The sequence below is a fragment of the Pseudonaja textilis genome, chromosome 7, assembly GCF_049901715.1.
Source record: "Pseudonaja textilis isolate UNSWEBS1 chromosome 7, rPseTex1.2, whole genome shotgun sequence".
Lineage (NCBI taxonomy): Eukaryota > Metazoa > Chordata > Lepidosauria > Squamata > Elapidae > Pseudonaja > Pseudonaja textilis.
Genome location: NC_141996.1, coordinates 37909741 through 37981829, shown reverse-complemented (window position 1 = coordinate 37981829; position 72089 = coordinate 37909741). Strand labels below are relative to the sequence as shown.

The 72089-nt window shown below is 37.1% G+C and overlaps 1 protein-coding gene across 1 annotated transcript; it reads right to left on the bottom strand.

Moving 5' to 3' along the window:
* Positions 1 to 54957: 54957 nt before the first annotated feature.
* Positions 54958 to 68865, bottom strand: CD101 (CD101 molecule). Its single transcript, XM_026700701.2, has 4 exons — positions 68753 to 68865; positions 64368 to 64745; positions 61166 to 61582; positions 54958 to 57124 (listed from the first exon to the last, which is right to left on the bottom strand). Exons 1-4 carry the CDS (start codon positions 68835 to 68837, stop codon positions 56949 to 56951), a joined length of 1056 nt encoding a protein of 351 aa, XP_026556486.1. The 5' UTR covers positions 68838 to 68865; the 3' UTR covers positions 54958 to 56948.
* Between the last annotated feature and the right edge of the window lie 3224 nt (positions 68866 to 72089).

Below are 72089 nucleotides of genomic sequence, written 5' to 3'. Positions count from 1 at the left end.
TGTAAGGTACTCAGGAAAGATCACAAATTCAGGGGCTTTTCTGCAGATCTATGCAAAGCTTTAAGTAGGTTCTTTGCTTCAACAAACTTCAAGTGAAGCACTTCCTGCATCTGTTCCATGAAACACTATGGTTGTTTCATGTTTAATAGCAAAGCAAAATAATGGTGTTGCTTTACTCTAGTTTGCTGCAGAACACTTCTCAGGCAGCTTAATGGGCTTTTCTGTAGTAGTAATCCCAAAGCAATCCAGAACATTAAATTGTTTTGCTGGGATGAATAGGTGGCCTTTGGGACTCAACAAAGTCATTCTGGCTAGCTCCATATTCCATGTTGTTTGTTGAAGGAAATCTATGCCACGTCACCTAGGTCTGCTTTTCTACTGCTTCTGAAGTTGTTAGAATGTTGTACTTCCAGATTACAGAGAACACTTCAAAAATTGACAAAGTGAATATCCTCTAGAGAATTCACTATCCCTGTTATTTCATCCCATTCTTCTGAAAAATGAAGAATTTCAAGCATTTGATGCTTATGCATTATAGCTTATGGACAGGTGTATTTTTAAAATCAAATCTCAAGGCATCTTCAAATAAAATGGGATACTAGGAAACCACAGGTTTGAATCAGATTTTGGCCTCTGGACCTTGAATTTCTAATTTGAATCTAGTCAGCCTTAATTAACACAGGTCTAGTAGCAAACCATAAATAAGTTTTTACAGCCATAGCTGGAGCATTATGTTTGTTCTCTGATAAAAGAACACATTAATTAAGTTAACTTTGCTTCGATTAAAACTATTTTCCAGGTAGAATGTTTTCTGTGGATTCTACCGGGAAACAGTTTAATTAATTTTAAAAAGCCAATTACTTACAATAGATTGCTATTTAAAAGAAATGGCATGCAGTGATTAGAAATCCCATGCAAGTATGGCAGTAATAAAACAAAGTAGTTGTGCAACCTATATTACAATAACTTTTTCCAGCAAGGCACAAATCTTGTTTGCTCAGTTTAAAAGTTTCCAAATCTATCTCAAAAACACTGTCTTCACCTTCAGAATGGCACTGTGCAAACTGAATTGACCTTTATATGTAAATAGATATTTTTTTCTTGAATTACTTCAAATAAATTACAGTAATATTTTATTGTCAGTTGCTTTTTCTTGGGAAAGGTGCAATCACTGCCTATTTAGTGCCTTTATTAGAAGTTTCTTGTCTTTGCCATTGGCATCAGCTACTTGTTTTTTGCCTATTTGTTCTTTAATTTCTTTAAATATGAAGCATCCTTGAAATTGCTATTTCAAAATATATCTCTGTAATCTTTTTTAGATACATCTGGAATTTTGAGAATATGTCATTTTTTTCTTATTAGTTATTGATGAGACCAAATGCAGACTATTGATTGATTCTGAATACCAATCTCATATTTCCAGAATATTGATTCAGTAAAAAGAGTTCAGATAATAAAATCAAACAGAATATAACAATTTGATAATGTTTGTGACAACAGTAGAGTGTACTTGCTCAGTTTAGAGTAGAAATCTGAGGGGAAGCAGGATACTCATGTTCAGGTACATAAAAAGAAAATGATTAAGAAATGTTGGTCACAGAAATAAGATTAGAAACAAGAGGAATCAGTTGCAGCTATATACATTCCATTTAAATATAAGAAGAAAGTTTCTGACAGTAAGAATTGTACAACCGTGGACTTCCGGTTTTAGCTTCTTCAGCGACAGACCGAAACCGCATCTCTGCGAGGGTTCAATCCGTGCTCGCCGTTGGAGCGCCCTGAGCCGGCTGGTTTCAGGGCTAAGACACCCCGTAGAGGTGGTGAAGAGGGGGGAGACTGCCAGCAGGGTTGAGGAGAGCCGCATCTCTCCTCCCCAGCTGGCCATTACTCCCTTTCCCAAAGGCAGTTGCAGTGGTGGTCAGAAATGGCCACCACAAAGAAGAACTCGACCGGAAAAGAATGTGCAGGAGGAAGATAAGAAGAGAAAGTTTTGGTTAACCGGGTCAAACAGCAAAAGCAACAAATAAGGTACCCTAGAATTGAAACTGTTAAAAAACAATAACATTGTTTCCCTAAGAAGATTTTTAAGCAGCGAAGGAGAGAGAAAAGGGAAAAGATTTGATTTTCTCCTTTTCCTATACTGACAGCTAAGAGACTTAAGCAAGAAATTGGAAAAAAAATCCACTTTGACATCAATAGGCATTTAATGCTGAAAATAAAAAGTCAAAGGGATAATAAATATTTCTGGATAATTAAAAGCTTTTGAAAACAGGAAAGGAGAGAGGAAGAATAAAAGGGCAGGATCTGGAAGGGAGGAGACTGCCTGGAATTAAAAAAGAACTTACAGCAAAATCTCAACAAGACTTCCAAAAGGTACATTCTAACTGAAATATCGCAACAAAAACCCCAGCAAGAGAAAGTCGAAAAAGAAATAAGAAGATATAATTTGGGATTATCTGGATTACTTGATGATTTCTGGATTCTTGGTTATTGTTTTGAATGACTAAAATCAATCGAGTGGTTGTTTAGAACTTTTTAAAATGGCTCCACTTTTAGAAGAACTGAAAATGGAACTTAAAAGGTACAAAGAAGATGCACAAGAAGGTGTATCCTGCAAGGGTGATCTATTATCCGATTTTTGACTCCCTGGTTTTCCACATATGTTTTTATTACTGTATTCTTATATATCTAACTTATCTGTATTTTGTCTTGTTATATATTTATGTTATGTTACTGATAAGGTCTTATGACTATTCAATAAACCATAACTAACTAACAGTCTAGAACTAAGAAGGAATCTCCTGGCAGTGAAACAACAATTAACCAGTAGAACAGCTTATCTCCAAAAGTTGTTAGTGCTCCATCACTGGAGGCTTTAAAGAAGAGATTGGACAGCTATTTGTCTGAAACGATATAGAGTTTCCTGTTTGAGCGGGGAGGAGGTTGGACTGGAGGACCTCCAGGATCCCTTCTAACTTTATTATTCTGTTCTGTTATTCTGTTATTCTTTCTATGATTCCGTGAATCCATCCCATCAAGCCCAAAGAGATCCCAGAATTGTGTAGGATCTCCTGCTATGGGCAGGGATTTGGGCTAGAAGGCCTCCAAGGTCCCTTCCACCTCTCTTGTTCTATATTCTATGTGAGGACCATTAATTGGATAGGAATTCTGAAAAAAATAAGGTTGGGTAAGCTTATTGTTAGTGTGAGACATTGTGGGAAGATTGGGAATGCAATTGAAGGGAGAGATAAACAATCAAGTATGAGAGAGAGGATCATCTAACAGCTTTATTTCCTAAATTGCCAAGCCTTCTGGGGAGAAATCTGGGGAAAGCATTTCAAAAAATTGAAGAAACATTCATTTAAATTAATTCACCCTTAATGAGGGTGGAAATTCCTCTTATACTTTTAAGATTCTATGTTTACCCCAGACTAATGCTAAAGAAATCTTACTGAATCTGTTGTAATTCTTCCTTCTTTGATTTTATCCAGTTGTGTGGGACTTGGCAGTTAAGGATCTCTCTGCCACCAAAGAGCTGCTTGATCCAAGCAGGAGACAACATAGCAGTTGTCTTCATCTGGTCATCCCCATAGTCATGTGATCAAAATTCAGACACATGGCAACTGACCCATGTTTATTATGGTTGCAGTGTCCTGATCACCTTTTGAGACCTTCTGACAAGCAAAGTCAATGGGGAAGCAAGATTGTCTTAACAGCCCTGCTACTAACAACTGAGAAAACAGTGAAACTCCTGATCCCACCCACAGAGGCAGCATGACGGTAACAACTTTACAGTATAGCACTCCTCTAGTATAGGAATAGGCAGCCATGGGCAGCCAAGGCACCATAAGTACTGCTCTATTGACCAGTATTGGTTCTCACCCTGTTTTACAGATAACATAGATTCAGCAGTTAACTTATGGAGCAATGAGTTTACTGGAATAAATCTGATCATAGAAAATAGAATACATTCTTTGCAATACTGCAAATATGTGATCAGAATAATAAGTGAAAAGCTATCACACTTTCCAACATAGTGCATTTTTTCTCTGTCCTAAAGTATGAAAAAAATTAGGAATCTATAACAGAAGCATGCAAAATTCTGACACCTTAGAACACAAGCCTATCAAAACTCATTATTCTCAGAATGGACAGCCTGCAAGTTGTGATATATTTGGAGTGTCATACTGAACTGGTCTTGAATTAATCAGACCCTGAAGCTATTAACATAATGGTTGACTTCCTTATTTTCTTATATTGCAGTAGTGTATTAAAATCATGGAAATCCTTTTTCTTCTGCTTGGAATTATGCAATCCATCAAGGGCTACATCCCATGACTCAGCAGCTCAGCATTCCTGAAGACCATCACTAGATGGTATTTATGAAAAGCCAGAGGTTAATAGGCCAGTTTAAATGGAAGTTCTACGAAGCTCAATTTTGATGATCCACAAGGAGCATATTTACAGTTCCATCTCTAGTATCTCTGCAGCTGCATGGACAATGCTGACAGACAAGGCAAGGGAAATGGCAAGAATAAGAGAGTGAAGCAGTCGCTAACTGCTCTCAGAGGACAAGCTATTTGACTGAAAGTAAAGTCTTGAAAGGAATAAGACTGCATAGCAGCTCTTTGGTTCCTGTGGTGGAGGAATCAGTAAGAAATAGCAGCGTGGAAATCACTTAGCAGAAAATCACAGCATAACAGTCACTTACTTTATAGGAATTTCAATGAAACCTATCACCTAGATGCTTGAGAAGGAAAAGCATTCAGCAGCAAATCAGAAATACTTTAGAAATTGGTGAAAAAGTTTTTATCTGCTTTCAGAGGCTTTTGTGTCTTTGCCACTGTAGGTTATCTAACTTGAATGGGTCCTATTGGAAGAGTTCTGGAATGACTGAGTGAACAAATCACACTATAGTTTGTTGCTTGCTTTTAGGCCTGAGGAGAGCGGGGTGCAGATGGTACATTGTTCTTTGAGGCTCAAAGAAGGCCCATGAAGGCGATTTTTTTAAATTTTCACAAAACCAAATTTTTAAAAAGAAAAACAATATTGGATATATATTTCATACTGTATATGCATCTCTCACTACCAAGCAGCAGTCTGACTCTCCACTCCTGGAACTCCACTGTGGACCCGCCCAGAAGACGCAGCCAACTGAGAAGACGACAAACAGCAAAAGCAGTTTGAGCCCAGGTGCTCAGCGGAGAGGTGGTGAGCAAATTGGCGGGAAGAGCACGAAGGCGCTTCTTTCTGTGCCAAGGCTACTCACCCTTTTTGCCAAGCAGCTGTGCATCCTCTAGTTTGGCTGTGAGCAGGGGTGGCTGCTGGGGGTTCTCGGGGGTTCAGGAGAGCCCCTAGCTAAGATTCTATGCAGTTTGGAGAACCCCCAAATCCCACTCTCCTAGCTGGCCCCACCCACTCAACCCCACTTCTCCCAGGAGTCTGCGCCTCTCCCAGGTGGCCCTTTTTGGATTCTGGTAAGTGCAGGACACCCACGGAGGCTCGGGGATGATGAAAAACAGGCCTCCTGGAAGATTGGGAAAGCTGGAAATGGACCCATTTCCAGCTTCCAGAGGGCATCTGAAGCCCAGGGAAGGCCAAAACATCCCTTCTGCCTTGGTGCAGGAGGCCAACTATTTATTTATTTATTTACTTACTTACTTACTTACTTACTTACTTACTTATTGATTTGATTTGATTTGATTTGATTTGTCAATCACTTACAAGATAATAGATATAAGAATAAACATGAGTATGAATACAGGAAATAGGTATGAATAAATGGGGACAATAGGACAGGGATGGTAGGCCCAATTGTGCGCTTAATTTTTTGTTTGTTGCTAATATTTTTGAAGCCCACCCCGGCTGTGAGAACAGAGCAGTGCCAAAGGGTAACTGGCAAAAGGTGGCTTTAAAATGCAGGAGGATAAACTGGGAGAGGGGAAGGGCAAGGGAAGCGTCACTTTTCTTTCATTCGTATAGACTAGAGTGAATCATTTTTCTCCCGGTCAGGAAAGAATATCTACTTGACTCCAACACTGCTTCTCCATACTTCATCCTCACCCTCTTCCACTTCCCCCTGGCTTCCTGGTACGTTTTGCTGCCCTGGCAGCACCCCCCCTTTTTTTAACGAGCCTCTCAGTTGGTTAGGAGTTATGCTGGTGCCAGGAGTAACGAGAAATCTGCACAGTGGTGGGGAGAGGGAGGGGAGATGTTTTACAAGGGTCATGTTAACTTAATGTGTAGGTGAAGGGGGGCCATATTAGTCTTGTTCCAGCACTTAATAATCCTCTTGGCAGCCTGCTTGCTTTAAATAGGTCATATGTAAACTCACCTAACATGTAGCATGCTGGTGTGAGAAAGTAATTGCCTTCTTAAATTCACTTACTCATCAAACAACCTTTAACTACAGTAGTAAGTACAACCAAATGTTTCTTATAACTGGTGAGCAGGTACTCAGTTAGCTCTGTAGGAACTTGACCTGATAGGAACTACCTCACCTCTGTGGTGAACTACCTCATCCTTTGCAACATTTTAACATTTTTCTAATTTGAGAAAAACATCCATACTTCAACCAATTCAAAATTTAAAAGAATAATTATGTCCAAATGTGTAAGTATTTATTAGATTATTTGGGACAGTACAGTATTAACCTCAGCTTCCACTATCAAAGGAAAGTTCTGAACCATATCGATTCTAGAAGCATGCCATGTACAGCTCACACTATGTTTCAAAAAAAAATATATAAAATGTTGTTGTCAATTCAACTGGTAAAGTTTAAAAATCATTTTTAAAACTCCAGGGCTGCACTGATCCACAGTCAGTTTTGACATGGAGAATTATTTGGGATAACAGCAAATCTTCCAAAGAGAAACCATCCTGTCAAAATCATGCCAAGAGTATAGGAATCTCCAGGAAATCACAAAGACTTCAAAAAAGCATCCACAGATCTACAAGTGTTTTTATCTTACCTATAGTTTTCAGTATTTCATCAACATTGGATAAAACTAGGATTCTTGGGAGGATAGCAAGGTCAAAGTAATTGCTTCCTATGGTGATATGCAAACTCAATTACCAAAGCAACAAAGGGGAAAATATATATTAAATTCACAACAAGCAGACAGCATTCATAAGTGGTTCAGCCAGACACCTTTCTAATTCACAAATCAAGTCGAGGAGCAGAGATGGTATTCAGCAGGTTCTGACCAGTTCTGGAGAACCGGTAGCTGGTGAAAATTTTGAGTAGTTTGAAGAACTGACAAATACCACTCTGACTTGCCCTGCCCCCATCTATTCTCTGCCTCCCGAGTCCTACCTGATCCGCTGGGTCTTCTTTTGTTGCCCTGCACAGGAGAACAGAACTGGAAAGCGGGTTAATGGGATGGAGAGTGAATGGGATTTTGCAGTAACCTTCCCCTGCCATACCCAGCAAGCCACACCTACCAAGCCACGCCCACAGAACTAGTAGTAAAAAAATTTGAATCCTACCACTGTGGAGAAGGTATAGCCTAAGCAGATTTGCACTGATTTTGCTATTATAGGCAATCTCAGTAAAAGTAGTTTTAGATCACCTAGGAAGTTGATTGGTTTTGTCTTCTTAGTGGGACTAATTGCCCTGAAATGAGTAATGCATGTTACAAAGCCCTCAAATGTTACAGTTTCCTTTATAGGAATAAGCTATATTATTATTATGACTGATCACCATGACCGATCACCAATTACAGGGAAATTTTGCTGTTAAAGATGATGCAGAATTAATCTAAGGTAGAGATTATTGTTTTATATTGGCACATTATGCACAGGTTCAAACATTGTATAAACTGTTCCTCAATTTATATACGAGTAGTCCATATATCGAGAGTACTTTCGGTGTGAAAGATATGCAGCTATAAAATCTAAAAGAGAGTTAATATTTTTCATGGAAGTATAATATCCTATCTTCTTTGAGAACAAACATAATTTATTTTATATTCTATGCAGAAAGCCAAGCATGTGCCCATTCAGAAATAAATTTAATATTGCAGTTTTGTACAAGTTTGAGGTTAGCATCAGATTTCATTTAAATAAGTATTCTCTCTTCTACTAGAGTCTTGCATTCAGGAGCCCTGCAATCCAAAGTATATAAAGCCATTCATCCTAAAGAAATGCAGAGATCTCATTTGGATCCATTTGATTCATAGCAATCTGGCATGAATATTGGCAGCTACCCTTTTTAATAACTGTTCTAAAGCTGGACCTTTCTCCAGGGCAGTAGAAGAGAAGAAGAAAAATAATCTACCTTTGTGGCTCTATTTTTTGTGGTATGCATGCCTTGGAGTCCTGCTTACATCAAGCTATTTCTTATGGCTGGGGAAGAAAAGCGGCAGCCTGAAGGCACCACTGACATATATTGTTTTACAATTGTCTCTCTTATAGGATTTCAAGATTTTAACAGATACTTCTTCGAGGTGACGATAAATAAGACAATTCTTTGGATAGATCAAGTGATGGTAGACAGGAAATGTAAGTCTCATGAAAAGATAAATACAGTACCAGCTTGGAGTTGCAAAAAAAAATAGCATACAAATCCCAGGGACACATATATTGTCAAACATCTGGTTTGGTGCCATGCCTTCCGGATGTGTTAGCTGTTAGCATGGTGAAAGTGACAATATAATTCACAGTTATGTAATTTTCAGTGTTTACAAGCATACCTTAGAGAAAAGAGATATGTTTCTTTCTTGTTCCTCAAGCCCATCTCCTTTTGGTTTTGGTTTTGTCTAAAGTAGAAAAATTGAATACATACTGTATTGTTTTTCAGTCCGTATTTGGCTTCTCAGCAGTAAAGAGCTTGACAGCGGAAAGTCAGTCTTAGTTAAGAAAAGTATTTGAGGTAAGAAATCCAGTGAGATTATTATTTCAATGCAGTTATAGTACTAAATTACAATATTTCATTGCATTGTTACAATTCTGCTTGTTCTGTGCATTATTTCCTCTGCATCTATCAGAGACATACAAACTGCATTTGATCTCTTCAATATTATTGGACCACTTGCTGTATTCTTTCGGTAACTTTTTACATTAGAAGTCAATATGACTTCATCCAGAGGGAGAAGAAAATTTCCAATAGTTTTCTAAGGCCAAGATTTATCATTATTGGTGGAAAAAGTCCAATAGAAGTAGTTCCGTCATGAAGAGCCATACAATCTTTTACTATACTGCAACAGATTTTTTTTATTTTCTTTAAAAAACTTGATTTAAGAAAAATGCTATGAAAAATCTGAAGCAAATGGGTTTACACATATGTGAAACATCAAGGAACACTTTCCAAATTAGCTATCTGATTCTGTAAATAGATGAGGCTGCTTTAACAATTTGAAAAAGCAGTGAATTATACATACTTCTACAGAATTTATTTTGAACGACTGGGACAGTTTAGAATCTAAGATAGCAGCAATAGCAATAGCACTTCAACGTATATACCACTTCACAGTGCTTTGCACTGCTGTACAGTTTAGAGTCAGCATATTGCCCCCAACAATTTGAGCCCTCGTTTTACCATCCTCGGAAGGATGGAAGGCTGAGTCAACCTTGAGCCTTGTGAAATTCAAACTGCCAAATTGCAGGTAGCAGGTAGTCAGCAGAAGTAGCCTGCAGTACTGCATTCTAACCACTGCACCATCAACCAGATTTATGGATGTGAAACAAGCATGCATTCTTTGGAATGGATACTTGGGCCAATCAGTATCCCACAAATTTGAAACGTGCCTTGATACACAAGACAGGATAAATAATAAGCATATCAGTGAATAAAAACACATTGTTGTTTCCCAGATGCATAACAAAAAAAGAACTTGGGTGATTATAGATTTGTGCTTCCAAGTTAGTCTTGACTCCTGGGAGGTGCTTGAAACTTCTGGCAACATAAAACTCCTGGCAACTTCTTGATAAACTCGAAAAGTGTGGGATAGACAGCATCACCACCGGATGAATTTGTAACTGATTGACAAACTGTATTCAATGAGTAGTCCTTAATGGTACTACATCTACATGGAGGGAAGTAAGCAGTGGGGTTCCACAAAGTTCTGTCTTAGGTCCAGTACTTTTCAATATCTAAGCTGGCAGGAATAGCCAACACCCAGAAGACAAGCTCAGGAACCAAAAAGATCTTGACAGACCTAAACAATTGGCCTTATCCAACAATATGAAATTTAATGTGAAGAAAAGCAAGGTTTTACACCTAGGCGGGAAAAACCAAAGGTACAAGTATAGATTAGGCGAAAACTGGCTCAAAAACAGTAACTGTAAGAGGGAACCTAGAGTCCTAGTTAAACCTGAGCCAGCAGCATGTGGCAGCAGCCAAAAAAGCTAATACAATTATTGCTTGTATAAACAAAGGCACATAATCAAAATCATGTGAATGACTTTATAAATCAGTGAATTGGATATGGGCAGTCTAGAGAAAAGAAGGACTAGGGGTGACATGATAGCCATATTCCAGTATTTGAGGGGCTGCCACAAGGAAGTGGAGGTCAACTTATTTTTCAAAGCATCAGAAGGCAAGGGATGGAAACTGTTCAAGGAGAGAAGCAACCTGGAATTAAGGAGAAACTTACTAACAGTGAGGACAATTAACCAGTAGAACAGCTTGCCTTCAGATGTTGTGGGTGCTTCATCACTGATGATTTTAAAGAAAAGACTGGACTGCCACCTGTTGGAAATGGTGTAGGGTTTCCTGCTTGAGCAGGGAGTTGGATTGGAAGACCTCCAAGGACCCTTCCAGCTCTATTCTGATTGGTTGAAGTACTGTCCATTTTTAAGAAATCATTCACTGTTGCTTTCTTCCTAGGGTTGAGACATGGTGACTGATCCAAAGTCACTGGAATGGCTTTAAGTCTGTGGAATTCTAAGAAACTAGAATTAATGACGCCTGGTTTCTAGTTCAATATTTTTAATGACTACATCAGACTGGCTCATAGGCTAATTCTTACAACTTCCCTATTTTGTGTGAATTCATAACACCAACCCCCAATAGCTATAGCACTTAGATGTATATACTGCCTCATAGTGCTTCACAGCCCTCTCTAAGCAGTGTACAGAGCCAGCATGTTGTCCCAACAATGTGGGTCCTCATTTTACCGATCTCGGAAGGATGGGAGGCCGAGTCAACCTTGAGCCAGTGACAATTAAACTCCTGGGACTGAGCTGAAATAGCCTGCAATACTACATTCTAACTACTGCACCACCACAACTCCTGCATGTACACAAGGATGTAGTCGTAAAGGGTTGATAGGTGCGGGGTCAAGTAGAATTTTATACGAATGTTCATACTATATTAAAAACCAAGAAAGCAGAGAACAAAGTTAGATTTCTTATATTGATTGTGTCTTGTATATAATTTGGGTATATGTTCTCAAAGCTATCCTAATTTCCTGTGAAGCTTTAGTTTAATAGCTGTGGTTTCATTATTCGTAATTTACTTCTACAATTTCTAAGGGAGTAGCAACAAGGAATTTTGTGTAGAGCTATTCTGTTGAACAAGGTTGCTCTACTAACTAGGCTGTTACCAGGAACAGCAATGTACTGCCTAATTTCATTTTTATTATTTTTATAGGCATTAATAATAAACATTAAAAACTAGCAATACAAAAATTTCACATTTCATGCATTCTTGCTGAAAATTTCTCAGTCATCTTCTGAGGATTTTTTTAAGGAGATCACAGCAACCACTGTGTCAGTTTGCAGGCCATATGGTATTTAGTGATCCCCATTCTAAGGTCACTGCTATTTCTAAATCAGAGAGAATTGCCAAGTGCTTGAGTCATTGGAATAAACCCTCTAATGCATAGATATTTGGTTTATGCTTTAGGCCAATCCAAAAGAATTAAATCAGTAGTGGGACCATGCCAAGACTGAGTCTGCTTGATTATTTAGGTGTCTAATTCTGGTGCTGATGTAGAGAATAAAGATGACCTTGATGGAAACATGTCAAGGACACAAGGTGTAAAACATTTGTTAAGTGCAGAATATGGGATAATGTTCCAAAGCAACCCAGAGAGACAGTTCCCTAATTTCGCATAGTATAAGGTGGAGGCAGTACAGCACAATCAGATTTGCAAGACTCCATTACTAGAGCCGGTCTCAGTAAAAGTAGTTTTATCCTTCCTACGAAGTTGATAGCTTGGTCTGCCCCCTAATGGGGCTGACAGATTTGCACTAAACAAACAAGATTTCATCTCTCAATGAAAATTATTTTCCTGAGTAAAAAAACTCTTGCCTCCTTAAAATGTGATTGAGAAAGGGGAGAAAAATAAAAAAGTAAAACAAGATTAAAACATTACTATGAAATAGTACATAGGACAAAAAGAAAATGCATTGATATCAATCTCCATAAAAGAGATATAAGCTGTCCATGGGATTGGGCAGTGGTTTGGATCCCACTTTCTCTTTCAAACAACCCCATGTGGCTACAACTTGATCTGTCACACAGATTTAACCATTGACTATAAAATCTCAGCAAACTTAATGAACAACCAACCAAGAGTGGAAAGTTTTCTCCTCTCTCTCAGGTGAGCTTTGTAAACAAGTGGCGAAACTGCTCGGTTTTGCCTTTTCGTAGGAGAAATGGAGCAGTTCTTTCCTGGTTGGTACAAAGCCAAATAAGCAACGTCTCGGCTCCAGAGATCTGTAACTGGAGAACGAGGAAAATTATATCAATCTAAGAAACAAATCAGGATTTTGATTCTGTTTTAGGGAACAACTTGAGCTGTTGCAAATTTGTTTGTCTTGTTCTCGGTGTGTGAACACCTGGGTGGAGGAGAAACTGTTGAGATAAGCGTTGCAACAACCCATTATTATTTTCTTTTACTTCCTCTTTCCGTTTGGCTTTCAACTGCCAATAATTCATTAACCTTGATATACATAGGAAAGCTTTGGATTTTTATTGAATCAGCTGAAAGGGCTTTAATTGTAGTACACACACCCCTCCCCCTCCCTTTCAGCTTAGCTGGGCTACAGAAAAAGAAGAGAAGTTGAGTCTTTCCCTTCATTACAGGGAAGTAAACCAAGAAGAAAATGATTTATTCTGAAATAATGTGGATGGTGGCAGCATGCAAAATAGACTCCCCAAAAGTGTGGGGGGGGGTGTAGGAAAATACGTGTTCTGGTCCCCAGGCACGTATGCAAGCATGCAACAATTACATACACATATTTATATATATATATCAGTTCACATTCGTATAGATAACTAGTATCTTTTTTTCATTGCAGTTCTGGTGTCCTATGATTTCTGTTTTTCGATGTTCCACACAAGCCCTTTTAGCTTTGAATAATATCAGCTGAATATTGATGCCGAAAAGCTTTACATGGTTTCTCTCTTTGTATTTATGTTTCTGGAGTCTCCCAGACCAATTGTGGGAGTGCATATTTTAGAGCTGCCAAGGAAGGCATGTAGAATGAATATGCTAATAAGATGCAAACATAAAAAGACAGGTTAAAAATAGAGAGATTGAAGTGGGATCACACTGCAAAAGAAATAAAACTTATGAATAAAGGTTCTGCCAATCACACAAAGATGAGCTAGAATACATATACATATATATATATATATATATATATTCTACACACACATGCATACACAAAGTTTAGTTGGATTGTGTTCAGATATTACAAAACACAGTGCACATATGGGAGCAAAAAGGCAGATTATTGCTAGATGGCAGCAAATGACACAGAAACTATACCTTTTTGACATATGGTTGAAACATGGTGCGTGGAGTTTTAAAATATGTAATTAGAATAAGATCACAGTAGTTAATATACCTAAGGTTAGTTGAGACATTGGCTTGTCAGTTTAAATTTTGAGCACTGAATCGTATTACTTCCTTTTATTGAGAATTGCATTGAAAAAAGAGCCAGGCTCACCAGCAAAATAGTCACTATTTCTCAAATCGGCCTAGTTCACAGGGTTCTAGTTGTTAAAACACTGGCATTTTCCAGGGGATGAGTAGGAATAAGGGGAGCAAGTGATAAAATGTAAATGACGATAACACAATGCCAGCTTGTGACTTACGGTAGATATTTGCACCTGACATCAATATATAAATATGAAAGAGAAAATTTGCACCATAATGTTACCATATTCGTGACATCCATTTCCATCATTGTGGTTAGCAATAGGTGCCAAAGAGTGAGGATAAAGTAAGGCTCATGTGCTCCATCTGAGTTCTCCAAAGACAGGAGGTTTAAAATGTTACAAACTCTTCTCCTGCTGCAGGATTTAGTTTCCTGCTGCATCAAGTTATATGACTCATTTAAGATACAGTTAAGGTTGTCCTCGTGGTTAAGAAATAATTAAATAAAAACTGATACATGATGTGGGAATTTAGCATATTTCCAGTGCAAAAGCTTACTGATTTAGTCAGCAGAATCCTTCATTAAAAGGATCATTAGGAATTTGCAAGAGATTTGGGGAAATGATGACTAGCCAGATGAGATTCCACTGGATTGAATGTAAAAGAGGAAAACCTTGAATAAATACAGATTTCTAGATTTCACTGCTATAAACAGGGTTGGGACAGTTATTTCAAATGTAAAGACTGTTGAGTAGCTTGTTGGATGCCAGCTTCTAAAAAAGAGACAAAGATAGATAATAAATAGGTAAAAGCTAAATTTGATTTAATTATAGTATAATTAAATTACAAGATTATTCTCTCTGTGTATATGGATGCAATATATATTATAATTGTGTATACAATATATATTATAATTAAATGCATATGCTTCATATTAAAAGTGCCTCTACCATAAACTTTACTGTATCAAACGAGGGACTCTGAAGAAGATAGGATGCTCCAGGGTGCAATGATTTCCATAAATTAGTGAAAAGGGTATCAATGCAACTTTATAATCACTAGTTAGAAATAAGTTTCAATCTATATTCTGTTTTGGGTTGCCTTTTCTAAAGAAAAGACAGGGTTATGAATGTGCAGTGCTTTCATCATAACCACACATTAGCCCTACAGTTCTTTGGTTAATCAGTGCCATCAGATCTGAGCTGCAAAATTTCATTAGATGGTAGCAAGCAATTAGTTTCTATATCTCATTGTTCCATCAGATTGTTGTAGCCCAGATCTGATAGCTGGATGTATTTTGTGCAATGATCAAAATTCAGGTCAGAAGATGATCAGTGTCTGCACATCAAGGAAAATAAGACTTCAAACTAATTGCCATAATTGCAGGTATGATGATTCTGTCCCCAACTATGTTTATTTTATATGATGCAACCATATTTACTGTGGCCATTGCTCTTTTCTTATCCATTCTGAATGGATAAATTCTTTATTAGAATGATATATTTTAAGAGCTGGAAATGTGGACAACATTAAACCAAGATGGTCAATGATGCAGTTACACATACTCTGTCATCCTACCTTCCAACAAACACAGTACATATTTTCAGGGTGTTTTTTTTTAATGCAAACGATATTTGTTAAGCAGGTCTGTGTTAATTCAACCAACTGAGCAAGGCAATTCAACAGTAAATGGCTACAGAGGTAAGTGCTTTGCTTAAGTCACCTAGACATCCCCCTCACCCACATATAAAGTTAATATTCTGAAGCTAGAAGTTTAATATTACTCTTCTTGTGGGACAATTAGAATACATGAATTACAGCAATTTATAACATAGGCTGTTTGCAGGCCATGTTGCTGGTAAGGCAGTTCTGCATTCTATCTCCCTGCTTCAAAAATATGAGGAAAGAAGTATGCAAGAGCAAAGATCCATTGTCTTCTCTTGTCAGTAATGTGGACAATTTAGTCATCAAAATCCAAAAGAGGGAAGAAGTGTAGCATTCCTAGTCAAAGGTGACAGTATAACAGCAAAACAGTCACTCAAGCAAAACAATTGTTCCCATGAGTTGTAGAATATACCCATGCTCATCAGTCTCTTTCCTCGATTATCCCCATTTAAGATGAGACTGCTACTCTGATGTCCAGGCATTTTAAAAGTTGCAGTACCAATGCATCTAGAGAATATCAAGCTGTTTCCAGTGTAGAAGCAGTTTAGTGACCATCCGAAGGTAAAACGGCACTGAAAAAAGTGAGTTATGTCATTTTCTCACAATTATGACTGTTGCAACAGCCCCATGGTCACATGATTTGCATTCTGATGCTTGGCAACTGGTTCATATTTATGACGATTGAAGCATCCTGATTCACTTAACAACTGTGATGACCAGGGTGGGATCCAAAACAAACACAGTCACAGAAAGCCCCTTTTATTCCTTCACTTTGCTTCCAAGCTCCGAATATCCTTGACAGAAGACAAAAAACTCCCAAACGAACAGTTAGAAGAAGGAGGAAAAAAGCAACACAAACCAGGCAAGATAAGGGCTGGAGGATGTCCACAGATAATAGAAGACACACTGGGAAGGACACCAAACTCAGAGTGGAACCATAAATTAGAGATATTTCCACACTTTGTTTCCAGCCCTTTCCCATACGCATGTCCGTCCTCTTATCCAGTTGTTACAGCTGCAGCCCATGAAGAGGATCAAGGCCCTTTCCTCCCCAGTAGACCATGTCTTTCCCTTATCCTCTCCTCCCTGTGTGCTCTAGGATGGAGAGGGGATGAGCCTGGGTCCTCCTCTGACTGCCCAGCCAGCCTCTGCCCTTCCCCAGCCTCCTCCACAACCTCCAGAACCACATTCTACTCCCTGCCGGCTGTTCCTCTTCTCCCTCAAGTCATCTTCACCAGGGACATGACAACAACTATAGTTATTCGCTTAACTACCATGGAGAAATGCTTGTTAAATGAGGGCCTGATTCACTTAATAGCTGTCCTGCTTAGCAATGGAAATTTTGGGTTCAGTTCTGGTCGTAAGTCAAGGATTGCCTCTGTTAGGGGACTAAGTCACAGCTTAATGTGTTTGACCTGCATAGGATGCCAGATTCAGTACAGGTAGTCCTTGACTTACCACAGTTCATTTAGTGACCGTTCAAAGTTACAATAGCACTGAAAAAAGTGACATGACCATTTTTCACACTTAAGACCATTGCAGCATCCCGTGTCACATAATCAACATTCAGCTGCTTGGCAACTGACTCATATATATGACAATTGCAGTGTCCCGGGGTCATGTGATCAGCTTTGGCCATCTTCTGACAAGCAAAGTCAATGGGGAAGCCAAATTCACTGAACAACTGTGTTACTAACTTAACAACTGCAGTGATTCACTTAACAAATGTGGCAAGGAAGGTCATAAAATGAGGCAAAACTCACTTAACAAATTTCTCACTTAGCAGCATAAATTTGGGGCTCAATTGTGCTTGCAAGTTGAGGACTACCTGTAATTGTATGCTTTCCATAACCTCCACATATATGTACAAGCTTTTTATTCTGTGTTTACTGCAACATAAACCAGGATTGATCCATTAATTGCATTCTGGGGTCACTGGGATGGGTGTTACTTCATGTATTATAGCAATTACAAAGGCAGCATTTGTTAAAAAAACATGCTAATTTAATAAACATCAACAATATGGTGGCATGAGTCAATAGCCATATTTTGTTCATAATTATATAGTGTGGTCTACTTGCTATTGCTTGGTGTATGTTAGACATCATCTTAGCAGTGTTATTTTATACTATAAGAAGTCTTAAATATTTGTAAATTAATAATATTAATTATTATTATGAGGGCTGAATATTAGTGACAATAATTTCCAGTGTCTCAAATAGATCGAGAACGGTGTGAAAAACACTAGTATTTTGTTTGCATCTTCAATTCTTTAAAAATTCTGCCCATTATAATTTATAGCCATTGCATTTAGTTCTGAGCTTTTAGTCATGATAAACAATTTGTTTGAGCCAGAGGTGGTATTCAGCAGGTTCTGACCAGTTCTGGAGAACCGGTAGTGGAAATTTTGAGTAGTTTGGAGAACCAGCAAATCCCATCTCTGACTAGAGATTTTACAGTATCCTTCCCTGCCACGCCCACCAAGCCACGCCCACAGAACCGGTAGTAAAAAAAATTTGAATTCCACCACTGGTTTGAGCCATATGTTATATATGTGTACCTGCAATATATCTAAAGAATTTTTTCTAATGTGGGTTGAATGAAGATTATAACCCCTTAATGAATGTCTCTGTAGCACTCTCCCAGGTTAGAGACTTAAATTGATTGTGTACCCTGCAATTGTGTGAAAATGAATCATTAAGCATTTGAATTTGCCAGCAGAATGGTGTATAAATGAATTAAATTGCAACAACTACATTGTATCTCCACTAGGTGGCCTCAGACTGCCGTAGTATCCCCACTGATGGACCCTCATTTTTGTGCATCAGCAAGATATCTAAAACTACTTTAAGAACGCCTGACATTTACAAAACTCTTGCCACTACTGGAAATTTATTTTAAAAAGCAGAAATTTGGTAAAACGTCGTTCTATATAAGCCACCCTAAGTAATCACTGTAATTTGAAATAATTCAGTCTATAATGGCTTGACTTTAAAGAGGAAAACAAAATAGGACAGATTTATATTCCACTACGGCACAACAGCACTAGAATATTATTTCTGAAATTAAAAAAGCATAATTGACATGATTATGTAAAAAAATACTTTTGAAAGAGGAAAAGATTCAAGAGCTTTAGTGCTCTTATTTTGGAAAAGGACAGAGAATTAGTTTTAGGTGGCCCAATTAGTGTGTATTATACACAGCCACTGCTTGCTTGCTTTGTCCTCATACTTTTAGATCAAAATAAAACGAAACCTGTCAATCTTTTGTTTTTTTTTAAAGAGCTACTGTTGTGCACATTCCTGGTTTTACATATCTGGTTTTTTAAAGTGGCTCAGCAATATGAAAGCTAGAGTCAATGCTGGCCTCTTGCCAATTGCTTCCAGGACCCACTACTCTGGAGTCTGGGGTCTCTGAAGTGAAGATGTCAGCAAAAGCAATACAATCAAAAGCCCAACTCTTCCTTATGTGCATGGATCTAGGAAGTTATAGGGTCCCCACTTTGGTGGAATGGACAAAAAAGAGAAGGAACATGGTGAACAGTAAGATACAGTAGGGAGTAAGGTGAAAGAATTACAATGTTTTCAGAGAAATGTAATCAGAAAATGCTATGTTTAGGCACTCCTCATTTTGTACAAATTGCTACAGTAGAATTTCACAGGTCCAGCACATTTTCTTCTTTGTTGCAGGAATAAGGATGTTCTAATAATCTCTGCTATTTGCCAGATTTATTTTATTATCTGAGAGGGCCCTTCCACATATCACATGGAGAACCTACTTTTGTTTTGGCCTCATCTTGTGAAGATTCAGAAGTTACTTCTCACATAATTGGTTATTATAGGTGTTGTACAGTGTATATTAGTATTGAATGCAGACTCAGGTAAGCATATAAAATAAAAACTAATGTGCAAATCAATACTAAGGCACTAACTTAAAACTCCTTTGTACAGTGACTGAATGCCTTGGATATTCACGAAGCAAAATTATGAGACAGTAACCAAAACAAAGTTAATTCTCTTCAGCTTTCCTCTAAGCCAGGGAACTACAAGGGCAAATCATGGTATTTTCTGTTCCGCAATTAACCTGGCCCTTGGCCTCAGGTATGAGGTGGGGGTGAGGCAGGGGTGGGCTGCTACCAGTTCATACTGGTTCAAGTGAACCGGTTGTTAATTTTATAGCCAGTTTGGTGAACCAGCAAATCCCATCTCTGGGTGGCCTTGCCCACCCCACCCCTCCCCTCTCAGGAATCCCCACACAGCCTGTTTTGGAACACAGGTAAGTGTGGGTCCCGTGTGAAGGTTCAGAGAAGGCAAAAAAAATGGGCCTCCTGGAAGTTCGGGAAGACATTTATGGCCTTCAGAGAGAATCTGAGGCCTGGGGAGGCTGTTTTCACCCTCCCAGATGCTTGAGGAAAGCCTCCAGAGCCCAGGGAAGGTGAAAAATGGGCTTCTCAGATGTTCCAGAAAGCTGGAAATGGGCCCATCCTTGATTGGATCCGAGTGAAGGCTAATCCCATCACCCTGGAGGTGAAGTTCTTTTGTGTTGTATATAAGTTGTCTTTTGTCTTTCTGGGGCTATTAACAAAAGTGGGGACTGCTTTCCAAGAGCATGTTTCTCCTTTTCTCACCCAGGGAGGTATAATATTCTGCCTTTAATATTTCCTAGAATATTTCATTTTTCTAGGAGAAGGGTGGGTGCTAACTTTCTATATAACCAAGCTTGTGACTCAAGACAACCTACAAAATTACTCCTGCATGGTCTCATGGGAGTCTGACAACCAATCAGATACATTTCTTGCCCCAGGAACAGGAAGCAAGTTCAAAGCCCATCAGAGGTTATAAGTCTCTCTCCCTCTCTCACCCATGTGCTTTTCTTGCCCAGGACTTTGAATTATGTGGTCCTGCTGTCCACTATTAAATCAGCTTTCCAAGCAATCTCTATGTTTCCAGTGTCTTTCTTCCCACTTGGAAATGAACCCAGATGGACCTTCCTTCCAACACCCCTAAATCAGTTTTTTTCCAAACCTGGCAACTTTAAGATGTGTACATTTCAACTCCCAGAATTCCTCAGCTAGCATGCTGGTTGGGGAAATCTGGGAGTTTAAATGCACACATTTTAAAGTTGCTAAGTTTGAAAAATATTGCCCTACATGATGATGATCAGTGGAACCTCCCAAGTACAGCTGCTCTTGGTTTCTTTATCCAATGATGAGATGAGAGAAGAGATACATTTTTATCCTTCTGTAGCTACTTTTACTTGAAAAAAATTAATGAAACATTTGTCTTCTTGAAAGCAGCAGCTTTTTTATGAAGTTGCTTGTAGGAAACTGGTATACATTACTGGTTTGTCACACAGTCAGCCAGATGTTCAGTCTGAATTTGGCACTTTGTCTATTTATTGACAAAGGCCATGGGATAGGCAGATGTGGATGTATGATGATGGTGGAGGTATCATTGCAGGATGTAAGCTGTTCTGAGTAAAGCTGCATTTTGCAACTAACGATAGTGAATTTGTTAATGCCCATGATGTTCAAGTTGTGTTACATATTATTATTATTATTATTATTACTACTACTACTACTAGTAGTAGTAGTAGTACTACTACTATTGTGTGCATTGTGTACATTACTGCAATCTATTGATTCCCTGACCATTAATCTGGCATCAAGGAGACAGTACCAGTCAGCCTGAAGAGTGAGCATGGCAGCATCACCCAGGAAGTAATATCTTCCGCCACCCTCCACATGTGCTAGATCTTAGACATATCCTGAACATTGGAAGAACCAAAGGAATTCCAGTAAGAAATCTGAAGACCAACCCAGTTATTAACACCATCTGTAAAAATGTTCTCTTTATTTTAGCATCAGTCTCTAGTGAATGTTGCACTTGAAAGCAATTTTAAAATAGAAACCAATGCGTCAAATGCCTATGCACTAGAATGTAGAAGTTCAGAGTAAAAAAAAAAAAACCCTGAGGTACTTTTTTTTCCCTCCTTCCTTTATGGATACTACCTCTCATAATGTGCAGGCTGACAAAGAGATATAATACATCCTCTCATCCATTAGAAGTCTCTCCAGCAGCAAGGTCATCTTATACATTTATGAACTCAATGTACTAGACAGAAATATTGGCAATATCTTCACTGCCACTATGCAATTGATTTTTCATTGAGCACTGAAATTACAAACAATGTTTGGATTAATGGTATCGACTCTAAACTCCCTTCCTTATGAATAGACTACATAAGAAGCATTAATCAAGGCCTATATGAATCCTATCTATTCTGATCTGTTATACATGTTGTTGCCCAGTTGCCAGAATCAAAAACAAGAATATGAGCTGATCTTTCCCAAAGTAAGATATGCATCGTACTGCTTCATATCAGCAGGATATTTTGGTATTTCCAAGCAGTGTGTCTATGGAGAGTCTCAGTCATCCAGATCATAGTTGTCCCAAAGATGCTTTTTCAAGAGGCAACTGGACTTTCTGGTTTTTCTTTGAAGACATTTTGCTTTTCATCCAAGAAGCTTCTTCAGCAATGAGAAGCAAAATGTCTTCAAAGAAAAAACAAGAAAGTCCGGTTGCCTCTTGAAAAAGCACCTTTGGGACAAGCAGTGTGTCATGATTAAGGTTTTCTTCTCATAGAGCAGCATTGTGCAGCTCTGTTTCTGTGAGTAAGAGAGCAAGTAGGAAACCAGGATAAAGAAAACAGATTCCAACGAATTGGAAAAATGGCTCACAAACAACCAGCAGGCTCTTAAGGAATGTTTCCCACCACGTTTCAGATTACTTAGCTTAAAAAACAAATTGATCCAACACATAGTCTTTTGATCTAGTTCTTATGATATCACATGCTTTATGATACATGACAAGTTATAACTGTAAATAGGAGACACAATTTAATATATAAGTAAATACAAATTTATATTCATAGGAATGTTGCTCTAAGTCATCCACAAATGGTAGCTTCAGAAAAAGGCTTTATCTCTCTTCATCTTAACAAAAGCCCTTTTTGATAGGAGGAAAGAAAACTTTTTTTTTTGTCTGAACACTAACTTGCTTTTTCCCTGGAAATCCAGTAACGTTGGAAATCAGTTCAGGATATGAAATAAAGGCAGACCTTTTAAAAAGTGATACATTCACTTTTCTTTTCCCAGACATCTTATTTTTCTTTCTCCCTGACTTTTTGGCTCAAATAAAGATAGTTGAAAAAAGTATAATTCTAATGTACCTGTTGTTCAAACTATTATTCAAAATTACCATTGCCAACATATTAACTCTGTTATTTACACCTCCATTTCTGGGAACTTTTTTGCAACTAAGAAATTAAAATGTCATAATATTATAGTTGTTATTACTCCAAATACCAACTTTTGGCTTTTGCACAACTTCCCAACTTTATAAAAGGAGTTAACTTCTGCTTGGTTGGAAGGAAGTTCTGTTAAAAATAATCAAATTCTTGGAAGCACTGAGAAAGAGGCACATTAAACAATAGAACAAATACTAAGTCACTAAGTCATCCCTTGAAGTTAGGGTTAACTAAAGTTAACTAAAATATGTACAATGGATATGCTTCAGAAAAAAATGTGACCACATGTGGACATCTTCAAGAGGAATTCTCTATTAGAAATAGTAGGCAATACCAAAATCCTTAAATAAATGTTATTTGTTGTTGCATAGTTTCATATACTGTAGGGTCTAGGAATAATAGCAGAATATAACATAAGATTAAAGAAGTTGGAACAGATGTAGATCAAAACAAAGTTGGTGAGAAAGGAAGAAGTCTTAGTATGATCTTTGTAATGAAATGTGTTAAAGTGCAGTACATGAATCAACAGTCTAAGTTTAAACTCAGTATTCTAGCATACTAGTTTTTACTTTCTGAAATAACAATAGAAAGCATAGAAAGCAAACACATTATGGAATATGTTACTATAAGAGTTTAGACAATGGATTATTGATTTTGTGAGCTCTGGCTATTAACCCAAAATTCCTCTGCAGTCTGCTTTCAAAATGTATAAACATATTAATGATCAAAAACAGACTTTTCCCAGCTAGTGTTTTGATTGTAAGTTCTATCCTTTTGTATATTCTTTTATGCTGGGATTAACTAGACCTTGAAAAAAAATTCAAAAGCAGCTCTTTGCCTTAAATATGCTTTTAAAATCCTTTCATATTAAACTATCTGGTTGTATAAATGTGAGAAAAAATAAATGGAAAAACATTTGCAAGATCCTGTTACCGTAACCTTACAATAAAGGCACTAGTGGTTTTGTCAGCAGGCCTGGTGACCAGGAATGGAGAGCCGCTGATTTGATAGTGTTGCTAGTGTTTGTGTGTGTGTATATGTGTGCGTGCGTGTATGTGTGTGCGTAGTGGTTTTTATAATAGGCTTTTATTATATGTGGATTTTTTTAAAAAAATTGTAAGCCATCTGGAATATTTACATATGTGTGGGGTGACTATATAAATTGTTTTAATAAATAAACAAATAATAGTAAAGATAGTGTTAGTACTCGTGATTTGTTCTTCTTATCTGGGCTACTTCAAAGGGTTGACACCAGTCTTGGAAGTCTGAAAGCATTTGTCTCTTCCCTTACTTTTACTATCCAGAAAATAAAGAAGGATCCATTCTGTGATGCTTCCCTTATCCTCTTTATTCTGTGGGTTGAGATATTTTTTGCATGTCTAGGTCAGGGATCCCCAACCCCCAGTCTGCAGACTGCCGCTGGTCCACAGCATGCCAGAAACCGGATCAGGAAAACAAGTGAAATCCCATCCACAGGATGCAGGCAGTACATGAAACCATGCCCTGTCCAGTCCGTGGAAAAATCTTTGTCCCCAGAAACAGTCCCTGATGCCCAAAAGGTTGGGGGCTGCTGGTCTAGGTTACAGCAATTCCTCCAGTCTCCAAAGATCATCCTCACAGTGTTCTATCTGAAAGGGCATGAACTCAGTTTCATAAGAAGCAATAAAATATTTGTCTCTATATAAGTCGGACCAAGCATATCATATAAATAATCAGTCAGGAATAGTATGATGCTCCCTTGTAATAAAACAAAAACAAAAAACCCTCCTACCTTACAGCATTTCGTTCTATTTAATATATGATTCTTAGATAATTTGTACTATTTCCTTCCAAAACTAGCCAGTATATATTCCCCATGTAGATCTTCCAGCTTTGAACATTTGATAACATATTTCAGCCTTATTCTTGTAGTGCTTATTTTTCAGCAATACATTTGGCCAAAAATGTCACATTTCAGAGTAAGGAAGGAGAACTAATTAATAAGAAACTATATAAAATTGTTTACTAAAGTCTACTTTCTTCAGAAGTTGTAAATGTCCTGTGCCAATAATGAAGGCTTAATTGCTAAGAGGGTCAGATCCCTAAATTGATACTGCCATTTAATTGGGAGAAAGGTGGGGGGCGGGGGTTGAATGTGGTTCACTCCTACTGCCTTTGAACAACTATTTTATAATTTGTATTCTGGTGCTGGAGCGCCCTAAGATTTTCTTACCTTTTGGGAAATGCATTAGGGGAAGGGCCATGTGTATTGCTTCACTCTGAAAGTCAGAGGAAGATGGTCATGAGAATGCTTGCTTATCTGGTTCTCAGAACTGCCATTACAATAACATCTTCACACCTGTGGATTGGCTGAATCCACATCTGACTGGAGGGAGAGAATTCTACTGCCTTAAGGTTAACTGTATTGCCTGAGGGAATTCAGACTCTGCTTTGATTGTCCTGCTTTCACTTCTAATCAATAAAAGGTTCCTTTTAAAATACCTCACTTTCTTGAGTTAGGAGGAGAGGCAAATCTTTATAGAGAGAATGTTTGAAAAATTATAGTCCATAGGATGGATTGTGAAGTAGAACTGCACAACTGAAGGAACATTAAAATCTGGTTCATTACAGACTCTGGGCATTTTTACAAAAAATAGTCCTACCAAAGTTACTGTCTAAATTAAACTCTAGACTTCATTAAGCGAAAATTAATTCCCATGTAATCCAGTGGATTGTAAGTATACTTTAAGAATAACTTTTATATAGTTAAAAAAAAATCCTTAAATTTGAAGTCTCCAACATGGTGCCCAAATGCTCCATTATGGTTTTATATGCATTCTTAGAGTGAAAAAAAAGTGGGTAGCAACAGCTTTATGATTTGTTGTGGAATGATGCTCAAGAATTTGTGAACCTTTTTTAATTTTCAATACTGATGCATAAATGTGATCTAAAACCTGATCTAAAAAATGTGATTTAAAATCTGTTTTCCACAAAAGTTCTAAAACTCAATATAGATAACTCAGTTAAATAAAAATTATACTTGCTCATTTATAGGAGCAAGTATAATTGTTGTTTATATGAGGAAAATTATCCAAAGTTACATATTTGTGTTTTGCAAAATGATCTGAATCTTTAGGATAATCAGTTTATTTTAAGAAAAAAATTAGATCCAGGTGCTTCAATCAACACAAGATAACCAGGCGTGTAATGTGTTAGATACTGCCATGTTTAAAGAAAATAATTATGGATATGATCAAAGCCTGATTTTCACAATATAGGTATGTTGAAGTTTGTCATTGGTTAAATAAAAAAGATTTCTGTGGATCCTCAAAAAACAATTGATGCTTACCAAGCTGGAAAAGTTGCTATTTTTTTTTCCAAATATAGTGCCCTGTATGCTACATTGTGTAGGAGGATCTAATGCTAATACTGAAAAATAATTTCCAAGGCTTGTAGAAGATCTTTTAATAAGAATGCCACCTCTACAAATATAGGGTATTTCACCATTATTAAATAGCACACTCTAGTGGTCAACGAAAATAATTACAGTTTACCTACTCAAAAAGAAATACAATATACACTAGGAAAAACAAATAGAAAGCTTCTCCAATTACATTATTTATTAGTTGCAAACCAATCAACACTAAGCTAGCAAGTTCTCCCAAAGGACAAGAGCTAGGATGGGGGGGGGGAAACTATCATGAGTATCACAGTCGCAGATTCTTCAAAAAGTAAGTTTTAATCCTTTAATTAAAAAAAGCTTAGTTCCACTCTTACAATTGTAAATATCCAAATCTTCATCTTCTTGTTTTATAGGGGAAGTCCAAGTCCCTAATCAAATTTTCTTAATCCAAAATAGCTTTGAAATGTTGAAAGAGACATAAAGATCTGTAACTGAGGAAATCCTCTTTTCAACTTAAAATTAGTAAGGTAACCCTTCTAGTAACCCTAATCCATTTTCCTTTATGACTAACATACTGTATATCCAAACAGAAAACACCCTGTGCCACTAAATGTAAATCAAGAAAAATATTATGTTGATTTTCCTCACTCATTTAATGAGGGCCAAACCATGGATAGATTTGCATCCAATGGAATTTTCCCATGCATTTTTCCTCAGGTCCCATGTAGAGCCGGACACAAATACAATGGGAAGATTGCATTGGCAACCAAGCCCACCTAGACAAAATGCCATTGGCATGCAAATTCAGCCAGGGTGATTTTTCCCTATGAAATCAGTGACAAAAACCAACATGACAGAAATATTTTGAAAGATCATTTCTCTTTTGTTCAGCACATTTATTACTCATTAGTTACAGCTGTTTATTAGTCATTAAGAAAAATGGATAGGGAAATTCTGTAAGTAAGCACATCCAACTAAAAAAATGCATGGGAAAATGAAATAGGATTTCCCTATTCCCTAATACAGAGGACCCAAATAGGATTTCCCTATTCCCTAATAAATAGGACCCAAATAGGATTTCCCTATTCCCTAATACAGTTCATTCCCTAGAAAACCAATGACAAAAATCAATGTGACCATAATGGTCAGAAGGAACTTTTACATTTCTGTTCTGATACTCATTATTCTTGGGAAAACGTCATGGTAAACTCCCATTGACAAGCAAATCCACATAGAGAAAACGAATGAGAAAATCCCACTGGGATGCAAATCCACCTAGGAAATCAGTCATGAAATCAGTGACAAAGATCAGTATGGCAGAAATGTTTGGAGAAGCTATTTATGGTTAACAGGATGCAAAGATTTCTGATTGGCTATTTACTAATTATTAGGAAAAGTGCATGGGGAAATTCCATTGGAATGCAAATCCATCTAAGGCAGGAGTGTCAAACTCAAAACCCGCAGGCCCGTAGGGTGCTTAAATCTGGCCCACAGGGCTGGCCTGCAAATATCAAAGCATCAGCCAAGTGGTGCCTCTGCCGGTCAAAACGGGCTGTGTAGAGGCCCCCATGTGCCCCATCTTGGCCAGCAAGGTGCTACAGGAGGCATATGTCCCATCTCCACACATCTGCACTCCCTGCCCCCCTGCTGGCCCATGGAGAAGTACTACAATGCTGATCCGGTCCTCAAAGAAATCCAGTTCAATATCCCTAAGGGTTATGGTTAGGTGCCCATAAAATTGGTGACAAAAATTGGTGACAGAAATTTTTAGGGAGGCCATTTATCTTTCGTGGAACTAAAACATTTCCATTTGGCTGTTTATTGGTTTAGCCTAACAACAAATATGTAGCCAATCAGAAATATATGAATCCCACTAATCGAAAATAGCTTAGCCTAACCTTTCTGCCACATTAATTTTTGTCACTGATTTCATGAGGGACTAATTCTAAAAACTATAGCTGGATTTGCATTTTAATGGGATTTCCCGATGCATTTTGGCTAATGAGTAATATATAGCACAAGAGATATAGGTATATGTCCCATTAACATTAGTAGCCTATCCAAACATTTCTGTCTAGTTGATTTTTCACTGATTATATGAGGGAATCTAACTCTAACTGTAGATGCATTTGCATCCCAATGGGATTTTTCTATGCATTTTCTTTATTCATCTGTTTCTGCCATTGAGTATATACAGCTTGTTAGAATACAATTAGAGCCCGGTACATCAGAACTACAATATAGCTTTTTAAGAAACTTGTCTGTAAAGTTCTCACATCACTCAGCATAATTGGGTCTCTACTTTCATTGCTTTGTATGCTTATTAGCTGCAGAAAAGATCATTTATTAATGCTGAAGTTGTCTTTAAATTAATATTCTGAATTGGATTGACATAATACTGTAGCCTTTGTGCTCAGGTGTTCTGGAGATTGGTGACTTATTGTAATTCACTAGATTTTGAATAAATGATCATTTGAATCCTCTACAGTTGTTAGCTTTATTTAGTGAGTTTTGCACCACATACTGGAGGCAGAGATGTTAGAAGAGTATGTTCTTGGTCATTCAGAGACAGCTTTTTAATTTAAATATGTACAGTATGTATATTTGGAGGACTATCAAATTTAACCCTTACAGTTGCCTAGCCAAACATTTCCTATGTGTCCCCTAGTGTGATTTAAAAATGGAATATACCGGTAATTTCTGAGATCAGATACAAAGGACAAAATGGATCCAAAAGAAATCATGTAAATCTATTTTCCTCCATCAGGAATGTCTATGGGGAATGTCAGTTATCCAGCTTGGGGTTGTTCTAAAGATGCTTCCAAAAGGCAACTGGGCTTTGTTTTCCTTGAAGCCATTTCGCTTCTCATCCAAGAAGCTTTTTCAGTTCAGTTCTGACTGAAGAAGCTTCCTGGATGAGAAGCAAAATGTCTTCAAGGAAAACAAAGAAAGTCCTGTAGCCTTTTGAAAAAGCACCTTTGAGACCCCCATCAAAAAAAATTGAAGCTAGAAAACCTCTGCAAGACTTCATCCTGCTTGGAGATTCAAAAATGAAAGAGAAAAGATGTAATTCTTGACTTACATCTTATTGGAGAATTTACTTTTACCAATAAAGCTAAAGATTTCCCTGTCAGTTATGTCCGATTCTAAGGCAGAGCGCTCATCGCTGTTTCTTGGCTGAGGGAGCCAACATTGTACGAAGACAAATTCTGTGGTCATGTAGCCAGCATGACTATATGCCAAAGGTGCACCTGTTGTTACCTTCCCACTGAAGTTGTACCTATTAAACTACTTACATTTGCATGCTTTCAAACTACTAGGTAGGCAGGAGCTGGGGCAAGTAATGGGATCTCTCCCTGTTGTGCGAAACCTAGGTCCCAAACCAGGGCTGTCAGCTCTCCAGGAGATAAACTCGGTGTCCTTAACTGCTGAACCATCACTTCTCCTATTATCTGAATAAGTCTGTTGTTGGTTTAAAGGAAAATGTGTGGGGAAGTCAGACAAGGTTTGTCCACTGCTTTTATCAACAGTTTTCCATATTTGGGCAAAACAACAACAATAGAAAATAGAGATCAAAAGATTTTGTTTGTTTTGCCTAATTCCCTCAGCATCACCTAACTGAATTACTAAGCAGGTTGGCTAATGTGTATGCTAAGATATCTGCATTTCAAGGTCTATGGTCTTTTAGCCAGCCGTCCAACAAGAATGCATACTAACTTAAAGAATAATTATCTAACTCCAAGATATCTTCAAAAAACATTTAGTTTGGGATCCCTTCTCTTTGGGTTAAGAAAACCTGGAAGACATAATGCTTCAGTTTTTACAACATGGTTTAAATATATATGCTTTAAACCAACAGACTGGATAGATTAGCTGAAGTCTATAAATCAGACAAAGTCACACTGCACTAAGTTAGACTTTCTTTAACCACAGTGTGGTGAATAAATCGCCATTGGCAGTGTTTGCACAACATATTAAGCCATAAAGCATGGGTGACAAACATGGCTGGCTTCATGTAAGAGGCTAGGCTAAAAATAAAATTACATTTTGGCATATCATAAACTCAGCCAATTAAATGCTAAGTATGGAAAAAGATAGCCCTTTCTTCCCACTATACAGAAAGCTATTAGACAAACATTGCTTGAAATCTGATCAGTCAGAATGGAAAAAAATAGATAATGGCTTTACTAAGGAAGATGAAAAATGTAATCTTATTTATATCAGTGTCTTGGAAAATATCTAATAACAAAGCCTCCAATATCTGACAGGAAGAAGTAGTAAAATATGCATGTTATACCAGCCCAATGATTTTAGTGCAGCAGTGAGTAAATATGCTCTTTGGGAGTAGTCTAACAGCGTGGCTCAAAATGTTAATTTTAAAGCATGCCACTTCCTCGAATGCACAGACTATCTTTTAGCATTTAGATGCTACAGAACAGATGCCTGTTCTGGGATTTAGAGAAAAGATACCTCTGCTGCAGTTGTAAGGTTTCAAGCAGACATATTGTCATTTCAATTGAGCAGGAATTTCCTAAGCTAGATATTATAAGAATTTGGACTATGGTACATAAACAAAAAAATGGTGCATCTTTTCAGTTGTTTGTCTGCTGTATAAATTACTAATTATATACATTTCTATAAGCATTGGTATTCTACAACAACAGAGATGAATATTATTATTATTAAATTTATTTGCTGCCAGTCTCACTGTGGGGCTATTCTAGGTGGCTTACAACAATAAAACGAAAGAAATTAAGAATGTAAACTGTTCTCTGAAGTAAAATAATAGAACAATAAAATCAGCAATGAAAAAGAACACAATGAGAATATATCAACATGATACAGGAAATAGAGAAACTATAAGAAATAGAGGCATAGAGTAAATAATGAATTAAATACAGAAATACAGGCATAGAGAAAATAATAAATTAAAGATTACTTTACATATAATTTCTTGAAATACAAATTACATCTGGATATTTTTTCTGTATCATCAAGGCTGTCATTGCTGTCTTTCTGCCAATGTTCATCAGAACTTGTTCTGCTCACCAAAGTAGATTCAAATCCAAGAAGAAATGGGAGTCATCTACAATATAGTATAAGAACTGTAACCACCAGTATGTAGAACAGACAAGCAGAAGACTAGTGAGCACATCCATGAATACAAACTATCACCTCAGAAGACATAAAGAAATTTCCTTAATCTCACAATACATGGACAGACTCATGTACAAGTTCAACTGGGAAACAGTAAGCAACATAGACCAAGCCAAATCCCAAAACATAAGAAATTTCTGGAAGTTTGGCATTTAGACAAATCAGACATATAAAAATAAGCCATATTTACATCATTTACTCCAGTCAAAAGAGACGATAAAAGAATTAAGAAGGAAACAAGACCAAAATGCATCCTCTCCAGCAGCCAACCCCCAGATAAACAGGGATTAACACTAGACAGAAAGCAATATGCTAACCAAAGAATTACAAAAGAGAAAACCACATCCACAGTAAAACTGCCAGTATAAGCTACTGTATATCATTCATACCTACTTGAGTAATGAAACATCTGCAAACAACCCACTCACAAAGCATCAAAGATTCCATAGATTTCTTACAATCGAACATTGGGGACTATGATCATGCAATAATTTTCCAAGTCAGATAGATAAAAAAAAACATCTTGTTTTGGCTTATGAGAATGTTAGACTTTTATCATATGAAACTAAAATATGGCTATCTAAGATGTAATTCGTACTAACAGCAAGATGAGATGATAAACTCTTCCTAAGTAGTGTCATTTTAGACTGAAGTGATATGAACATGCTGTGGGGAGATGTCAAAACATGAATATTCTCAATTTACTAATTAGGCCATTAGAAAGGCAAATTGGAGCCTCATTTTACTAAGATGATGGGGTTTTTTTTAATGAACAAAGGACTTACCTTAGGCACAACCACTTGCAAAATTAGCTTTCAAGCTCAGTACATCATACATATCTATTCACATTTCTAATTGGAATGTTTGTCAATTGCTTTATTCCTGTAATACCCTCACAAATTCTACAACATTCTAAACTCAGCCCATAAGTCTCTTTTTGGCAAACAGAAAAATTAGTGGAACCTTTACTAGACGAACAAATAGGCAACCATATTCCTTGCTGGTGCCACTTTTGGCTATATTACACTGAGAATAGATGACAGTTTATTCTGCTTTTGTAATGTACTTAAACTACAAACTAAAAGTAGAAAAAATATTTAGCTTAGTCCTGATACAACCCTGTAGCTAAAGCAAGTAAAAATAATTCTCTACCTGAGACCTAAAAAACTTGTCTAAATATTGTCCACTGAATAAAAACAATACAACAAAGTAGTCCAACTTAAAACAGACATAACAGGTCCAACAAAAGCAATTATTTACTGGAAGAAGGATAGATTAAAAGCAATTTAGAGACACAATATTATGAACTGAGACAATCTTTAAACTGTTGGTGAGCCATAAAAAGATGGACACAGGAGGAAACCCTTAAGAACTGACCTTCTATCCTCTTATGCTATCAATTCTCTGGTTAATTATCTAGTAATCATCAGCTATGTTCATCTGCAAAATGAATACCCCATGCAAATTTAAATCTGCATGTAAATAGAGTCAGAGTTAATTAACATAACAGTAAACCACTCAGCCATCTGAGTATTCCAGAGACTATACTAACCATTAACAAGAAGATTCTATTAGTATTCAGTACTCTCTGATTGAAATATCCTAGTCTAATGCATTTGTAGCAAATGGAAATTATCACCATCATGAGCCAAGAAGTAAGTGGGTCAATTATCAAGTAACTCAGGCAAAAATGTAGGTCTTCCATTAATGAAACGTGAGTATACTCTTATCCAAGCATTTAAACACCTAATTTTAAAATAACTGCAGTTACCTCAGTCAGATTTAAGGATATTCTTAAATGTTTCACAAATAATGCACTTCGCTAAGGCAATAAAAGTTTCTCCTTGTCCTGGTTTTCTTATGCAAGTCTCTATAGAATTGGAAGTTCTTAACTAAGAAATAGCAGCTGAAGGCTTCATGGCTAAAGTTAGGTTTTCCCTGAAGAACATTAACCGGCTTCTATTTGCCATTCCAAAGATGAAAGTTATCTTAGAGGCAAGGGAATCAATCAGTAAAAAATGTACCTTTACATATCATATTTTATTAAATGTAACATTTCATAAGGCCCAACATTCTGCCTAAAATTTACCCAAGTTGTGTGGCCTAGACAACATTCTTCTTAACTTTCCTCCATCAAAACCTCATCCTATACATTGTTGTTGTTTTTTCTACCGAGAAATGACTGGTTAAAAACTATTTTAGTATTCTTCACCCAGAAATCATTAGAATCAGATTTCGGCAGCAAGAAAAGTTTCAGATTTGCTGTCTAAATCCATGACATAAAAAAATAAAACATTTTTGCTTAATTGAGCAGAGCAACAGTCAGAAAAGCTTTCACTTGTCCTCTTTTCTACAAAACTAAGGGAAATGCTCAAGGAAAGAAACACAATCTCAGGAAGGAGGACCTGCCAAACAACTTCAGAAGACTATATGATCTTTCTGCCACATTAATTTTTCTGCAATGGATTTGGAATGTGAAATGAAACCCAAGTTTTTATCCAGCCAGATAAAAAATAACTTATTCAGCTTAACTAACCTATATTGATTTTAGTTGGAACTAGACAACCCATCATTGTTTCAATTTCCTTCCCTGGTCAGAAAAACAAAATGATCTCAGGCAAGTGGAAAATAAGTGAGAGCAGGACAGCTTCCAATTTCCTGTCAGCTTTCCCATTGAGTTTCTCTGTGGAAAGCTGGTAAGGGAGCATTGGAAATTTTCTTTTCTTCTTTTCTTCCTTCCTTCCTTCCTTCCTTCCTTCCTTCCTTCCTTCCTTCCTTCCTTCCTTCCTTCCTTCCTCCCTTGACTCCTCCCTCCCTTCTCCCTTCTTTCTTCCCCCTTCCCCCCTTACTTGCATCTTTCCTTTCTTCCTTCTCTCTCCCCTCCTCTTTGCTTCCTTGCTTCCTCCCTTCCCTTCTCTTCTCAGGAGGCGAGTAAGCAATTGCTGCCAGATGGAAGAGGAAGCAAGAGGGTGCCCAAGTGGCTGACATGATGAAAGTGCAGAAAGGTTCAGGAGGTGGCATGGATGGGAGAGACTTAGGCGAACAATTTGTGATCTTCCCTACCAGCTCCCCCAATGCTGATGCTGCCTTTCAGTTTCCCACAAGCAAAGGCTTTGCTGGCTATCAGGCAGTGCTGGCAATCACTAGTGACTTTCAGGGCCCTGCAGTTTCCCTTTAGCCTGGTGGGAATCTGTCATGGAATGTTGGAAATAAAGATTCCATGACTGTGGCTGTCCATGGCAGTGCAGGAGCAGTGCTGATCAACTGTGCAATGGTGCTGAAACAGCAACAACCTTCCAAAATTTCACTCCCATGGGAGTTCTGGGTCCTGGGTCTTTAAATTAGCTCATTTGAATTACTTTGGTTGAATAAATGTTGTCCTGTATTGCCCAATTGAAGATTACAAAATATCAAGCATACATAAGAATTTTGCCCAAAGTACATATTCCAGTAGAGAGACGTTCCCTGAGGATGGGCTCCATCATGAGTCCGAAAGCTTAAATTTCTGGTCTCCATGACAGACCAAGATTCAGTTTTGTAACAAGAATTTTAGTAATACTATTTATGGTTTCTGTATAAGTGATTGCTGGCCTTCTTTATTTTTCTAATATTTTTTCCTTTCCCAATAAATTTGCCTTAAGAATTTAGCTTCATTGAATTATAAAAGGTCTTAATAAAACCTCAACATGGAAGACTGTTTGATTGTATGTGACATCTTGCATTCAGGAAAGGCATAACTTTTGTTAAGTTCTGAACATCAGGTTTGTGCAGGAAATGTCAAAACACTTTCTTTTTGATTCTTTTGAAAGAAAATGTGTTTCATAGATGGATTGAGAACACCTCAATAAACATACTTGCCTGGAGGACTTCCAGTTTGTCAATGCGGCAGGATGGTCAAGGAAAGTGGAGCTCCACAAATCCCAACCAAACCTTCTTTGATAGGAAGCCTCTGGAGGGTTGTTGAAGAAAGAAAGGATCCCTTGTTGATCGTGGAAGAGCAGTGGCTCTCCTGCTAGACCCAAGGCACCCTCCCAACCAACAAAGAGGAAAGAAAGCCCTTATGGTTGGGCTGAAACTGGTGCAATCGAAGAACAAGCACTAACAAGCACTTAGTGAACAGAGTATTAGACTGGGTGAGACTATTTTCAACTTCTACATTAGAGACTTAATCTCAGATAAAAGAGCTTTTTTTCCTTTTTGAAGATTCTCCAAAGTGTAGAAAAAGTGGTGAGTTAATACGCAAAGATAGATTACAGATCCAAAAGAGAAATGGAATTTTAATGAGAGACTATTAAGTTTTAAAATATAGAAAGACCGGGCTGGAATTTATAGTACTGTGAACAATGACTTAAATTGTTAGAATTTTTTTCTTTTTAAATACTGGAAGAAAGTTTACAAAGAAAAGTGATTTTTTTATTATTTGACAATCAGCTGTTACATATTCCACTTCAATGCTGGAAGTTAGAGCAGAGGCAACACCTACTGGTCAAAAAAGACACTATACTATACTATACCTCTACACAGATAGAAAAGACCTTGAGAGGAAGCCAGGATTGACGAGAAGAAGGAAAATAAAGTAAAGAAAGATGAACAACACTTGGAAGGCCGTTTGCTTGCTGTTTGGGAATAGGCAAAAAAAATTTTTTTAAGCTTGCTGAACTTGATGGATTATAAATACTTCTGGCTTTGAGGAACAACTTGGAGACTGAGAGAATTGATCTTATGTTCTTTTACTTTTTTTTTACTCTTTTTACTTTTTCTCCTTTTTGGATTATAAATACTCTTGACAGAATGAATCAGTGAAATAGCTGGGAATTGTTTAGAGACTAAGTGAAGTGGCCTTTTGTTTTGCTGGATATTTTGAATTATTGAACATTGAGGAACTTGGTGGGCCATTTGGATTATAAATACTAAATGACAGATGACAAGGACACAATTGATCTTAAGAAGCCTTTTCTCAGCATCCTTAATAGACTGACTTTGTGGATTAAAAATAGAGCTGGTTTGCTGACTGTGTGACTGAGAGAAATGGATCTTGGGTTGGTCTCTCAGCTCTTTGCTTATTTGGGGTATTATGGTTTTGATGGGCTAGCATGGATTATTGTTTTTTTTCCTTAATAGATTCAATATTAAAAAGAATGAACAGAATGAGAAGGAACAAGAGCAAAAGACCAGAACTAGGAGAATAAGACCTTTTAATATCTAATATTGAATCTATTAAGGAAAAAATTCCAAACTTAAGTAAAATTGGGGGGAAAGCATCTTCTACACCAACATCAGCTGCTTCCAGTCCATCAAATGAAAGCTCAATAGATGTTATGTTACAGCAAGAAAAATGAATATATTCCAAAAAGAAATTCAAATGCTGTTTCAATCCATCCCAGAGGTCATGACAAAAAACCATAATGAGATGAAGGAACAGATTCATAACATGGATGGAAAACTAGAGAAGTTTCAGCAAATGATAACAAAAGATTACAAAGGATTCAGAAAATAGAGAAGAAATCAGAAGAAACTGAGAAAAAAGTTTATGAAATAAATCAAAAATTAACACAGGCAAATAAAAATCTTGAAGAGATAGTAATAATGTTGGAAATGGAGTAGGCAGCCCACTTTTTAAGATTTCAGAACATAGAAGAGGATAAAGGGTAAGATCTTCCAGAAGAAATGATAAAGCTGCTGGCAGGTGCTTTAAAGATAGGAAAGCAAGCAATGAATGCAGAGATAGATTAAATATTCAGAATAAATACGAACTATGCAAGAAGACACAAACTTCCAAGAACAGTACATGTGAGATTTGTCAAAAAATTAGTAAGAGATGAAATACTTAGAAAGGCAAGAGATGAACCACTGCAACACAGAGGGAAAGAAACAGTGATCCTGAAACAGATTCCTAGAAGAGTAAGAGACCTACAGAAACAATACCAATTTCTGACTGTGAAGCTGTTTAAAAGAAATGTAAACTTCAGATGGCTGGTACCTGAGGGAATACTAGTTAACTGGGATCACACAAGATACAGACTGGATTCGTTTGATAAAGTGATAGAATTTTAGACAGTTCTTTCAGCACAAATGAGGGAAGAAATGAGGGGAGAAATGGAATACAAGGAACAAGACAACCCAATAAGAGAAGATAGGAGTATTCCTGAAGAAGAAAGTGAAGCCAAGAAAAAAGAATGAACAGAATGAGAAGGAACAAGAGCAAAAGACCAGAATTAGGAGAATAAGACCTATATACAATAAATGAAGGAGATGGAAAGGGAAACTGAGATGTTTTCAGTTAATATAAATGGACTGAATTCCCTATGAAAAGTGCGGGGGGATCTATACATGATTATGACAGCAGCAAGAATTGCATTTGCACAAGATGTGCATTTGCATTTGCACATTCTTTTCACAGCATGAAAAGAATGAGGAAATTTCTACAGATGAAAATATAATTTAAAAAATATTAGAATGTACAGAAATGGATAGGTTAACACTAAAAATGTAAAAGACAAAGAGGATACATAATATTTTTAACATGGGATTTGTTCTATCAATGATTAAATATCAGAGGTAGAAGTTAGAAGTTGAAAAATTATTAATATGTATAAATAATCTTACTACTACTATTACTATGTATAAAGTAGACAATACACTGTTTACATGCACACACACGTGTGTGTGTGTGTGTGTGTATGTATGTTTTCTTAAGTTTTTGCGGGTACTTACATGTATGGCATTCAGCTTTGTTCGGGTATGATGGCAGATGAGATTCTGCCAAAACGTTGCTACAACTTTAAAAGCACAACTACAATGACGTGGGAAAATACCCGAACAAAGCTGAATGCTGAATATATATATATATATATCTTAAGTTTTCGCGGGTACTTACATGTATGGAATTCGGCTTTGCTCGGGTATTTTCCCACGTCATAGTAGTTGTGCTTTTAAAGTTGTAGCGACGTTTCAGCAGAATCTCATCTGCCATCATCAGGCTTCTGTATAGTGTTCATCTGTGAGTCAGGCTTTTATAGTGGTTTCAGATTTAAATTTGGGGCAGCCTATTGCTGTGCCAGAATGGTTTTTTCTTGACCCTGATTGGTTGGGGGTCTTGGTCTGTGTTTATTGGTCTTGGAGTTCGCTGTGTTCTGCTTGATTGGTGTTTCTAATATCTCCTCTCTGTTTTTTGGCTCTTTTTGTCTCTTGATTGGCTGGCAACATTGTGTTACTTTATTGGAGGTCTTTAGTGCAGCTTGGCTCCGGGTAAATGGACGGCTATCATTAGTTAGGAAGCTAGGTTTCATCTGGGTGCTTGGTTGGTCCAATGTATGTGGCCGGGCATGATGCACAGGGGACTTGGTTTTCCAGGTCGATTTTATCTTTGGGGTTTCTAAGGATGGCTGCTATTTTTCTGTCTGTTTTGAAGGCAGTCTTGATGTGGTGTCTGTGCAGTATCTTACTAATTTTGTCTGTAGTACCTCTTATGTGCATCATGCCCAGCCACATACATTGGACAGACCAATAGAAGAATAAGTACCCGCCTGGATGAACACAAAAATGCAGTCAAAAAGCTGGAACACACTGCCTCACTAGTCCAACACATGGAAGCCACAGGTCATAGCATCAACTTCAATGGCACCAAAACCCTAGCCACTATAGAAAACCCCAGCCACAGAATCATCAGAGAAGCCATAGAGATTGAAAAAAGACCAGAAAGCATGAATAGAAGAGATGATTCCACCAGACTGTCAATCATTTGGAAGCCTGCACTCACAAACAAAAAAATCTCCACACCACAAGCCAGGCAAACACCTGGGCACAGACAGATCCCCCCTGATACCTCCAGCTCAAACACACCCCAACCAAGCACCCAGATGAAACCTAGCTTCCTAACTAATGATAGCCGTCCATTTACCCGGAGCCAAGCTGCACTAAAGGCCTCCAATAAAGTAACACAATGTTGCCAGCCAATCAAGAGACAAAAAGAGCCAAAAAACAGAGAGGAGATATTAGAAACACCAATCAAGCAGAACACAGCGAACTCCAAGACCAATAAACACAGACCAAGACCCCCAACCAATCAGGGTCAAGAAAAAACCATTCTGGCACAGCAATAGGCTGCCCCAAATTTAAATCTGAAACCACTATAAAAGCCTGACTCACAGATGAACACTATACAGAAGCCTGATGATGGCAGATGAGATTCTGCTGAAATGTCGCTACAACTTTAAAAGCACAACTACTATGACGTGGGAAAATACCCGAGCAAAGCCGAATTCCATATATATATATGTATTTTCTTAAGTTTTTGCGGATATTTATATGTATGGTATTCAGCCACATCCTCTTCTATTTTTACACCCCACATCCTCTTCTATTTTTACAGTGTACTATTAAAAAAACCAGTGATACAAAAAAGGTCCTCCACTTTGTTTTATCCAGCAAAACATATGAACATATTTAGGTATATTCTTACATCTGATTAATATAAATGCAGCTGATCTCACTTGTCCGCAATCAATGACTAAAAGAGTATGCTTCAAGTACAAATATTATTAGGTCCATGATTAGAAACATTGAAACTGCATGGCTGGAAATGAAAGTTACTTTTTTTTTCTAGTTCAGTACAACTTAAAACATAGTACAAAAGTTATATTCAAATTCAAATCTTACCACACAAAGTTATTCTTATTGTTATGGAACACTTGCTGAAAGGAGAATCTAATTGTGGATTTTTCACATCTTTTTTCATTCTTAATTGTAAACTTCAACTAAAATTACAGAGTACAACCTACTGCTCTAAATAATTTATTGATGCATCTGACTGGTTTTTTTTTGTAACCTAAATATAAGAAGGGAATAATTTTAGGAATTTATAGAGAATAATTGGTGGATAAGAAAGAGATAGAAGTGTTTATATTTTACAGATAGTCCTCAATTTGCAACCAATTGCAAAGTGACTATTTGAAGTTACAACTGACTCCCCAAAAGCTAATTTCAACCTGGTCTGCCATGAACTCTGAGGTCATATGGGAGAGGACTATGCTTTCAGGGGAATGAAAAAAACCACCATTCCTATCCAAGCACAATCTCAAGATCAGCTCCTTGGGAATGGAGCACAGCTGCACTCCTCAGGACACCCTTCTAAAAATATCCCTCTTATATTTGATTGGACATGAGGGGACCAACTATGGAGGCACCTTTAGGTGGGAAAAGTTATACTTAGGATTTTGGCATGCGAATTTCAGTTCTGGCTTTATTTCACTTGACTTCTAGTAAACTATACCTTTCTCAACCCGGTGGCATTCTTACTCACTCAAGCTGAGGCAGGACTGACAATTTCTCTCTAATCTTTTCTTTTTAAAGGTGTTTCCTAGTTCCATAATTTTTTATCTTATACTCTGAAAAGGATTCTGTAATCCCCAATAGCTGATTCGATGATATATTACCTAGTGTTTAAGGCAGGGATTGATAAAGATTAGCAAGCATATGAAATAAATATTTTAAAAGGCCAGACGGTCAGAGAGTTCAGCAAATACATGTCAAAACATATGTTTGTGTATTGCTAGATTCATACATAAATGCACACACATAGTGGAATACTGCAGGCATGTTATACAACCTTACTCTAAAGGAAAACATTAATGCTTAGAAAATTTTCCTCTTGCAGCAGCCTGAAGACTAACTGGGGACAGATCTTTCATCACTCTTCATTTTATTGAGATTTTAACTGATGCTCTATCTAGATAAATAAACCTTCTTATCAGTGTGGAACATCTGCTTTCTCAGCTAATATGGAGGCTGATGCAATCTCTCTAGCGTTGTTCCCATCTTTGCCCTTGTATCAACCTTCCTGCTATGCTGCTTATTCCTTCAGCCCTTTGGTAATCCTCTCTCTGAATTCCTGCCTCTGGTAACATTATCTAACTCAATTGCATGCCCCACTTCATTAAGCCTGTAATCCAGTGGTTGGATGGTTTCTTACTTGTATCTGTTTGCAATTTAAAGTAGGCACTCGCCTTAGATCAAAGCAGTGGCGGCAGCAGCGGGAGGAGAAATTAGAATTTCATGGCATTTCCATTTGATTTCATTGCCACTGTGCGTCTCATTTATTAGCAAGAGAAGGAAATCTCCTACTTTCAGACATTCTCTGCCTTTTATCCTGTGGCCTCTGCAAGACACATTTTTGCCATATTTAACACAGATTGGTCATGGCCCTTGTCTTCTAAATTGGACAAAACTCCATATGCCAGTATTAAAGCTCCATCAGAAGGACACAGTGCAGCCCCCATTCCCCCCCGCACCTCTTTAGTGTCTTTCCATCTGACTGGGTGTTATTACCAGTTCATTCCCATGTGCTTTTAAACAAAATAACAACCCTTTTCTCTGACTGAATTTTCATGCTCAAATGTCAGCCTTAGAGACCCTAGCTCTCACTGTCTTCCTTTTGTTCTTTTTATCTGCATAAATACAGCAGTGTATCTGTCAGCTTACTTTGTTGCTCTGTCTTGCTGTTGACCTGCAGGAATCCCTTTTGCACAGAAGCAGACTGAATCACTCACAATATGCAGCCTGTGTCTTCCATCTAACTCAGTGCTGTCAACAGAAGAGACCTCATTTAATGGTGCTAGCCCTGGCATTAGGGGGAGCAAGACGATTACCTTCCAACAGTTTAAACTTATGACATGAAGAGGTAGTAAATCGCTATTTGATAAATGATCATTACTGCAGAAGACCAAGGAAATTATTTGTGATACATTCTCCCATGTACTATAAATCAAATCTTTATTCTGTCATAGGCCAGCATATCCCCAGGTACCTTAATTCTTGCTTAGCAAGAGAATATTTTGGTCTTGATGCTTAGCTGACCTGAAAGAACACCTTGCCATCAACCTTAAGGTCTGTGCCAATGAAAATAATCCCCACCCCCCAAAATTGAAAAGTTCCACATACTAATTGATGATAACCTTATGCAAGGCAGTGGACACTATACAGGACTTAAAAGTGTCAGTCACATCCTTGGATCCCTATGGTGGTAAGGACAGCCAAAATTAACTCACTTGTTCCAAGTGTGTGGCACATGTACACTGTGGGATCAGCAAAATTTAGGAGACATTGGGTTCCTGCCAGCTCTGGCAAGGGATGAACAGCTATGTGGACTCAGCTCTTCTCTCTTTCCTTCTGTCTCTTACTTTATTTTCTCTTTCATACACATTCACATTTCCTCACACCCAGTAACCTACCCAAAGAGACACAAGCCAGGGTCTCTTAAATTTAAACTAGTAGTAAACTATCTAGAAAACATTTATATTTGCACTTAAATAAATGCATAAAAACTTTCTGTTTCTCACACAGTCATATATTTACCCACATGCTTTCAACATATGCTTTCTCACATATATAACCACTCTTGCATGTATACGAGACGCTTACAGATCTGATTCAGATATTCTTCTGCTTTTGTTTTCCCAATCTCTTTTCAGCTAGATACTATGCACAATTTTGCTATTTTTCCTCAGTGTGGGAAGTGTGCAATGAACAGGGCAACTAGAAGAGCTTGAATATTCTTTCCAACTATATAATCTTCTGAGACAAAACTGAAATTGAAGTTGAAAGACCACTATCACAGATTATTTTTCTTTTTAAAGAGGCACTTTTAAACTAACAGAGAGCTCCATAAAAGTTCAGCCTGATCAAATATCTGAGGGTGTCGAGTTGATAACCTCAATTTGCACACATGTAAATGAGCATTTGTCTGAAAATCATTAGTTAGTCATCAATCTGCAGCAGCCTTATCTCTTATATCAGGGGTGTCAAATTCAATTTCATTCAGAACCGCATTAGGGCTGTGGGTGATCTGGGGGGGGAGGTGGGTGTGGCCAGCTTGATGCCACTCCCCAACTGCTGGCATGTTTCTTCTTCTCATTGGGTAGACTGGGTCAATGTCACACTGGCCTGATTTTTCCTCTTTGCACTGGGTAGACCAGGACAAAGCTATGTTGGCCTGCTCTCTCTTCACACTGGGTGAAGCCAGGGTGTCAGGGCTCCAACAAATCCCCCTCATTCAAAGCAAAAGTTTCTAGCCACGTCTCAGAAAAAGTAAATTTATTAGAAATTGCCATGTTGGCGCGTGGCTGGGTGCAGCTGGTACTAAATCACATCATACATTTCCCCCTTGACCCTGGTCTTTCCCCCACCCCCTGGATGTGACTTCTCCAATAGGACACATCAGTCTCCAAGAGTCATCCATCATGCTCTCCAGTAATCTTCTTATGCTCTGACAACTTTGGGCTGCTGAGTTGATATCTAGGCATTTCAAGGATGTCTTGTTTTTCCCCGCTCCCTTTTTCTGGCAGCTAAAAAGACCAAGAGAGTATCTTTTTAGGGACAGGACAGCTTTGTGGGCCGGATCTGACCACATCATGGATGCAGTCCGTGGGCCTTGAGTTTCACACCCCTGTCAAACACCCTTATCATCCCATCAGAGATTTCGCGACTGTAATTTCCAAAATTCTGACCAAAAATTAACAACAGCTGAGAATTCTGTGAATTGCAAACTACCAATTTTTAGGCTTGCATATCTACTGTAATGCATCTGGAGGAAAAGTAAAGTAACGTTTTTCCTTTGTTGTATCAGCTGGTCCATAGTTAGAATATTGATCCAGTTCAGGAAGATATGTAATAGAACAACCCCAGAGTTACTTAAGCAACCAGCAGAAGTGCCAGATTTCATCCATTAATTAGAAGTATGTTCTGGAATGTAGAATACTGCTACAGTTAGAAATGAAGTTAGGCAGGACATGAAGGGCTGTTCGAGAACATCGTTAGCATCCAGCAATGAGGTAAAAGAAATAAAAGCTGAAGCCCCACAGAAAAATAATGATACTTCCAAACTAAGCAAAAATCTCCCATGGATTTTGATAATTGCTCAAAATTAGGCTCAGTCAAAGCCAGCTTATGAAGCTAATATGTGCTAACCAAGAAACAGATAAATGACATAAATAAATTCCATATTAAAATTAGAAAAATTAAATCTGGCCTTCTAATATAAAACTGTCTGCAGGAAAGTGAAAGAAATTTACAACTGTTTAAAAAAAAGTGACGCCTGGAGTATAGTTTGACAAATAAAAGCTAAGTAAACGAAAAGGATACAATTTAAGAGCATCTGAGAAGAAATACTTGCAGTAAGAATGTTAGTCTTTATAAAAGCTATCACAAATAGTTAGAAAGTGTCTAAGGACTTGGATGCAAAAGAAAAATATTCCAGTATAGTAATCCAAACTGTGATTGATGTAGAACAAATAAGGACATGTTAGAAGCAACTAGCAACTAGCAAAATTCTGAAAACTACTTTAAGCAGGAATGATATACAACATATCACATCGCAAGGACACTTCAGACAGAAGATGATTTCTAAAGAAAAAGAAAAACCTTTTAATTATAACAAACAAAATGATTCACACAGAAGCAAGTAATAATGTCTAAAATAAAAAAAGAAGGCAGGCAAAAAAGAGAGAAGGGTATCTGAATGTCCTCTTAAATTTTTAAAAATCTTTTATTTTTTTTTATTTATTTCCCCTTTTTATCTTTTTTTAAAAATATTGTAACTATCATTTATGTATGCATACTGTTAGGAATCTGTCCACGAATTAGTTGGGTTGGCAATATATAAACCAACAATGTATGTTTATAGCTTTAAGACAAAGTTACTGTATTGATTTGCACTATGTTCCGATTGGTTGATTATATTGTGAATTGTCATAAGACGGAGCTAGAGATCGTGGCTTGCTCTCCCTGACATTCTGTTGCTATCTAAAGTTCTCTGTTGTGCTTATACTTTCATATCTTTGTTTACTGTAAATAACAAAGGCAACTGGTAAGAAGACTTTGTAATTGGATATTCTTTGGACTGTTAAATGTATATGACCTGAACCATTTATTGGACTGTTCTATTTCTTAAAGTAAACTTTAACTCAATTTGGTGTTTCTGTGTGTGGCTGACTAATTATTCATAACCATTGTCATAAACGTTTCCATGTGCATATCCTTGTTACTCAAGAGTTATTCTGTACATATCATAACACATACAGTATGTATTATTTTTTTCTTTCTCTGTTCTGCTTTTGGTTTGCATATTTTACTTAGTAAAACTATGTTTAAAACACAAAAAACAAATATATTTTAGATTGTGATTTTCAACAAATAATATTTTAGAAGTGACTTTATTGCATTTATATAGAAAATGCCTGAATAAATGACTCTGTTGTTCGAAACGCAATGCGACTAATACTTTCTTTAAGTTTTTACCATGTCCAACAATTGTTCCATTTGAGAAATAAGTTGTTACGTGCATTAACTCAACTTTGAGATTCAATATTTCAGACGTCTATATTCTTTTGAAGTTTTTTCCTATCACATGGTAGTTGACAGCTGGACAAAGAAAAAAAATTGTACATTATTTACAGCTAAAAACTAGTTGCTTAGTATTTAAAGCTTAAACACATGGCTTGAACTATCCAGAGGTCTACACAATTGATCAGCACAGATTAGCTATGGATGACTGAAATGAATTAAGTTTTCCTTTCATGGAAATGTTTATTTTATATAATTTTACATATTTTCCTTTTTTAATTTAATAATAATAATTGGAAACAAGGAACGGAAAACTACTATTGAGCAAGGAGAAATTTTAAAAGGATATAAAAGAAAATATAAAAGTTGAAGGATTCTCATTTTAGATGAAAATCAGATACAAAACTGGGAAAAGAAAATTATTTTGCACAGGGTATACATTGCAGAAAGAAATGTGAGATATGTCATAAACTCCACCTAAGAGGCAATAAAAAACAGTACAAGAAAGTGAAACAAAAATCATACAACTTTTCAACTTTACAACATTTAAAAAATGGCTTCTTGCTCAAGGCTCTTCTAGCAATCTTCTTGATAGCTTGTGATGCAGCCAGTCAGATCTGGCTTCCTGACATTTCAAAGCCAATCAAGTTTACCTATATAGTGATATCAAAATCAATTCAGAATGAGTGGACATTTTAGTTCTATTTTTTAACATGCCCTTGATAAGCAATGACATTTTTCAGGAGATAACAGCTCAAATAGGAATGGAAATGATTATATCAAAGCTGTTGCAAATATATATAAATTGACAGAGGCACTTACAATATTCCTGCAGACTGTTACATTCTAAATATAACCATCAGAAAGCAGTTAGTTGATAAATTCAGTATCACCATACATATAAAAACTTCTGAGTAGGTCTAATTTTTCTTGAAAATGATCCCTGCTGTTTTGATTTAACCTAGATGACTGCTGAATGAGTAAAGAATTATTAATAAGCCTGAAGGCAAAACAAAAATTAACAAATCTTGTAATTTAAGATATGTATATTTTAGGGTTAAAATATCATTGCATTAAATGGGGCTTCTAATACATAAGATTGCTTTGTTAGAAAAAAGCAATTACTTTTAAAATAATACAGAATTCAAGAGTTCAGTAATAAATTGAACTTGTTATACAGCATAAAAACTACCAATAACTTGGGCTACTTTCATTGCCTGTCAGCGGTGTTCTGCATTCTTCTGAAGAAAATAATTTATAAAAAGTTTGAAATATGTACAGCATTGAATAGCCTCATTCATAAGTCCATTTCTTTAGTCTTATGATCATTGGTTTGTCCATCTATACATGGCTATTTCAACTAGAAACTATAATGGAATGTGTGGATGACCTTGGAGAAGTACAAAAGAGAGCTAGTGACAATTTTTTTCAGTTACTACAGTCTCATGTCTTCCTGATGTACAATATTTGTAACTTAATATGGACTTGAAATGCAAGAATAAAACAAAAATAAGAAAACAAAGAAAAAGACAAAAGGGGAATAAACTACCTTTTCCTGTGTATTGTCTAAGAGTGAAGAGTGACTCAAAGAAAGGATGGAAGGATAGATGGATGGATGCTATACAGGTAGTCATCTACTTACAATAGTTCAGTTAAGTTATAATGGCACTGAAAAAAGTGACTTATGACTATTTTCCACATTTATGACCATTGCAGCATCCCCACGGTTACATGATTTACATTCGGATGCTTGATAACTGATTCATATTTATGATGGTTGCAATGACCAGAAGTCATCTGACCATTATTTGCAACCTTTTCACCAGCAAAGTCCATGGGGAATCCAGATTCATTTACATCTTACCCATTTAACAACTGCAGTGATTCACTTAACAAATGTGGCTCATAAAATGGGACAAAACTCACAACTAATTTCTTATTTACAACATAAATTCTGGGCTCAGTTGTGGTCATAAATCAAGGACTACCTGTATACACTGTAGACAGGAAGAGAGTGAGAGCATGTATTTTGAGATATAAATATAACCTATTTATTAGGCCACTCTGATAAGCCATTCTATTGTTCAAATTTGCTGGCGTTGTTTTGTTAGAACCTTTACAAATTCTTCTTGGGTTCCTTGTTATATTACTGTAGATATTTCAATAATTCCTGTCACTTTCCTGTCAGAAACTATAATGGAATGTGCAGATGACCTTGGGGAAGTACAAAAGAGATGCTGCCTAGGAAACAATCAGACAAAAGAGTCAGGAACCCCCAGTGGCTTAAAAGTGTGAGAAAGAAAATTAGGAAGGATCCATTGTAATAGATCAAGCAGTTAAAAGTGGCAGGTAGAAAGTTTATACAGTACTTTCAAACTTTCTAGAATCTGTTAATGCAACCTTACAAGAAAGTAGTATTAGTTCACCTTGTCATATTTCCTGTCTGGTTTACCTGGGAGGGCTGACAGAAACTAGTAAGTTATTCTCCCGTTTCAATTTGCTTTCCTATATCACATAGTCCAATGATATTTCTTCCTTCTTGTTTTCAATGATGCCATTCTAGTCTCCGATCACATACACCATATTTTACTTGAATGTTCTATAAATTTCAGATTGACTTTGAGCTTAAAATTTGTTAACTTCATTTTTTCTTTATTGATGGTTGTAGCATAAATTTGGATAACTTTCATATTGAAGAGTTTCCTTTAAATCTACAAGCCCTTGATTTTTAGAGTTCTGCAATAGTTGACTCTTTCTTTCCATATTTAATATATACCTGAAGCCCTTAGAAAAGGTTATTTGTTGATTAAGGGTTAGTATGCTGTTGATATTAAGTTGCATAGCTTGTTCCAAACTGGAAAGAAGATGTGGCCAAAGTATTGTGTTCAAGTGAATGTATCATAACATCTGTATAAAAATTCCTTCAAATATATTACACGTCCTGTATACACAAGTGGGGGCTTGTAGATGTGTATAACTGGAATTATAGCCTTGATGTGATCAATCAATCAAGTAATATATCATCATTTCTGGCAATCCTTGTTTCCTTTTTTCGTTCTGCTTTTTGTTCACATTTTCTAATGTAACAGGAGCATAGTTTCAGCAAAGCAGAAGCCGTTTTTTTGTATTAAATCTATCTTGAAATTCTAGACCTAGAAAACCTTGAATTACGCTGTCTTCAGTCTGATCTAAGTATAGTATATAAAATCATACATTGTAATGACTTACCTGTCAATGAATACTTCAGCTTCAACCATAACAACACAAGAGCACACAATAGATACAAACTCAGGTTAACTGCACCAAACTTGATTGTAGGAAATACGACTTCAGCAACAGAGTGGTCAATGTCTGGAATACTCTACCTGACTCTGTGGTTTCTTCCCCAAACCCCAAAAACTTTAACCTTAGACTGTCTACTATTGACCTCACCCCTTTCCTATGAGATCTGTAAGGGGCGTGCATAAGAGCACCAACGTGCCTACCGTCCCTGTCCTATTGTTTCTTTTATTTTTCTTATATGTACCCATTTCATGTATTCATAACTATGTATATAATTATACCTATTATCTTGTAAGCGATTGACAAATCAAATAAATAAATAAAAATAAATAAAGTTTCAAGATACCTGTTACTTGAAGATTCAAATCTGTTCAGCTATCTCTGCTTCGGAATGAAAAGCACTGCCCATCTGCTCCCCTGAAATGTGTCACTAAACTTGCCGGCTTATCTAGGTGATGAACTTTAGCACCCTACAATGAAAACGAGTTAGGAGATTTTTACAGTCTATATTGGCCTTACAAAGAGTTATCAATCTTGGTTCTAGTAGCAAAGGGTCTATGACAACTCACCATAACTAACTTGCCATGGCCAACCTGCCATCACTGGCTCACTACTGCCAACTCACTGTTGCCAACTCACCTCAGGACAACTGCATATGGCCAACTTGCCCCAGGAACAACTCACTGTGGGTGACTGGAGAGAAAGCCACATGGGCAGGCTCTGAGTGGAAAAGGCCTGGGAGCAGTGGTGGGATTCAAAATTTTTTACTATCGGTTCTGTGGGCATGGCTTGGTGGGCATGGCAGGAGAAGGATACTGTAAAATCTCCAGTCAGAAGTGGTATTTGCCAGTTCTCCAAATTATTCAAAATGTTACGCTACCGGTTCTCCAGAACTGGTCAGAACCTGCACCCACTGCCTGGGAGCCAGCAGTAGTAGCAGCAGGGGCGGTGAAAATGGTTTGTCACCGCCTCCCTGCCACCCATCCTGATGTGCTCTGCACTCTGCCCACCCATTTGCTTACCACCTGGCTCTCTTCTGGTCATCCATGGTGAGTTGTCCATGTGATGAGTTGCTCAAGTGGAGTTATCCTGTGGTGAGCTGGTGGCAGTGGGTTGTCTCATTCCAAGTGGCAAAGTATCTTATGTACTCTATATTAATATAAAGAGTGTTTTCACTAATGTTCGAATGTTTTACAAATACCACTGCTTTTTGTTTTGCTGGTTATGATATTTGGATGAGACATTGTAATCTTAAGAATGTTTACAGCTCTTGCTTATATTAAATTGTGTGTGAATCATTTGTAAAATGATTTATTTTGAGGTCTACCTGACAATTAGTGCATAATTGAATCTTGACAGGAGAGAGGGAAGTAAAAGAAAAATAAATAATGTAATATGCTTTATGGAAAGCTTCATAGAAAAACATTCATATTTTTCTTCCAGTCACTCTTAAAAATCTCAAGCTGGGAGTGATTACAAAGGAGGCCTTTGCAGAATAGCCTTCTCAAAAAAATATATATATCTCAAACTAGCTTTCTAAGCAGTGAGTAGAACTAAAATAACTTAAGCAACAGGAATAAATTTCATCTAACTTTAGGCACATGTATAAACTTAGACGTAAATTTATGTTGTAGGATATTTCTTTTTTGCTAACCATCTTATGTTTTGAATTTAATAATCTAAAATGCATTGATTCTTGTGGATTAACTAGACCCTTTTTTAAAAAAATGGTGCTGAAGCTGGCAGATTTAGTATGTCATAGATGGTTGGTTGGATATTTGATTGGAAATAGGTCAGGTGTTTTGGGAGCTGGGAGTGGTGGTGGCCGGTGGCACCTCTCAGATCTGGAAGATTATCAGATGGCTTGAAGAAGATCAGGAATTGGTCAGGTTTGGGATTTGAAAGCTGATGGAGGCAGGAATGATACACGAATAATTGGGGAAGACACCAATACAGTGCTTACCAGCTGTTTAGCAGTTTCTAGGCTTCATTGCTCAGCTCTTGGAGTTTGTTTTGCTAGAAGGCAGCAGTAACAGTGGATTTGGTGCTTCTTCCCCAGATAGCAGCAGAGAATTAACAGTTTGGTGGATGAGGATTGACCTGGTTTTCTGGTGGCCTTTGATATCTGAGATTTACCATGAGATGGCAGTGGGAGTGGTGGTTTTTAGATTTACCATCTGAAGCAGGGATTATTTTGTAAATTTCATCTAATCTGCCAGTTTCATCCATTTTGTTTGACTGATATAGTAACTGTGACTAGCTTATCAGACTCTTGTAACAACAAAACACGCTTTTGCTTCCTTATCAGCTACAAAACTAGCAGTTATGGGGTGTTGGGCTCAATCCAATTCTTGGGCTGAAGGGTTTGTGGTGACATTATTGGTAGCTAGTTGTGAGAATTGCCACTGTTTTTCCTTGAGAGACAGAGGTTGCAGGAATGTGAAATAGGTTATATCTGCCATGTAGGTTGAGGTGGTTTCTGACCTCATCTCAAGGAACAGTAGGAGTGTGATGGGGTGGTAAAGTGGATTAGGCTGATTTATATGTTATTGGAATAATAGGGAGCCATATTATACATACCTAAGCCATGTTGAATACCAGTCAGAAGCACTTAAGGCCAGTGCTAACCCCATGATGGTAGGCTGGAAATCAAGGTAATTTGTTGGTGCATTTACTTTAGGTGATGAGCCGATAGGGTTGGGGGAAACTGGGAAGGAGGACAGACAAGACCATTGTGACAGTGATGAGTAGAAGGAAATGTGATAGACCGGAATGGATGGATGGATAGGTGGCTTTTGAGAATCTCCATATACATTGGCACTAAATATTTATTTCATGTCCCAAAGGTGCTTTTTTCAAGAGGCAAATGGGCTTTCTGGGTTTTTTTTGAAGACGTTTTGCTTCTCATTCAAGAAGCTTCTTCAGCTTCTTGGGATGCTTAGTGCCAATGTTGCCTTCCAGCTCCCAGAACTTTACTTCGAAACCGAATAACTAATGCTCCTTATTTCTGGCTGCTGTTATTTAATTTCTCTGTAATAAAGCTTACAATACCCAGGACTTCATTGTGAATGAGGAACAGACTGTTTACATTACCTTCTCAGAAATGAGCCCAACTAAATTTCATTCACGCGTGGTATCAGCTACTAATCTAGAGTCAGTGTGGATGTGTGGCAATTATTATCTGAGAAACCCTTTCAAGGTAGTCTATTGTGCATCACATTTCCTGAATTGGGGCTGTATGGATGAGATAAGGTCCCCTACTTTGCTCTAGAGCAATCTTCATACCAGAGCTGCTTGAGACTATAGATAGGCTGGCAGTAGAATTCTCTAGTGGGACTTGAATCTTCTGGTTTTGGGCAAGCCAAAGTTATCTTTGGCCCAATTCACAGTGGGAGGTGTCTTATATTTTTAATCTTATGGCACTGGCAAGGTGATCTGGAATTATGTATACTACCAGTCCTGTATCATAGCTTTGAACATGGTTTTGTAATTTTCTGATGCTACCAGTATAACTCACAACAGGGAGACAGTGGAGAGGGCATACATCCTATAATATGAGGGAGGGAAAAATCACATTCAGACTTGCAAAATTCTGTTATGTTAGCTGTTACAACATAAACAGTCATGACCTACAATGTATGGCCTTGGTTTCTTAGTATGATCTAATGTAAATGCCTCCCAGATGGGATCTATTTGATCCATTGGTCCCAGGTACTTATTGGAGTATCAAGTATTAGAGCTCATAGAAGCAATCTGGAGGAGATAGGCAACTATCTTTTGAAGCAAGATGACTATCAAAGGCAAGGTCATTTTAAGGGACGTTTAATATTCCATGTGGAACCTAAGCTATAGTTAAAGGAAGCCAGATCTACAGATTCACACATCATACAAAGAAATAACAGGCTAGTATGTTGAGTTAGTCTGATTTTTGATTGTAAACTGTGTGACCAGACTATGATTAAACTAAACTATGACTTACTTCTTGAAGCAGAGATCCTAGATCCTGGCTCTAATTTCACTGGAAGTGATTCCTGATTTAATTCACTGGGCCTGGAATAACATTACTCAAATAAACCTTTACTTGCTTAGAAGCCCTCCCCCATCACCTCCACTGCAATGGCCTCTTCTGGGTTTTTTAGTCATCTGATGTAAAGAAATGACAAAACTAGAAAAATGAAAAACCACAAGTTAATTAACTGCATACAGTTGCCAAATTTCCCCTTTGTTTTGTACAGGCCTGCTGCCTCGGAAACTGAAATATCCAAAGAACTGTGCAGCTGTTTCATATTGCATGCACAGTCTGCCAATGTACAGCTCTGCAAAACCCAATACCTACCCTCAGTAAAGCCAAAGTCATGGGATGAGTCACTTCAATACTAGACCACAGCAATAGTTTTGTTTATTGCAGGCAGTTCTTTGTTTCTGTACCCACAAAGTCAGTTTTCAAAGTGGAATGTAAAGAGGTATATTTAGCAGTGGGGGAGGGAGGGGATAAAATTTCCATGCAATCTCAACATGCAATTGATACAAGGTAATATCTCCCATGATCATTTCTAATCTTAATATTCTGAAGAAGATATGATTGTATTCTTCAGTATTGTGTAGTAGAATTCATGTCCTGATTTTTTTTGTGTGTAAACTTAGGTCATTGTCATGCTGCCTTATGGTATTTAAAGTTATAAGGTTGCATAAATATGAAATTACTAGATTTTTTGATTATTTTCACAAAGTTTTAGTTTACAAGAATAAGTGCACTGAACACAATATCTCAGGTATACAACTATCTATCATAAAAAGGTATCAATATGAGCATGCTACTGTGCTCATATTGTGAGAATATTTTATGGGTTTCAATTTCACATACATTGAACGTAAATATTAACACTGTTGACCATTATACTTTTTTAACTCATTAAACAGATAAGGCTCAGAGGAAGTCAAGCAATACTTGTGCCATAGCTACTGAGGTCTCCCATAAAGTCACCTAAAATCTTTTACGATATATCTGGAATATAACTACCAGAAGTTAGCTTTGTGTCTCATTTGTGATACATAGATTACTTTTTTTCCATTAAGGGCATAATTGGGCCAAAGATGAGTATCTTCAAGTGATTTTGAATAAATGAACAAGTGATTAAAATATATAAGTTGCCAAGCATTTCTGTCAGAGATCTGCCAAAATGGATGCACCAGAACATGAATGGCAGTATAGACAGGGGTGGGATTCAACATTTTTAACAACTGGTTCTGTGGGCAGGGCTTAGCTGGTGGGCGTGGCTTGGTGGTCATGTTATTGGCTATGTGTGGCCAACTCAATATCACTCACATCGAGGGATGCATCTCCTCGCCTGGCCTCCCATGACTGTGGAGATGCTGCAACAGTCGTAAATGTGAAAAATGGTCATAAGTCACTTTTTTCAGTGCCACTGTAACTTTGAATGATCACTCCACATAAGCAAAGTACCAGCAAAGGAAGGGAAAAAAACTCCAGAGAAGTTCCTGAGACAGGAAGTCTAGTCCTGCCAAGAATGTAATAAGGGTTAACGGAGAGGCAGTTTCTGTAAGCAACATCAGATTGTTTCCTTCCTGCCTTCCTTACAGGATTAGGCCAGTAATTTCTTCCAACAACTGGTTCTCCGAATTGCTTAGAATGTTAACCACTGCTTCTAGCGAATAGGTGCGAACTGGTAGAATCCCACCCCTGAGTATAAACCTAAGCTTTTTAGCATAGTCTTTGTATGGTAAAATATTTGCAGAAGAAGGTCAATTGTTTCTGATGAATGAATGAGTGAATTAATTGGATCTCGTTAAATCAGCGTTGTTCCCTTGAAAATTATAATACAAATGTTTACCATCTACATGTTTATTGTATTCTTTGATCTTGTTTATTTATTTTATCCATTATCATCTTTTACCTCCCTTAACCTTATCCTCATCAAGATTGTTTAACATAATATCATCCACTTGCATCATATATCCAAACTATGTGGCTTCTGTTTGCTGATTATCACTTCAAGGAAGTTATTTGGTTCTGGATGGGTTCTCTTGTTCAATAGTCTTGCTGTTATTTTCAGCAAGAATCTGTGCATCCATAGTTTGAAGATGTGTCCTTCTATTGTTCTTTCTCAATGTCCTGTTTTCACAATCATGCATGTTTTAAGTATTCAGATAGCTGCCATTTTAAAAATATGCATAGTCTTCAGGTTCTTATCTAAATTTGTAGCTAGCTTGCTTTCTAGAATTAATCTAGTATCCTGTGCAGTAATGCTAACTAGCATGCTTAAGTTCACTAACTTTTATTTTCTTAATATTTAACATTAAACAGGATTTTTCATGTTTACTTTCCTAATGAAACCTTATTGTGGCCAACAGTGTTTTTATCAATATGTTAGTGGTGTCCTATTTTGATTTCAGCCATAATGTCTTCAAATCCTGCAGACTGAGAATGTATTGTTGTATATTTTATACAGGTAATTGAAAGAGAAAACATTGCCCAGAAGTCAACTTATGAGTGAAGACTATGCAATGTACTTGAGCCGAAGTTTATGTGGCATTCAGACAAACAGTTATCATCAGGTAGATACAAATAAACAACATCTACATGTCATTTGAAAAAGACAATAAAAAAACAAAAAAGAAAAAAAAGAAAAAGACCAAAACACATCCTCACCAGCAATCAATACTCAAATAAGCAGGGATTAATGTCAGGTTTAATACCAGATCAACAATCAAGCAGTAGCAATATTCCAATCAAGGAACTACCGTCTCAGACAAACAATCAAACAGTGAAGATTTTGACAGTTTTGCTGTACTGTTGTCTGTGGACATCCCCACTAAATGCAAACATGGGATAAAATGAGCCTAGTTTGTTCTCAGTCTTTTAAGTGGCCACAAATTACTAAATTGGGACAAAAGTGGCATTTGATCACAAAGCAAGGAAGCATCGAGAAATGTTCCACCTTTTGCATTTGAGCATTCAAGAAGGGACAGGAAAGAAGAATGAAGAGGAAAGGAAAAAGAAGAAAAGGAAGGAAGGAGATTATAATGAGAGAGAGGGAGGTAGAGTCTGAGGAAAGTCCTGCCTTTGCACTTGGCTACCAGCAGCCCTGCTGTCCTTTCACCATCTCCTTGTCCCCTCCTCCTGACTTCTCCTGGTATTCTCTCATCCTATCTCTGAGGATGCTTTGGTTACAAAGCTGGTCTCCTTGTATGGAGAAAGAATAGTCTCCCTCTGACCCACACACTTTGTCCTCCCGCACACACCAACCTGACCAAGGAAAGTGAGCATGGCCACACAAACTGGCCACACCCACCCCATCCATGGCCTCCTAGGTCAATCACAACCTTGATGTCAACCATAATCTTGATGCAGCCCTCAATGAAATCAAATTTGAAACCCCTGGTTTAAATTGTGATATTCAGAAGTCAGGTTTTTCCCAAAATCCATTTCCTTATCTTGAGATACCTGCTGTTCTTTTGCTTTATGTCATCTGCTTTATTTTTCCCTGCTATTTTAAAACAAATTTCCTCAGTTATTTTCATTCATTCATTTATTTATTTTATATATTTATATGCCAAACAAATCTCACAATTCCCAAATGCCCCAAAACTTCCAAGGATACTTTACTTACAGAATGTGAGTAGATCTGGAAAATTCTGAACAAATACATTCATCTTTATATAACAGAAAAGCTACATTCTATTAGTTCTGAGCAAAAACAGAATTTTATCAGTCAGCACAACTCTGATTTACGTATAGAAAAAAGAATCTAGCCTGATTGACCTTGAGACTTTATATTTGTACTGATGCCAAATGGATTGTTCTTGTATAATGACAAATGAACCTAGAATATGTTTTCTATTTCAGAAATCTTACAGCTCTATCTATCTTTGTCTATCAGTTCCACCTGACTTATCATAAGGATATGCTTGTCACTGCTTTGCTTTGCACCAGAAGATTTTTTACACTAGGTCTTGCTTCACTGTCATTCAGACAGACGAGGCCCAGTAATGATCTGTACTAACCACCACCCCATTATGATGGAGCCAAGCCATACAGAACCATGGATATTCTGGGTTTCCACTGAGCAGATGAGGGGATTTTCTTTTCCATTCAGAGTGGAATTTTTGACAGGAGTATTATTCATATCCGGTTTTTTATCTGTAGAAATAAAAATACATACAGTGAATATACAAGATCAAGTGACTGAACCATGAAGCTGAATGAAGAAGTTGCCTCAGATCACGGGCAATTCTGCAGCATGCTGGAGTGTTATTAAATTGGACCTAACTTGTTTTGTTTTTATTCTATTATTATTTTGTCTCTCTCTCTGGTAGGTAAGGAAAGAAGTATATGTTGGTTTTCTACAATGTGGTATGCCAAGATAGGTGATTTTAAGTACCATGAAGCATGGTTTATATCTTGAGGAATAACTGTATTATACTGTGTCTCAAGAAAATATGTAACTCTGGTATTTATCTAATGACAAGGCAATTACAAACATTATCAGTATGGAAGGGCTAAGGGAAATGAAAAAGTCTAAAATGCTTGTAAAATGCCTGATCAACAAGATTAGGATTTGCTCACTATCACTACAGACGTGATTCACTTTCCATCCTATTCTTCTCCCCATCCCCAAAAAACTCCATTAAAATAATGATTCTAGTCTAATCCAAAGGTAAGGAACTTGGGATCCTCAGGAATGGTGGGATTGTAGCTCTCAAATCCTTCACCATTGAACATGCCTGCCAAGACTCATAGGAATGAATTCGAGCAAATCTGGGGAGCTGGTGAAGTTGTGTATATATAGAACCAGTTTGATTTAGTGGTGAAGGTACCAGACTAGAAAAAAGGAGATCATGAGTTTAAGTTTCACCTTGGCCATGAAGTTAACTGGATGACTTTGGGCCAGTCACTCTGGCCAGTGACTGTTTCAGCTCATAGTGGTGTTGTTGTGAGTTAAATGGTGGGGGGGAGGTATATTGGATATTTTCGCCATCTTGTGTTATTTATAAAAATAATGCAAGAGGTGTGTGTGTGTGTGTGTGTGTATTTAATTTATGGAACAAATAGAAATGCATTGGTATAAAATAGTTGCTTTGTTTTCACACAGTAAAAGTATCAAGTAAAAAGAAGAATATATTCCCATCAAAGGTATATTTCCAAATGCATTTTCCCATCAACTCTCCAGTGTATTCGGAGGAAAGGCATCTATAATTCTAACTGCTACAGCTAATTGCTGCTTTGAACTAATTGTTTACCTTCCCCAAATTATCAACATATTGAATAATGCAGAACAGAACTCCTGCTAAAATGTTTTACATTGAGAAATACTGTACTTGTTAATCTTTTTATAGGTAAAGTCAGGGGTGGGATTCAAATTCCTTGACAACCAGTTCTGTGGGCATGGCCTAATTTGTGGGTGTGGCTTGGTGGTCATGTGACTGGGTGGGTGTGGCTTGCTAACTAAGGAGGTGGCTTGGTGGTCACATGACTGGCTGCGCATGGCTTGTATTTAAATATTATAAATATTTATGTAAATATTGAATTTTTTATTTAAAAAAAGAATAACTTTTACCCAAAATCAGGCAAAGCGGATGATTTGCTTGCAAAATCACAGATTCACTCATAGATCTACCTTTCTACAATCTGCTGCCTGAACCTGCACTGAAAAATAGAAGCTTCAGTCCTAAGGAAGGTTCAGCTCTACTCTCAGGCCACTTCTCCCCCAGCCCCCAACCCCCTGAATACCACCCCTGACTGGGTCTCAGGGAAGCCTCCTGGGTGAAGGCAAAGCAGTACAACAACCATTTAGATTAGCTAGAAAGCAAGAAATCTGACAGGAGGGGAGGGGAGAGGCCAACCGGTGGCATGATTTGCCGGTTCTCCAAGCTGCACAGAATCATAACAACCAGTTCTCTCTCTATATATATTTTTAAACAAGTTTTTATTCCTCTCTCTATTTATAGCTTCCTTTCGCCCTTTGAATTTCTGCTGACTCTTTTCCCCTTTTTTAATTTTTTGGATATTCCCCTTTTTATTTAATTTCTTAAATCTCCTGTATTTATTTCCAACTCTTTTCTTCTTTTTTTCAAGAGTTCTTGGTTCTCAATGATCACTAAAGATGGCCTCTTCTATGATTTGCTCTACCTCCTCTTCTGCTTTAAAATAAATTTTAAAGCAAAGCCCAGCGATTCACCTCGTTCTTGTAGTGTTTCTTTCATTTTTCTGAGTTCCACTTTTAATGCCAGAAGAGAAATTGCCATTTTACAACTTTCTGATTCGCAATTTAATCCAAATAGTATCTTTAAAGTTTATTTCTAACAGTCAACTTTTCTTCCTCTCAAGTTTTTAAGTCTCTGCTAATCCAGTACCAAATTCATGTCAGAATCACCAACTAATCCAAAAGCAAACTCTTCCTAATGCTTTCTTTGTTACAATGTTTCAATTTTTCAAAGTTCTTGCTTTATTGTATCAATTTCCATGCAATTTCAAGAAACAAGAGTTTTTTAAAAGAAAAACAAGTTGAGTTTAAATGAGATGGCACTCTTTATTATGCTAAGTCTTCACCCCCCCTTTTCTTTTTTCTTCTCTATTATTCAGAGCTTTTTAAACCACAATTTTCCAACAAGAAAAAGATAAAATCCCATTGATATTAAATTTCCTCTTTAACAGTCTATATTTCAGCTTTATTAGTGCCAATATAAAATCAAAGTATACTTATCCAAGTTGATTATATAGTTCCTTCTCCAGCTTCTACCTTTTGTGGTTTCGAAGCCCTGACGCTATCAAAAGCAATTCACACCTTTTTTTTTCTTTCTCTTCACCGCTTAGATCCTTTCTTAAAGATTCTTTGAAATGTTAATCCTGAGGGTATCTTCCATTTTATTATATCATCCCGTTCCTCCTGCTATTCACTTCCCTGCACAATCTTATTCCAGTCTAATCTTCCCCTTCAGGGTGGCCCTTTTAGACTACCATTTCAGGTGTCTTCGGGAGGGAGCAATTGCCAAGCCGGGGAGGGGATTTGTGACTCCCCTCTACCCAGGTGATGGTCTCCCCTTCCTCCACCACCCCATGAGGTAGCTTCTGCCCTGAATCCAAAGGATTGGGGCTCTCCGATACCAAAGCACGAACCAAAGCCATGCACGACCGTGATCAGCGGTCTGTCTTTGGGAAAGCTCAAAACAGGAAGTCCACAACCAGTTCTTTAGAACTGGTCCAAACTGGTAGAATCCCACTTCTGGGTAAAGTGGAACTTTAAACTGTGCTGTTTCAATTCACAAATGTTTCAGGCTTCAATTGAGCCTGAATCTAATGTAAGTTGTAACTCTATTTTAAGTTGCAGTCTTTATAACAAAGTTCAAAGTCCATAATTGCATAAACTGAGTGTGATTGAAAAAGGAAACGGAATAGAAATATTTAGAAATCTAATAACTCTTATCCAGAAAACTGTAAAATACACTAAATGCACAAAATTGATATCATGCTACATGGATGTCATAATTTTATGGCAGAAGTCATTCAGGAGAACTCATATTTCAGTACTACAGTATTAAATTGTAAAACAAAAGCAATTGTTTTGGCTAGGTCTCCCTTTTACCTGGGTGTAAAATTTGATATAGAAGTCATCAAATTTGATGCAAAGATGTAGAAGCGATGGTGTGTTATGGTTTCATAACCATCATGGGCTGAAATTTGATATCATTTTCCTTTACTTAGTGTCACAGCAAAACTGACTAAGGAACATGTGAACAGGGCATGGAATATCTCAGCTCTAGCAAATTGAACAATGAAATAGAAGATAACACCACACATTCATTTTCCATTATTTCAGTCACTTGCTTGAGTTATATGAATGTGCTTCAGAAATACCCAGAGACCATTCCTCTTCTTCCTAGACTGATTTTTTTAAATATCTGAGCAAAACAATGAACTTGTATGTAAGGTTTACTTTTCTCTGTCATCATTTTTTAAGATAAACCAAACCAAATCCCACTGAGTAGCTGATCAGGTAGAGAGGTCTGATGAATTGCATGTTCATTTATTACCTAAAGTTTTTTAAAATCTGGTTTTGGAAAACTCAGAACCATAAAATAAACTTTCAATGTTTGCAGGAGACATAAAAAAATTCTCCCACGGATTATTTACTAGCTGCTGTTTTTATAAAATGCCAAAAACATGAGTTTAAGAAAACCTTACCAAGGCGTTTAATGGTCAGTGATACTGTATTTGTCTGTTTCTGGACAATATCTTTCCAAGTTCCATCAGGGTCTTGAATCCACTCCACTGCTTCCCAGTACAGTTTCCCTTGATCTGAATGTTGAAGTTTGATGATGGAAAATTTATATTCCGTATCCCCAATTTTCACTAGCCTGATATTTCCTGCGTTGAACCGCTCAGTGTAGGAAGGACCTGGAAGCAGAACGTTATCTTTGGACAGGGAAAGAATCTTCTGGGCATTTCTGTCCTTTCCTTCTGGTATTACATACCAAGCCACAGAAATGTGGGTATGTTGTGCTGTTGCCACCAATACTTGACAAATAAGATCCAAAGAATCGCCTTCATTTTGCATGAAAACCTGTGACTTCATGGTGACAGAGAGTGTGTCTGGAATTACTAAACAGAAAGAAAAGACCAATTGCAATTTTAAATTCTTCAGACAGAAATCCCTTTTTGTAGAGGGGATTGTGGTGTACTAGTCAAAGACTATGATAACAATATATTAATCTTGAAGGGGTTGTGAACTTGGATTCAAACAAGACTAGGATGAAGAACAGTAAAATACTAGCATGCTAATACACGGTACTTCTGGCCGTCGTGTTTTCTGAAAGGATGGATGGGAAACAATCAACAGTTAAAGGTATACTTTGTTTAATGAGAAAAGGAGGAAGAAGCAAAATGAACTTTACAAGATATATGATTGGAAGTTTGTTTCTAAGTAGTAAAACAAGAGAGAATGGAGACCAAAACCCAAGTGACCATTCCATCCAACTTCTCATTGCCCAATTGTAGGATATAAATTTACATTTCAAATCCTGCCATTTGCCAGTATTGATTAAATGATGCTTTACGAGCTCAAAAAATGGTGGCTGCTTTTCCCTTGGAAGCTTTCTCTAAATTATATTTTTTACTTCTTCTCTTTTTGCAGTTTCCTTAGTCTCTGTTCCGTTTTAAAAATTTTCAAATCCCTTTCAACTCTCTTACATTTCCCCCACTAATTCTAACTCAAGAGCACTAAAGGTAAAACATATCTCTATATTTTTCTTTCAGACTTCCAATAATTTTCATCTCTAAACATAAACTCATGTGACAACATCACTTAGCAACAGAAATCCCAGAAATCGTCATTGCCATTGTTAACTAAATTCCACTGAGCATTAGGCAATTCCCTGCTTGGTCACTCCCAAACCTGAGTCTCATTAAAGTAAGGGATTGCCTTCTCTTGAATTATCCTCATCCTGCTATATCACTCCCATTTCTGTACTTTTGACTCCCTGCACAGTAGCACTCTTCAGCAGCATTGGCACTGGAGGCTGAAGTAGAGGCCCAAGGCCTTCAGCAGTTTTAGCTGGCTGCCAAGGTCCCCAGAATCTGCCACCACTCCTGAGGAGTGCCATCTCAAACCCCACTCTTCAACTGTGGTACTGGGGCTGAAATAGGGGCTGGGAATGGTACAGCTAGCTGACATGGCTGAAGGACCCAATTCTTTACTTTAATTCCAGTGTCACCAGTGCTGCTACTGGAACCCACTGTGCAGGTGGCCAAAAGGATACAAAGGGAGCAGTGGTGGGATTCAAAATTTCTTTTACTACCAGTTCTGTGGGTGTGGCTTGGTGAGCATGGCAGGGGAAGGATACTGTAAAATCTCCAGTCAGAGATGGTATTTGCCGGTTCTCTGAACTACTCAAAATTTCCGCTACCGGTTCTCCAGAACTGATCAGAACCTGCTGAATACCATCTCTGAAATGGAGTCACATAGGCAGGTGGCAGAGTTGAAGAGCCCCTGCAGTCATAAATTAAACAGGATGCCAAGTCTGAATTAGTTATGGTATTTGTATCCCACTTTTATTATTTCTACAATAACGCAAGGCAGCGAACATCTCCAAGATACCTTTTCCCATTTTCCTTACAACAAGAATCCTGTGAATCCTTTGGCTGGCCCAAAGTCACTCAGCTGGCTTTCATAACTAAGGGAGGACTTGGACTCATAGTCTCCTGCTTTCTAGTCTGTTGCCGTGATCACTTAGACCAAACTGGCTCTTTCTGATCATTTGATCACAGGAATATTGCAAAGGCCATGATTTCAGGTATGGAATGTAAGAACCATTTGTCAGCGCTGCTGGAACTTGGAATGGTCACTGGACAAATAGTCATTCAGTGAGGACTACATGTACAATCACTGAAGTATATAGTACAATACATTGTTGTATGCTGTAATTTTCAAATGCTATTTTGAGAAGCTGTTTTCATGAGATAACTGAGCTCTTCAGGTATTGTGCAGTTGCAATGTGTTTTTTTTTCTTTTTTTCCCATTCAATTGAATCTGATTCTTGGAGACTATCTGCCTAAGTCCTTGCAGTTTTCTTAGGAAGAATTTGCAAAAGGGGTTTTCCACTGCCTTTTTTTTTAGGGCGGAGACAAAAAGGTGATTAGCTCAGTTGACTTTGTATCCAAGGCAGCCCTGGAACTCACAGTTTCCTAATTTCTATCTTGATGCTTTAACCTCTCACCAAACAGACTATCTCTGGCAAAGATATTAGGCCTGTACAAAAAAAGCCACATCCAAATTAAGTCACATCCAAATTCCAGTGCAAGTTCTGAATAATTGTGGAGGAGATTTTGGGCTAATGCTTCCACCATATGTGTGACCATGGCTTCTTGGGAAAAGGCTAAGATTGAAGTCCTTGATCAATTTCAATGAAGCACAATCAATCATTCCAAATCTATGACCAAGGTACCCACACATCCTTTCTGTTCCTAAGTACAGTTAAAACAAAATTAATTATTTAGTTTTGTCTGAAAATTACAGGATCCAATTAAAAGCTGACTTTCATCAGTTCATCACTAAGAAGATTTAATCTAGCCAGGTAGCTAAAGGATTCCACAAATAGTATTATAATGGATATGGAATTAATTAATACTACAAGTATAAAGTTAACATCAAAGTGGAATCAATTATCTAATTTGTTCTGAAAATTTACAATTGTGTATTGTTATGTAGTAGAACAACTTATGATCACTAAGCTGAACCTAGATAAGCACGTATAGTGTCTCACAAGTAGTTTTGTACATTTCACTCTCCATGCAGAATAGAAAAAAAATCTAGTAGAGTAAATCAAACATCTGACATGAAAATTTATATAGGGTTATAAGTGAATAGGCACCCCATACTTTATCATACCTGAGACATTTGTTTTAGCACTGTAAGTCCCAAGATAAACATCTTCTGTGTTGGGTGTGTGACATTCATATACACCTGCATCACTATCCTTGAGGTTCATGATGTGCAGGAAAACAGAATCTTCCTTGATCTTTTCAATGTAGATTTCCCCACTTTCAACACGCTCGGAGTAGACTTTATAAGAGAATCTGCTGTCTCCAGTGCTGATGATCTTCATCTCTCTCTGTGGAGCTGATAGCTTATAAGTGGACCACTCAAAATTCGGCTTCTCTGATTTTTGGTAGCCACTGACATTACACCCAATAGTGATGTGTGTCCCTCTTACTCGATAAAGAGGTCCCTTTTGAATAGACACCATTCGGTCTCCCACATACAGGTCTATGAACAAATTATTAAAAGATAGTAGAATTAGTCCAATTTATTACATTAAAATATTCAAAAAAGACACTGTCCATGAAGTGGTAGATGAGAGCAGGGCAGTTTAAATGTTCCAACAACTATCATTAGATGGTGGTAATGTAATGCAAATTAGAACATTTGTGTGACATTCAAAAAACTTGCATTAGAATTCACAAATGCTATGAATTCTGCTTTAGTTTTATTAAATAATTCCTATTATTTTGATATACTTATATTGAGTTTTAACTTTGTTCCATATATTCAGTCTGTTTCTTCCTGTGCATAGTCAGGCAACATTTTAGCTTTTGAAATATGATGTTATCATATTTCTAATCAGTAGTAAGATATACTGAAATGATTTAAAAATTTATAATAATTTAATAAAAGCTAATGTTCTAGATACCTTTAATTATTACAAAAGACAATGCATAGTCATCTTTCTATAATCCAGCCAAGTACTTCTCTGCTTTAACTAATTTTGTAAAAAATTAATTTTAATTCAGAAAAAAAGAAAGTGAATTAAAACGAAGTACTGTATATCATTTAGGAGACTTATATATAATGCTGAATAAGAAATGTGACATTCTCATTAATATTGATCAAGATTGGTTTTATTTCCAAGAAAATAAAAATATGTTAGTTATTTCTGGCCTTTAATAGGATGAAAAGATGGAATTCTTTATCCTGTTATATTGTTTAAACCAGAGCTCAAAACTGTTTCACGATAAATGGACTCCGGTTTGAGCTTCTTTGGAGACAGACTGAAACCGCATCTCTGTGTGGTTTCGATCCGTGCTCGCCACTGGAGCGCCCCGAGCTAGCTGGTTTTGGGGCTAAGCCACCCTGTAGAGGTGGTGAAGAAGGGGGAAACTGCCTGCAGGGTTGAGGAGAGCCGCATCTCTCCTCCCCAGCTGGCCATTACTCCCTTTCCCGAAGGCGGTTGTAGTGGTGGTCAGAAATAGCCACCACAAAGAAGAACTCGACTGGAAAAGAATGTGCAGGAGGAAGATAAGACATGAAAGTTTTGGTTGACTGGGTCAAACAGCAAAAGCAACAAGTAAGGTACCCTGGAATTGAAACTATTAAAAAAAACAATAACATTGTTTCCTAAGAAGATTTCTAAGCTGTGAAGGAGATAGAAAAGGGAATGGGTTTGTTTGTTTTTCCTCCTCTTCCTATGCTGACAGCTGTGCGACTTAAGCAAGAAATTGGAAAAAAATCCACTTTGACATTAATAGGCATTTAACGCTGAAAATAAAAAGTCAAAGGGATAATAAAGATTTCTGGATAATTAAAATCTTTTGAAAACAGGAAAGGAGAGAAAAAGAATAAAAGGGCAGGTTCTGGAAGGGAGGAGACTGCCTGGAATTAAAAAGAACTTACAGCAAAATCTCAACAAGACTTCCAAAAGATACATCTTAACTGAAACATCGCAACAAAATAGTAAAACCCCAGGAAGAGAAAGTGAAAAAGGAAATAAGAAAAAACAGCTTGGGAGTATTTTGATTACTTGTTGATCTCTGGATTCTTGGTTATTGCATTTGAATGACTAAAATCAATCGAGTGGTTGTTTAAAACTGTTTAAAATGGCTCCACTTTTAGAAGAACTGAAAATGGAACTTAAAAAGTACAAAGAAGATGCACAAGAAGGGAGAGGTTCTTTTGGCTTCATATTTCAGTTTTTAGAAATGGAGATTTGGAACTATGAGAAACAATAAGAAATGTCTGCAGAACAAGAAGATTGGGACAAAGAAGAAGCCATCTTTAATGAACAAGTAATCTTAGGTGGGGGAAAAAAAGGAAAGTGGGGGAAAGAGGATGGAAAGGTTAAGATTGGGGAAAAACAAAAAAGAATAGAGTGAAAAATAAGTATAAAATCAGAAAGCAACAGAAGAGGGAAATGCAGAAGAGAGAATTAGAAGTAGGGAGACAAGGGGGTAAAAAGGGGAGGGAGCAGAAGAGAGGGAAGAAAGAAAGGAAAAGAAGTTATAAAGGACAGAAACAAAATATAGAGAAACAGGGCCTATTTAGAGATAATGGGTGAAAATCTAATGGAAAAAAGGATTCTGCAAAGGTATTATATGGTATTATATAAGGTATTATGTATTATATTGAAGGTCATAACCTTAAGGTATATATTGAAGTTTAAATAAGAGTTGAATAGATATAATTAAAAGATATAAAGATGTCATACTCCAATTAGTAACTACAGGAGAAAATTTGTTTAATGAGAGATAATATGAAATTAAAACAGAACAGACAAAAGTATAAATATAATGATTTGAATTGAGATGAGATAATCAAAATAAAGTTGAGAAAATTAAAAGAGGGGAAAAACTATATAGAAAATGTAGAATAGTATAAGATATGGAATAGAACACAAAAATGAGCATGAAATTGAGTTTGTGTCTGTATAAAGAAGTTCAGCCGGGACCATGCTATTTTCAAAAAAGATGTTTTACTTGTATTTTGTGTGTGTGAAAACCCAAATAAAACTTTATTTTAAAAAAAAGCTGTTTCACGATAAAGTGCTTCACTCCTATAACACAGATGAGTTCAATATAAACACTTGATTTGTTTAATATTAAATCATAGCTATCACAATTGGCATTTTGAGATATGTTATGGAACCAGCTGCACATCTTGTGTAGTCAGATATCCTGACTTGAGAAGATTAGTTGTTTTAACCTATGGAAAGTGATTCCTTTGGCAGCTAGAAGGTATGTAGATACAAGAAGATACCATAGTATGTACAAGACAACTCTTTACTTAGTCCCCTTCTATGATCTTTTGGAACTCAAAAGAGCCCTAGCTACTCTGCTTTTGAATAATATTACAGGACTTGCCACCCAATAATAAGCACAGTTCCTGTCATTTGATAATAATACCCAATTAGTGTGGTGGCACATAATAAGGCTTATAGTAACTAAACATAGCTGAAGCCACTTTCTTTTAGTTTGCTGGGTAGGATTTATTCTTAGATCTAGGTTTAGGGCTGACTGATTTTTTATAGTCAATGTTTCTTTCAAGTAAAGCTTTTTAAAATGTATATTATTTCTTTTGACTTACCTTCTCTCATATCATTTAATACTTTTGATTTTATATTTAGGATTGTTATGTTTGTTTTGTCATTTTATTAAACATTATTAAACCATCCAAATAACTTGTATAAGTTGCTGGAAGCTATTCTCACATTACATATCTTTGATTTATCCCACCTTTTTAATTGCAATTTAATATAATTTAATTTAAGTACTAGAAAAACACACATCTTCTATAAAAAAAATTATAAATGATATATACAGCTATAGGTCCTGAACCAGTTTGTTGTGTTTCAAGAATTCATTCTGATCTTGCCACTAAGTATACATTGTGTTTTCTGGTTATATTGATGTGGAAAACATGAAAAACTCTAGTATAAATCCTAAAGTAAAATAACACCCCTCCTATCGTTAATAAAAAAGAAAAAACACTCTGATCCCACCTTCATGTACTTCTCTTATCCTCTCATGAGGATCAGCATCTTCAAAAACCTCTTTTGGTTAGTATTAATTTAAGAAAAGAAGACACAAAAGCAATAATCAGAAAGGAACAGGATTCATTAAATCTTTACAGCATGGACTCATCCTGATAGCACACACACATAAGCTACTATGGACAAATATAGTGATAAGGAATAGTGGTGACTGCAACTTTTCTAAAATTGTGACATAATTAAAAACATCTTTCTAAATGCTATCCAACTGGTCCTAAATGTAGAAAGACCTCTGTAAGTTAAGAACATTATCAATTCTTAGGATCATTAAATGGAACTTTTATAGACAGATGTGATATTCCCTGAATATCAAACAGTGGAGGTTTGGTAGCTTATAGATGAATACCCAAAGATATCCAGTTGGCTAATACTGGAAAATATTTACATTGGCAAGAAATAGCAAACTTGAACTTAGACTTCTATAAAAAGAAACCACCTCCATGAAACTCACCAAGCAGCAACAGGAGCACAGCTGACAAATACAGAAGAGGCCCCATTAATACCAAGGTCAGTCTTCCTTCTTCTACAAGAAACATATGTACCTTTAATTGCTGAGATCGGGCAATGAGCTTTGCCTAATAGTGATGAGGAAACTACCACTTCTTTTTTGTGGTTTCCAAGTTTCACAGTGGAGAAACCTGTGAAAAGTTTCTCATAAATACTTAAGAGGCCACAGATAGCAACTTGCAGACCAATACAACAGTGGTTTATTAAAAAGGCAATGTTGTTGAATCTGAGCTCTCACAATAGTCTCCGGATTTTTGTATTCTCAGGATAGGTAGTCCTTGACTTATGACCAGAATTGAACCCAAAATGTATGTTGCAAAGTGAGACATCTGTTAAGTGAGTTTGGCTTCATTTTACAACCTTTCTTGTCACAGTTGTTAAGTGAATCACTGCACTTGTTAATTAGTAACACAGTTATTAAGTGAATCTGGCTCCTCCATTTATTTTGCTCATCGGAAGACTGGAAAAGGTGATCACTTGACCTTGGGACACTGCAACTGTCATAAATATGAGCCAGTTGCTAAGCACCTGAAGCACCATGTGACTGTGGGGATGCTGCAATGGACCTCATTGTCAAAATCAGTCATAAGTCACTTTTTTCAGTGCCATTGTAACTTTGAATGGATTGTTGTAAATTGAAGACTGCTAGTAATTTGAAGAATTTTTTCTTCTTCCACTCAATGCTGTATTATAATTGCTGAAATATGTGATATGAAAACTAAACACTAAAACTTCACAGAAAAATAGGCTTTCAGAATAGAAGCTATCCAATATGTTTGTGCTTTCATTTACCTTAATATTTTCTTAATGCTTCTTAGTTCTTTCTGGATAACTTCAATCCTTATTCAAATCTTAGTTTTCCTTCACAGTTATGATAATGATGGTACAACACAGAGCCCACATTGTTCTTTTTCTTCTTCGTGAAAAGAATAACATGGAGAGAAATGCTCATATTTTTCCAATAATACAATGCAAAGCAATTAATTTGCAATTATCAAAAAATATCCAATGTTTATTTCAAGTAAGTGGAAATCATGTATACACACCATGACATTATAGAAAACAGTCAATACATCAACTGGTAATTCAAAAGCCCTGTGATTACCCAGAAATAGTTCTATAAAATGGGAGCACTGAGTAATGAGCACAATTAGACATCTTGCTTATTTTTTTTTCTTTGAAGAATTAGGTATCCTTACCTGGCACAGTTACGCTCCAGGTTTAAACTTCTGGTGCTAAATCCATCTAGCTGCTAATGAATGTCAAAATAAATCTTTTATTTTATTTTATTTTATTTATTTTGTCAAAAGCTTACAATCCAATAGACATAAGAATAAACATAAGTTTAAATATAAGAAATAGGAACTAATAATTGGGGACAATAGGACAGGGATGGTAGGCACGATTGTGCGCTTATGCACACACCTTACAGAATTCTTAGGAATGGGGTGAGGTCAAAGAGGTTAGTTTGAGGGAAAAGGAGTGGGGGTTTGAGCAGGTGACAACAGAATCAGGTAGTGAGTTCCAGACATTGACCACTCTGTTGCTGAAATCGTACTTCCTGCAATCAAGTTTGGAGTGGTTTACATTAAATTTATATCTGTTGCGTGCTCTTGTGTTGTTGTGGTTAAAACTGAAATATTCATTAACTGGTAAGATGTTGTCACATACGATTTTATTTACTATGCTTAAGTCCAATCTTAGCCAGCGTAGTTCAAGGTTGTCTAAAGCCTAGAATCTCAAGTCTGGTGAGATTATAATTATCTTACATAATTATATAATAGATATCCCCATAATCTTACATGGAAACAATGGGAGGGTCATAGCTAATTGTTGATAACATATTTTCCTTACATGAAGTTCTGTAGATCAATTCCAGAGAGCTCTATCTTTAAAGAATTAAGCATTGGGAAAGAAGTTTCGTTTAAATCCTGAAAATCTGCAGGGAATCAGAGTAGATGTTATAAAAGATTATTTAAGAACGTAGGAAAAGAACTATTGGATAAGGACAAAGAAATTCTATATCACATAGGGCTGGTTAGCTGCATAAAGGTAGTCCTTGACTTATGACCACGATTGAGCCCAAAATTTCTGTTGCTAAGAGAGACATTTGTTAAGTGAATTTTGCCTCATTTTATGATCTTTCTTGCCACAGTTAAGAGAATCACTGCAGTTGTTAAGGACATGATAGTTAAGTGAATCAGGCTTCCCTATTGACTTTGTTTATCTATACATAACACGCTTTTGAACTGCTAGGTGGGCAGAAGTTGAGGTAAGTGACGGGAACTCACCTTGCTACACTCTGCTAGGACTCAAATCGCTTGAGCAAAGACCATCCCCGGTATCATTAAGCCACTGGGCCACCACACCTCCTGCTTCCTAATTACTTTGCTTGTCAGAATCCAACCGAAGAAGTTGCAAATTGCAATCAGATCATTATGGGGATGCTGCAATGACTAAGTATAAGGATCACTCATTAACCACTCATCATAGGTTTGAATAGTACTGAAGAAATGATTGTTAAATGAGGACCACCTGTACTTTTCGGGATGAGAAAGCTATTACACTTCATCTCTATTTCAAATTAATAATGAAAATCTTCACCAGCCTCACCGCAGATCTCAGATGGGAGAAACATTTTATTTCTTATGATCAAAAAGTCCAGGAAAATTACAAGTATGAACAAGACGTCACCAGTTTTAATCTTGACTTAGTCAGGATTCTAGAACAATTTTTATAGCATAGGCTATTCCATTGTACTTCTCCACTTACACAGAATCAAAACTACTGTTCCATGCAGAGTCCTTTAGTCAGGCAAGGAGTCTTAACAGAGGAGTGGAGAGCCTGCGCTGTAGTATCTATTATCTCATTAGAGTCCATGTTCCACAAATAGGCTGTGGATTCAATTAACTTTTATGGCTGTATACATTTCTCAACTGACCTCTTATTTGATAAGCTTTTGGACTCTTGCTGAAAGAACAGTAACATCAAAGTATAGAATAGCATAAGGGGGTCCTTTGCATGTATGTATGTGTGTGTGTATGTATGTATGTATACACACATACACAGAGAAAGAGAGGGAGAGGGAGGGAGAGTGGAAGAGAGAGATGACATTTATATTCTACATGGTGAATACATATGAGATTGAGGAAAATAATCACTCTTTTCTATGTACTATAGGGCATACAGTGGTAATCAGTGGAGCTGAAATTGCAACAATGGACAGTCATATTATGACTTTCTGGGAACTGAATGCTGCTTTTGTGTTAGTTTAACAAGCA

What these genes read in the sequence shown, in the direction of transcription:
- CD101 (XM_026700701.2), bottom strand. Translation starts at nt 68,837, where the DNA reads ATGTTTCTTGTAGAAGAAGGAAGACTGACCTTGGTATTAATGGGGCCT. An exon ending in TGTGCTCCTGTTGCTGCTTG is followed by an intron (nt 64,746 to 68,752) that starts GTGAGTTTCATG and finishes ATTTGTTCATAG; the next exon opens with ACCTGTATGTGGGAGACCGA. An exon ending in TGCTAAAACAAATGTCTCAG is followed by an intron (nt 61,583 to 64,367) that starts GTATGATAAAGT and finishes CTTTCTGTTTAG; the next exon opens with TAATTCCAGACACACTCTCT.